The 72,089-nt window shown below is 41.1% G+C and overlaps 1 protein-coding gene, 1 long non-coding RNA gene and 1 pseudogene across 2 annotated transcripts; 2 read left to right on the top strand and 1 right to left on the bottom strand.

Annotated features, from left to right (window-relative positions):
* Positions 1-3,420: 3,420 nt before the first annotated feature.
* On the top strand, positions 3,421-5,095 carry LOC101130664 (NGFI-A-binding protein 1-like; annotated as a pseudogene).
* Positions 5,096-48,299: 43,204 nt separating this feature from the next.
* GPR50 (G protein-coupled receptor 50) lies at positions 48,300-54,599 on the bottom strand. Its single transcript, XM_004065017.4, has 2 exons — positions 54,275-54,599; positions 48,300-51,418 (listed from the first exon to the last, which is right to left on the bottom strand). The coding sequence occupies exons 1-2, from the start codon at positions 54,459-54,461 to the stop codon at positions 49,719-49,721; spliced, it is 1,887 nt and encodes a 628-aa protein (XP_004065065.2). The 5' UTR covers positions 54,462-54,599; the 3' UTR covers positions 48,300-49,718.
* Positions 53,348-55,985, top strand: LOC109024706 (uncharacterized). The gene is made up of 3 exons (XR_002004197.2): positions 53,348-53,806; positions 54,308-54,388; positions 54,913-55,985. It is a non-coding gene; the product is annotated as an uncharacterized lncRNA (long non-coding RNA).
* Positions 55,986-72,089: the final 16,104 nt, after the last annotated feature.

Below are 72,089 nucleotides of genomic sequence, written 5' to 3'. Positions count from 1 at the left end.
CTAACCAAACCAGAGCCAGGAGCCCTACCTCTTCTATCTGGCCCATACGTCACAGGACGCAATATCCCTCTGCCTTAATCATCTCAGGACCAGGTACCAGGCAACTAGGCCCCATCCCTATAGCTTAGAGCCTGTCAGAATTATACAAATTAGAAAATCCTAAGCCAATCACCTGTTCTGCTTTCCCTTTCCCAAGGAAACCCCAATGATAGCCATGGCCTAAACACTCACCTCATTCCTGTGTTTGCCTCCAGATGACCCTGGTGCTTTCCCACATGGTCCTGTGTGGTGTGGTGTGCCTCCTGCCTCTGGGACCTGGGAAGATAATCAACTTTGTTTCTTCCTGAGCCTCTCCTGGCTGCATTTGACTGACCATGTCACTAAAAAAATACAAAATGGTAGGTGAGGGCCAGTGTGGCTTGTGGGATGGACTGTAGCCCAACACGACTTGTTATTAACTGCCCCATATCTATCCATCCTCTACCCTCCCCACATACATGCCCCACAGCTAAGTCCTGTCCTGTTTTCTCTGTTTATCTTAGTGATATCCCAATTGCCCCAATTCCCCCAAGCTCCTAAGTTAGGAACTTAGTCGTCATGTCCCCTTTCTCTGTCTCTCACTCTCCATGTCCAGTCATTTGTCAGTTGCTTCCTTTAAAATCTCTTTTGAATTTGTTTCTTCCTTTCTATTTGATAGCTCTTTATCATTTAAACTGATCATTGCAATCGACCTCCCAACTACTCATCCTGCCTCCAGTTCTCCTTTCTTTTCAGTTCAGCCCATATACCCATTTTAAATGAACCTTCTTAAAATACTACATTCCCCAAATCCCTTTTCTGCTTAAAACTGTCCAGTGCTTGCCTTTGTCCTCTGGATGAATTCCTGACTCTTTAGCCTGTATTTCAGGGCCTTCCATGAGCTGATCTTTGTTTGTCTAACCTCAGCCCCCAATGTACACCTATGTTTTGAAAACAGGGGAAGCACAACTTATGAGAAGGGAGGCCCTGACTAGAGATAGTGTCTGGTTTGAACCATTACCAGCTGAAGTGTCCAGTGTTCTTACTCATGGCATTTTCCCACTCACTTTCAGAAGAGAGAAGGAAATCCGAATAACACCACACACTAGTGCTGGGCTCTACAGCTTATGATGTCATTTGCATATGCCATCACATTGAGAGTTGCAACAGTCAGTAGGCATTATTATCTTCATTTCAGAGATGAGCAGCCTGAGGCCCAAAAAAGGACAGTGACTTGCTCAAAGTCACACAACTAAGAAATGATGGAGCCAGTACCCTCTTTTCAATGATTTCGGCCAATATCCTTTATTCCCTTGCTTCACTGTCCACACTCTACTTCATCTCATCCCCAAAACGGCCACACCTGGACTGACTTCACTGTTGCCTTTCTCACTCCTTACAGCAGCATCATGGAGTGCTCCTAGAAAAACTCACCTGGCCATGCAGGTCCTCCCACTAAAGATTTGACCCATTTGCTCCCAGGCACCTTCTCAAGACTTCCATCTATCAATTATGGTCTCATTCTTTTGTCTGGCTTTGTCTCCTTAGCAACAAAACCTGCTAACCAGCCCACATATTCCATAAAAAAAAAAAAACAACCTTTTTCTGAATCCTGTATCTCACTCTAGATACTGTCATATCTCTTTTCTCAACAAAGTTTATTGAGAAAAATCATTACTGGTCATTGCCTCCTTTCCCTCACTTTCCGTTCATGGTTTAGTCTATTGCAATTTTGGGTACAACCTCCACACTTATCTCTGAAACTGTTCTTAAGGCCAAATTCAATGAGCACATGTCAATTATCATCTTATCGGCCCTGACAGAAATGTTTAGTCAGGTTAACCTTCAACCTTGAAAGTCTCTCTTTGGCCTTTGGTTCCAGGACTCAACTTTTGCCTCATTTTCCATCTTCTTCTCTTGTGGTTTCTTTTTAGTCTCTTGCTCAGACTTGTCCTCTGTCTACTCCAACAAAATATGTAGCTATCCAGCTGTGAAGCAGCCTTGAGCAGTAGAGAGTTCCCCGTCACTAGGAGAGTTGAGTCAGAGGCTACATAAGTATCTATACAGAGACATCATAGAAGAAATTCCTACACCAAGTGTTAACTTCAATTAAATGAACTTTAAAGTTCTTTCCAACCCTTAAATTGTATAAGTCTACATACGCTGAGTGCCAAGTAAGAGGTCTGGTGAAAGAAATGCTATCAGAATTAAAAGTGGGGAAAAATTTAAAAAAAGTAAGTTACCCCATTTAAATTTGTTTGAATAACACTATGGCCATAAAAGATCACCCAGTAATAGGACAATGGCTGCTATTCATTTTTCTCACCAAGGACTTATTTGTCTTTGATGTTGAGATATCACTACTCGAATCTGGGCCTACCTGAAGGGTAAGAGGGCAGAAACGGAGAGAATCCTCCACTCTTTAACCTGTAACCTCATTCTCAAGTCTTTCCGACACTCAGGTCTTTCTCATCACCTCCACCACCACACAAAAGCTTTCATGGATTAAAAAATCTGTAATCTATGAAAGAATTACAAGTGCCCTCTAGAGCTTTGGTGCCCATCTCTGGAAAACTGCTGTAGCTTAAGTTTTTATCTCCTATCTTTCAAGAATAGATTTATCTTTGGTGTCAGACTGCTTTTCTGATGTTATTCAGAGATTTGGATAGAATTTATATTCAGAATTTGGGTCATATTCATGCCGCAGTTACCTTCACAGTGGAATTGCCGTTTAAAATTTTTAATCATATTTCTAGAATTAAAATTACAAGTTGATTTTACATCCCTGAATTCTGAACTCTGGCACCTTGAGCTGGTAAGGCTATCATTTTCTAACATTATTTTCAGTAGTCATAGCTGTGGGGTTTGCAGGTCATCCTCTTACTATAAAGCAACAAAATCACAATCTTACAGCTGGAAGTTTTAGAGTAAATTATCATCTGTATTCTGGATGCTCTTAGAGACATTTCAGTGTCTTTAAATAATTGTCTTTGGGTGTATCATCCAGGTTCTATTATTGTTATCTGTGGGAGGGTTTACATGACTACTTCACTTTTTTGACATTACCATCCTTAGGTCATTTAGGGCTGAGGAAACAGAGACCTACGGGGCTCTCAATTAAAAGCACAGGAGTGGGGAGAGGCGCTGCCGCCAGGGCGGCCAAGCGAGCGCAGTCGGGGCGGGCGGCGGGAAGAAGCGGCGGGCCCGAGCTGGGAGGCAGCCGGGAGAGCGCACCCACCACCTTCCCTTCCCTCCTCGATGTGAGCGGGGGCGTCCCGGACTCCGCAGCTGCCGGAGGAGGGAGAGCCGGGGCCGTCGCTTCGGAGTTGGGGCTGAGCAGCCCTCGGGGAGAGCGCGCCAAGACCGCTGCAGCTGCTAGCTGAGTTAAACCCACCCACAGTCATGGCCGAGGCCTTACCCAGGACCGTGGGGGAGTTGCAGCTGTACACAATATTACAAAAAGCCAATCTGCTTTCTTATTTTGATGCCTTTATCCAACAAGGTGGTGATGATGTCCAGCAACTCTGTGAAGCAGGAAAAGAGGAGTTTTTGGAAATCATGGCACTCGTGGGCATGGCTAGCAAGCCCCTTCATGTTAGAAGGCTACAGAAGGCTTTAAGAGACTGGGTCACAAACCCTGGGCTTTTCAATCAGCCGCTGACTTCCCTTCCTGTCGGTAGCATACCGATCTATAAATTACCAGAGGGATCACTGACATAGCTGGAAATATCCTGCAGTAGTTATGAAAGGAGTAGCAATGCCTGGGAACCTCATTTTAAAATCCCCAATTTTACCACCCAACTTTTTTACCACCCAATTTACCACCCAATTTCCCCAATTTTGCCACCACCTGTGTGCAGAGCTTGGGACAGGGGAAGTCAGATGCGGTCGGGAGCCTAGCACTGCAGAGTGCTGGTGAGTCCAGACTCTGGCAAGGCCACCATGCCACCAAGAGCGAGCACAGCCTCTCCCCAGCAGAACTGGGCTCCCACATGTCCCCAAAGGAGAGCAGCGAGGCACTGGATGCTGCTGCTGTGCTCTCTGTGGCAGCGTGTGTGGAGCGGATGGCCCCCACACTGCCGAAAAGTGACTTGAACGAAGTGAAAAAGCTGCTAAAAACCAACAAGAAGTTGGCCAAAATGCTTGGTCACATCTTTGAGATGAACGATAATGATCCACGCAAAGAGGAGGAAATTTGGAAATACAGTGAATATATGGCAGATTTGACTCAAAGAGGAAGGATGGAAAACATCTCATGCTTCATGAGCTCACCGTTAATGAAGCGGCTGCTCAACTCTGTGTGAAGGATGATGCTCTGCTGACAGGAAGAGATGAGCTTTTTGCCGTGGCGAGGCAGATTTCTCGAGAAGTCACCTATAAATATACTTACAGAACCACCAAGTCAAAATGTGAAGAAAGAGATGAATTATCCTTGTAGAGGATTAAAGTGGAGGATGGGTTTCCAGATTTGCAGGATTCTGTGCAAACGCTCTTCCAGCTGGCTAGAGCTAAGAGTGAAGAACTCGCAGCTCTTAGTTCACAGCAGCCTGAAAAGGTGATGGCAAAGCAGATGGAGTTCGTCTGCAACCAAGCTGGCTATGAGAGACTGCAGCATGCCGAGAGGAGGCTGTCTGCAGGGCTTTACGGGGAGAGCTCAGAAGAGCACAGTCCTAAAGGCTTGACTTCCGATAACTCAGATGGACAAGGAGAAACACCTTGGAATCTCCGAATGCCTAATTTACAGAACAGACAACCCCATCATTTTGTGGTGGATGGGGAGCTGAGCAGACTTTATCCCAGTGAGGCAAAGCCCCACTCATCAGAGAGCCTTGGGATTTTAAAAGACCAGTCTCACTCAGCTTTTACCTTAGAAAAGAAAGTCATCAAAACAGACCCTGAAGATTCAAGATAGCTGTGATTCTCTCACCGTTCTCTGGAAATGGCATCAGATTTAAGGATAATACTCCATCATAGAAATAAGCCTTAATAACCAGTGTTGCCTCATTCAGCTCAAACAGATTTCATAGCCAAAGCAAAAGGACTGATACAGTAGCCTGCAGAAACCAGGAAGATAAAACAACAGAGATATCAGAAGATAAAACAAAAGAGAAAATCAAAAGAGTGTTGCAATCTATAACAGTAACATTGATTCATTCACATTCCTGTGTTGAGTCATTCTATATGGAAAGGCTTACAAATCAATATTGTAAGAATTCGTTATTTAAGAATGTACAATGTATTTGTGTAATTTATAGAAGTAAAATCTAGATGTTCAGACCTGTTTGGTTCAATAGATGTGGATACAGCTTATTTTACTTGAAATTTTGTTGTCTACTTTGTGTGTTTAACGTAAATATATGTCAGAGTTTAGAATCTTTGCCTGCAGTCGTGAAAAAGAAAGCTTAAGTGATGTAGTTGTTGGCAAGATTGCAATGATTGTGGAAAAATAGAAAGCAAATACTCAGTTTAAGCCAAGGAAAATATCATGGATTTAATATTTGATAAAACTGATTTTGTTTAACAGGAAATGTGTAGCATTCACTCATATAATATCTGGTTATCAGTGCACATTTACACAATAAATACTTGAATGGAGGAAAGTTAAAAAGATGAGCAATAGAGTAGAAAATATCTTTTAAACTAGTTGAACTAGTTTGTATTAACAGCTACTTAAAATGTATCAAAGATAGGCAGCTATTACGTAGACAGATAAATTGAAATAAGTGGACTCATGTATAAAAGCTTTGACTTAAACATTGATATTTCAGAACGTGTTAAATAGATTAAGACATAGTAAGTTAACCCTACATGCTATAAAGATGGTGACTGTTAACAAATGCTATAACAGATTAAGTACTGTTTATATCTAGAAAGTCTTGTCTATGTAGAGAAGTCAGAGAGACTAGATGCTTTCACTAGGGAATGTCTTCCCACCCAGCCATCACAAGTGTGGACAATCACTGCATCCACATTTGTAGGCATATTTTTATGGAAGTTTAGTTGACACCTATATTCATTATTTATTTTATGATTTCATTTTTCTACACCTTTGAGATTTGTGAATGCAGTTTTTTCTTAAAATTCATTTTAACTTGACAGTACATTTTTAATTCCCCCAATTTAATTAATGGACTGCGTGCATATATATGGGAGTGTGCTTACATGTTTATAATGTACTCGCATACTTATGAGAATTTCACATTGGAATTCATAATGGTAAAAAATCAAATACATCTGCCAATATATGTTTTTTCTGTTGGTTTAAGAGAAGATGGCCGGGCTCAGTGGCTCGCGCCTGTAATCCCAGCACTTCGGGAGGACAAGGCCGGTGGATCGCCTGAGATCGGGAGTTCGAAACCAGCCTGACCAGCGTGGGGAGACCCCGTCTCTACTAAAAACACAAAGTTAGCCAGGTGTGGTGGCACATGCCTATGGTCCCAGCTACCTGGGAAGCAGAGGCAGGAGAATTGCTTGAATCCGGGAGGCAGAGGTTGTGGTGAGCCGAGATTGCGCCATTGCACTCCAGCCTGGGCAACAAGAGGGAAACTCCGTCTCAAAAAAAAAAAAAATCTGACAGCTTCACCTACTTCCTACAGATTCATCTAAACCCAGATATTGCTGAGAAGAGTGTATTGACTTAGAATATGTATTTTTTTGTTTTTAGTTCTGCTATAGATCATAAGTGTGTAAAAAATATTAAGTCATAATCTGTTACACTAAAATTCGTCAGCCAAATGTTGGATGAAATGTCTGCACTGTAATCTCAGATCACTGTCACATATATAAATTGCTTCTTCATTTTAATTTGTAGAAGAACTTTACAGTAGGAAACACCAGTAAACAACTTTTATACTGTTAAAAGGCTTTTTTTCCCTTCCTAAATGCTTTAACTGTACCATAGTGTTTTGCTCACTGAAGAAGCTTCTTATGGACCTTGCAACTTTGTTGCTAGCTTGAGGTTGATTATTGTGGTTGTATTGTTCACTGTGTGTAGAAATAGTGTGAGTATGATTTCAATAGACTGTTCAGTTTTTAACATTAGCCATAGCACTGGTTAGTATCTCAGTAGTTTCATGAAACATTTCCCGTATTAGAATCTATTTTGAAACATTTACTTGTGTGTGTGTGTGTCTTAGGGTCAAGTTTGTAAATTTTAATAAGCCACAATTTTAAAAGATGCAGTAATCTTCCAACTTCCCATATTTATCCATTCCTCGTGGATCCACAAATTGCATCTTTAAATTCATAATACCTTTCCTTAAGTATCATATGTTTCCGGTTGTTCAAGCTTAGTGATGAGGTGGAAGCACAAGAGAAATTTCAGTAGAATACAGTTTTTATTTTGTAAACACTAATGTATTAAGCTTGTTATACATTAAAGCAAATAATATATATTTTATTTGAATTGTATATATGAGTTGGATGTTATAACTAGTTGACTTTTTCATTTTGTTAGAGGTATTTTCGCTGAACAAAGTCAATTGGTTACCTAAGTATTAGGGCCAATATAGTCCAAGGGACCATTTCTCCCTGAGTCTCTTACACTTTATTGTGCGATGTCCACGTTTTTTGTTGTTGTCGTTGCTGTTGTTTTTTGTTTTGTTTTGTTTTGAGATGGAGTCTCACTCTGTCACCCAGGCTGGAGTGCAGTGGCACGATCTCGGCTCACTGCAAGCTCAGCCTCCTGGGTTCACGCCATTCTCCTGCCTCAGCCTCCCGAGGAGCTGGGACTACAGGCGCCCGCCACCACACCCGGCTAATTTTTTGTGTTTTTAGTAGAGACGGGGTTTCACCGTGTTAGCCAGGATGGTCTTGATCTCCTGACCTCGTGATCCACCCACCTTGGCCTCCCAAAGTGCTGGGATTACAGGTGTGAGCCACCGCACCTGGCCGATGTCCACGTTTTTATGACTCTTCAAGCTGTTGGTGAGGTGGGACGAGTGCACTTGCTTCCTGTTCCTTTGGCAATAAAGATTTTCTGTGCCTCCCCCAACAAAAAAACAAGCATAGGAGGACCATCCCCAAGTGAGAGGGATGCACCAGAGTTTGGTTAAGTTGTATTAAAACTTCAGCTGAGTCCCAAGCACTAAGGTGATCAACACTTCACTCTATCAGACTAAGAGAGGAAATAGGACAATTATATGGTTCTCTTATACATTAGACATAAGAAGAAGTAGAACAACATGTGACCTATAATCAAGAAAAAAGCAGACAATGCAAGCAGACTCAACATTGCATGAAAGATACAAGCTTTCTCCTGTATTTTCAGACAAAAAAAAAGTTTGATTCATGAAAAAGTGAAGATTACTGGAAATGGAACATATGAAAGCAAACATAAAATTCATTTATGTCTTCATTTGTGACTATATGACTGAATGCACCGGCTTTGTTGCTGACTGTCAGCTGACAGTCATCTTCATGTCTTAGGGGCCACCTGCAGTTTCCAGTTTTTTTCCCATGTGGGCTTTCTCATCATGGCTGCTTACTTCATCAAATCAGCAAGAGGCATTTCTTACCTCACAGAGGACCCAGTACCTCTTTTAAAGGCTTTTAGCTAATTAAGTCAGGCTCACCATTGTAATTTCCTTTTTAATTAACCCAAAGTCAACTGATTTACAACCTTAACTACACCTGAAAAATCCCTCACCTTTGTTATATTCTATTGACTGGAAGCTAGTCAGAGTTTCCACCCACACTCAAGGGGAAAAGATCATAAAGGGCATGAACACAAGGGTAGGGGAATCTTGGGACCCATCATAGAATTCTGCCTACCATAGTTAGTATTTATATACAGAGCAAGCCTCCAGGAGGTTAGTCAAGGAATAGCTACTGAGGAAATAAATATTACTGAGAAAGAAACAGCTGGACAACTACTAGAACTCACACAAGACTGTAAGAAACTTAGGTGTCAACCAATCAGAATGTATAGACATCATTGAACATCCAGGACATTCCAGTAGGGATCCCAGAGAGACCACACTTTAGGAGTAGGGAACAATTATCTCAAGGGTAAAAGTTATTCTAGGCCCACTCCAACAAAAAAATAAGCCTCAAAAGGATCAAGCTGATGCGCAGTAAATTGTCTGCTAAAATAAAATGTAATACAATTAAATAATACAACAAAATGCAGACACTCACACTCAAAAACATACCACTCCAGCCTGGCCAACATAGTGAAACCCCTTCTCTACTAAAAATACAAAAATTAGCCAGGCGTGGTGGCGTGTGCCTGTAGTCCCAGCTACTCGGGAGGCTGGGGCAGGAGAATTGCTTGAACCCAGGAGGCAGAGGTTGCAGTGAGCTGAGTTCGCGCCACTGCACACCAGCCCAGGTGACAGTGCGAGACTCTCTCTCAAAACAAACAAACAAACAACAACAAGAAAAACCCATAACACTAATAATGTCCATCATACAGTCCAAATTTTTTAGCTATGGGGATTTCTATCTCACCCATAGGAAATAACTGATGTAAGAGTAGCTATCTCACAATAAACAACTATAAAACTAGACAAAATAAATGAAACATTGCACAAGAAGCAAAGCAGGACAGTGATCCAACAGAGTAGGGGAACTAATGAGGCGAGTCCTATATTTACCCAGGCTCTTTGCTTCAAGGCAATTGCCAGACTGCGACAAAGGGAGGAAGAACCCAAGTAGATCTCAGAAATTTTGCTGAATAAAAACACAACAGTCTCTAAATAAAGACAATAAAATCCAGACATTTAACATCATAATTTCCACAATGTGTGTCACCTCATTAAAATATGAACCATTACCAGGAGAAAAATCAGTCAATATAAACAAGCTCAGAAATGACAAGTAAAATGGAATTAGCAGACAAGGACTTTAAATGATGTACTATAAATATTATCAAGGAATTAAAGCTAAACATGAACACAATGAGAAAATATATTGAAGATACAAATGAAAATGAATCAGAACTTCTAGAGCTGAAAAAAAAAATGAAGTGAAAAAGTCACTTGACAGATGAAGAGACAGAAGTACCAGCAGATTAGATACTACAGAAGGAAAGATTAGTAAATTTGAAGACATAGCAATAAAAACTACCCAAACTGAAACAACGACAAATTCCGAAAAAATTAAAAGAGCTTCAGTGACTTGTGGGATAATGCCAAACAACCTACATATCAATAATTGCCTAAACTGTGAAAAGGCAAAATTATCCCAGGAATGAAGAGTAAATCACAAACTGCTCATAGGAGAATATACTCAAATAAAAATTTAATAAGGGGCATTGAAGAAAGAGACAAAAATAATCAAGTGAATGAAAATGACCAAAGAAAAAAAGTTTAAAGGGTCAGAGAAAAGTAGTGGAAGTGAAAAACAGGCAAAGAAAAGGAAGAAGAAAAACAAGACAATGAAATAGAGCTAATATTTAAAATTATAACCCGAGAAAAAAAATCAGAAATAGAAAAAGACCTGAATCTACAAATTGAACAAGCTTCCTAGGTACCTAGAAAAATCAACCTAGACCTATGAACTGTAAGATATAAGTAAATAAAACTATAAGATTTTAAAGTAAATATAAAGCCTTCAACTTTCACTTTTAGCCAATATGGAAAAACAGGGAACAGATTTACTACCCCACCTGAAAAAAAAAATGAACAAAATTTATAAAATAATGGTTTGCAAGGCATGCAGGTAAAAAGGACAGTGAACCCTGAGAGATGGGAAACAATGGAAGTAAGCCATACAATTGTCCCCCGCTTACTGCCTTGAAAGAGTTTCCGGGCTGCAGGGAGGAAAGGAAGAACCCAGGAAGAGCCTTCATCAACTTCCTGAGTTCAGGAATCAGCACTAACACTATGGGGAGACCAAGATAGCTAGAGTTCATGTAACAGAGAACTGGAGATGAGAGTACAACACATAGACAGAAATTGGAAGATCTGCAAAGGATTCTTCTTAACAATTTAGCTGATATTGATCAGAAATTCATATGAGGAAACTATCTAAGGGGAAAGAACCATCAGAAAATAATCTATGGTATTTTGTTATAATAACCCAAACAGACTAAGATAAGACTATGCAAACAAATTTGAAAACCTAGAGGAAATAGATAATTTCATAAGGGAATTCAACTTACTAAAATTGGCCCCGTTTGTATTAGAAAGCTTAAACAGACCAGTTTCTATAGAAGTAATACAGGAAGTTATTAAGAGAATACTTTACAAAAAAAGCAACAAGCCCAGATGGTTTCACAAGAAGACGACAAAGTTAGATTCGTATCTCACACCATGTACAAAAAGATAGACTCCAAATGGATTAGAGAGCTAAAGGTAAAAAATAAGACCAGGCCAATTACTAGAAGAAAACATCCGTGAATTTCTTTTTAACCTTGGTGTAGGGAAAGGCTCTCTAACCATGACTCAAAATCCAGAGGCAATAAAAGTCTATTAAATTTGATTACATTTTAAGAATGTGCATAACAAATGCACCATAACAAAATCAAAACATGAGTGACAAACTGGTAGAAAATATTTACAACATATAACACAGAGAAAGGACAGATCTATCTAATATATGAAGAACTCTTAAAAATTGAGGGGCAAAAGCCCAGACTTTGCCACTATGCAATATATCCATATAACAAAATCGCACTTGTACCCCTTAAATTTGTACAAATAAAAAATATTAAGGGACATACCAGGCAGGACCAGAGATAGGCAGGCAGTTCAATAAGCCTAATGTGCAGAGTGGGTCAAAGTAGTGTACTATCAAGCTAGAGGTTTAGAGTATGCTTCCCTGGGTTAAGAGGAGAGATATGTTTAGATCTGCAGTTTAGAAAGAACACTCTGTTGACTTGGTGAATGTGAATTAGAAAAGCAGGGAGAGGGGTTCAGAAACTTAAAGTAATCCATCTGAGAGATAATGGTGCTTCAAAATAAGGTAGTGACTATAAGGATTAAGAAAAAAGATAAAGACCTATTAAAGAGGCAGAATTTACTGGATTTATAAACCAAATTATGTGGGTAAGGTAGGAGTCCTGGATGAAACCCAGGATTTTAACATAGGCAGTGAGATAGGTGGTAGTCTTATAGAGAATGTAGAGAATGCAGGGATTTAAATTCAGTCTGGGCCGGATGCAATGGCTCACGCCTGTAATCCCAGCACTTCGGGAGGCCGAGGAGGGTAGATCACTTGAGCCCAGGAGTTCAAGACTAGCTTGGGCAACATAGTGAGACCCTGTCTCTACAAAAAAAATACAAAATTAGCCAGGTGTGGTGGCATGTACCTGTAGTCCCAGCTACTCTGGAGGTTGAGGTGGGAGAATCGCTTGAACCTGGGAGGCAGAGGTTGCGGTGAACTGTGATTGTGCCACTACACTCCAGCCTGGGTGACAGAGCAAGACCCTATCTCAAAAAAAAAAAAAAATTCAATCTGAAGACTAAATATAATGGTCCATATTTGTTCAGTGCTGTTCTAGGCATATAGAAAATATCTAATAAGGTTAGCTATTGCTGCTGTTCTCTTAGGCTAAACTGGTTTGATTAATCTTAATATAATTTACTATGAAATACTATGCACAGTTGATATTCAACATTCTCTAAGCAGATCTGGTTTCAAGTTGCACAACTTTCCAGCTTTGTGACTCTAGACAAGTTTCTTAACCTTTCTTGGCCTCAATCTCCTTCTTGTAAATGGGAGTAATAATATCAACCCAGCAACGTTTTGGATAAGAAATAAGAGAAGTCAAGTGCCTGAAGTGGTGTCTGTCACATAGTAGGATCTTAATAAATGACAAATTAAACATAAAGCAATATTATTGGTTTTAGGGGATTCTCTCTCATTTATCTTTGTATTTCCCATAGACCCCACCTGCCTAGAACAGTCTTACAGTTGATAGTAAATACTGATCAAATCTGTGGTAACTGTTTTCTGCTTGACCTTTTTCTTTTATTTTTTTCCTTCTAGTCTGCCAAAGGCTGTTAATCTTCATTTTAAAAGTATCATTTAAATGGTTAGAGCAGCTTCTCCTTGATTAATGTTTATTTTGCTTAATCTCTCTCTCTCTTATTTTTTTTACTTACAAACAAACAATAACCCATGCTTCATAATACATAACACTTTCTTATAAAATTTCTTGAGAACTCCCCCTGTCTGCACTCCCAAGCCCTTATAAGAGTTTCATTCAGTAATAGAATCTCGGTCCCTATCTGGCTTGACTGTGATGAGAATTACCCAGGCTGCTGAACCTATTCCAAAATTGTTGCTGATCTCCAGAACTTCCGCCAGAATTAAGAACAGTCAATTAACAACTTGGTCAAACATGTTGGATTTAATCATGGTGAATCATAGCCACTGAAAAGACATTTAATTTGATCTGAAATACTTTCACAAGAATATCAAATCTCAGGCATAATTTGTGATTAGCAACTCTATAAAAATAAAGAGTAATTGGAAATTTTAAAAGACTAAGTGTCAAAGGACCAGATACCCAAAAGTGTAACTGCCAATTCTGTTGATGAGTCTTAGGGAAATAGGCATTCTCATTGCTACTGAGAATGCAAACCGGTACAACTCTTTGAGGAGGAATTTGGCAACAGCTAACATAACCTTTCAACTCAGAAATCCCAGTTCTAAGAAACTATCCTCGAATATGAACTTTTTTTACAATTCAAAAATACATATGCACAAAGTTATTCATTGCAGCAGAGTTTGTAATTGCAAAATATTGGAAACAACTTAAATGCCTGAACATAGAAAAGTGGTTAAATAAATTATGCAACATCAGCCCAGTGGCATTCCATACAGCTGTAAAAAAAAACAAAAAAGAATAAGGAAGATCTCTATGAACTGATGTGGAGTGGGTCCATGACATACTACCCAAATGAAAAAAATCTAAGTACAGGAGACCGCTTCTAGAATGGCAGAGTAAGGAATTCCAAAAATGTGTTTCTTAATAAAAGCAATGAAGTTTTTTTTTTTTATGGTGGAAAAAAAAAAGTTTTTTTCACCAAAAAACTGTGAAAAATCAAATTTTTTAGAACTCCAGAAATTAACCTAAGGCTAGCAATAATCCACAGAGTGTTTACTCAAGAAAAAAATCACTACATCTTGGTAAGAACAGTGAGTTTCATGGTGCTTTAACTTGCCCTACTTCCATTCCTCTCCCTTAGTCCCATAGTAACCTTAAAAACCAACAGTGTCCCAATAATAGTAGTTGTGAAAATCAGTAACCTAGTAGCCACTAGAAAGGGCATAGAGGTTTACAAGCATCCAAAGGTCCCATCCCCAGAGAAATTCCAATTGTCAGCTATTCTGATTGTCCGATAACTTGCAGAAAATTTCCATGCTCAGGAGTTGTCATTCTTTGAGCTGACTCAGAGCTTACTCTGTGTTAATAGGCTTATCCCCAGGGCATTTGTCGAAAACAATCATTGGCAATTAATATTGGAACTGCCTGAGGCTACATTATCAGTTGGGATTAATAAGAAGCTGACCAAAAAACGTGAGAGGAAAAACTGGGGAATGAGATGACCATAGAGGGCTTTAAAAAGCTCCAAATGTTCCTGGAAATCTGGAAGACCTCACATACGCCTAAGGCTGTGCATATGCCCATGATTGTGTACATGCTTAGGAAAGATCCAAGAAGAAGAACAAAGTCAGAAGATTTACACTATCACACTTCAAGACATACCATAAAGCTACAGTGATCAAGGTAGTGTGGTATTGATGAAAGAACAGACAAATAAATTAATGAAAGAGAATGGAGAGCCCAGAAAGAGTTCCACACAAATATAGTCAACTTATTTTTGACAAAGGAGCAAAGGTAATTCAATGGAAAAAAGTATTCTTTTTAACAAATGGTGCTGGAACAACTATACAAGCACATGTAAAAAGATTTTTAAAAGCCCAAAAACAAATAAACAAAAAGCCCCACAAGAATCTAGAGACAGAATTTACACCTTTTCCCCAAATTAAATAGATATAATTAAAATAGACTATAGTGTTAAATGTAAAATGCAAGGCTGTAAAACTTCTAGAAGATAACAAAGGAGAAAATCTGAGTGACCTTTGGTAATGACTTTAACAAAAGGTCAATCTATAAAAGAAAAAAATGATAAATTAAACTTCATTAAATTCAAAACTACTCTGTTAAGTGAATGAAAAGACAAACTACAGAGTAGGAGAAAATATTTGCAAAACATATATCTGATTAAGGACTGTATCCAAAATGTACAAAGAACTCAAAACTCAACAACAAGAAAACATACAAACCAATTTAAAAATGGGCCATAGATTTGAACAGATGCCTCATCAAAGAAGAGGTACAGAAAGCAAAATAAACATATTAAAAGATGCTCAACATCATATGCCATTAGGAATTCACTTTTATTTGTAAAATAGTTTTGCGGCATATAAGTTTCTTGCTTGAACAGCCTTTTTGTTTTAGCAGTTGAATACAGTAGTTCTCCTTTATCTGCAAGGGATGCATTCCAAGACCCCCAGCCTGAAACTGTGGATAGTAACAAACCTTATATATAGTTTCTTCTATACATACATGCCTATGGTGAAGTTTAATTTATAAATTAGGCATAGTGACAGTCAGAATAACAATTATTAAAAAGTCAAGAAACAACAGATGCTGGTGAGGCTGTGGGGAAATAGGCATGCTTTTACACTGTTGGTGGGAATGTAAATTAGTTCAACCATTGTGGAAAACAGTGTGGTGATTCCTCAAGGACCTAGAACCAGAAATACCATTTAACCCAGCAATCTCATGACTGGGTATATACCCAAAGGAATATAAATCATTCTACTATAAAGATACATGCACTCATATGTTCATTGCAGCACTATTTACAATAGCAAAGACATGGAAACTACCCAAATGCCCATCAATGATAGACTGGATAAAGAAAATGTGGTACATATACACCATGGAATACTATGCAGCCATAAAAAGGAATGAGATCATGTCCTTTGCAAGGACATGGATGAAGCTGGAAGCCATCATCCTCAGCAAAGTAACACAGGAACAGAAAACCAAACACCACATGCTCTCACTCATAAGTGGGAGTTGAACAATGAGAACACTTGGACACAAGGAGGGGAACCACACACACTGGGGCCTGTCAGGGGGGTGGGGAGGGAGAGAGAGCATCAGGACAAATAGCTAATGCATGCAGGGCTTAAAATCTAGATGATAGGTTGATAGGTGCAGCAAACCACCATGGCACACATATACCTATATAATGAACCTGTACATTCTGCACCTGTATCCCAGAACTTAAAGTAAAATTTTAAAAAATAAATTAGCCATAGTAAGAGATTAACAACAATAATAAAATGAACAATTATAACAATATACTGTGTAAAAGTTATGCAAATGTGGTCTTTTTCTCTCTCTGTCTCTCTCAAAACAGCTTATTGTACTATATTATCTGTTTTTGAATTAAAGTTGACCATAGATAACTGAAACTGAGGAGAGTAAAACCATGGATAAGGGGGGACTACTGAATGTTATCCCACTGCTTCTTGTCTTTGTGGTTTCTTATATGAAATAAGCTGTCGATCTTATTGAGAATGACTTGTATGAGATGCATTGTTTTCTTCTTGATGCTTGCAATATTCTTTCTTTGTCTTCTGACAGTTTGAGTATGGTGTGTCAAGGTGTAGATCTCTTTGGGTTTCTCCTACTTGGAGGTCATTTAGCTTCTTAGATATGCAGATCAATGCTTTTCATCTAATTTGGGAGGTTTCGGCCATTGTTTCTTCAAATAGTCTTACTGCCCTGCTATGGTTTGAATATGTCCCCTCCAAAATTCTGGTGTTGTCAATGTCATAGTGTTAAGAGATGGGATTAGCCACGAGGGCTCCTCCTTCATAACTGGGATTAAGGCCTTTATAAAAAGAAGTTTCACACACCTTTTGGCCCTTTTGCCCCTTTTGCCCCTCTCCCATCTGCCTTGTGAGGACACAGCATTCTTCCCCTCTGAAGGGTGCAGCAATAAGTTCACCGTCTTGGAGGCAGAGAGCAGCCCTCACCAGAAAACCAAACCTGCCAGCACCTTGATCTTGGATTTCCCAGCCTCCAGGACTGTAAGAAATATATTTCTGTTCTTTATATATTACCCAGTCTCTAGCGTTCTGTTACAGTAGCACAAATAAACCAAGACATGCCCCATTCTCTCTCTCCCCTCTCTTTCTATAACTCCCATTATGTTAATATTCTTGATGGTATCCCACAGGTCCCTAAGGCTCAGTTAATTTTTTTTAAAAAATGTTCTCTGTTCCTCACACTTGGTAATGTCAATTTATCTACTTTCAAGTTTGCTGTTTTTATCTTCTGCCTACTCAAATCTGTGGAGCCCCCTCTAGTGAATTTTTCATTTCAGTCATATTTTTTACCTCAGAATTTCTGTTTGTTTCTTTTTTATAATTTTATTTCTTTATTGATATTCTCATTTTGGCGAGGCATCCTTTTCATACTTTCTTTAGTTCTGTAGACATTGTTTCCCTTTAGTTGTTTCAATGTATTTAAAATAGCAAACTTAAAGTCTTTGCCAAGTAATTCCAATATCTACACTTTCTCAGAACAGTTTCTCCTGACTGGGTTTTTAAACATTTATTTTCCCTATCAATTTGCTGTCTTCAGTGTCATTGATTTCTGCTCAGTCCTTTATTTATTTATTTTTTGCTTGTTTTAGGCTTATATATTTATCTTCTTTTTTGTTGTTCTTTTTTTTTTTTTTTTTTGAGACGGAGCCTTGCTCTGTCACCAGAGTGCAGTAGAGCGATCTCGGCTCACTGCAACCTCCACCTCCCGGATTCAAGCAATTGCCCTGCCTCAGCCTCCCGAGTAGCTGGGAGTACAGGTGCGCGCCACGACGCCCTGTTAATTTTTTGTATTTTAGTAGATACGGGGTTTCACCATGTTGGCCAGGATGGTCTGAATCTCCTGACCTCGTGATCCGCCCGCCTTGGTCTCCCAAAGTGCTGGGATTACAGGCGTAAGCCACCGCACCCGGCCCTATTTATCTTCTTTTTCTATGTTTACTTTATTTTATTTCATTTCATTTTTTAAGAGATGAGATTTTGCCCTGTCACCCAGGCTGGAGTGCACTGGCTTATCATAGCTCACTGTAGCCTCAAACTTCTGGGCTCAAGCAAGCTCCTGCCTTTGCTAGGTTTGTTTGTTTGTTTGTTTTTCTGTTGTTTTTATTTGTTTGTTTTGAGGCGGAGTCTCACTCTGCCCACGCTGGAGTGCAGTGGCACTATCTCAGCTCACTGCAACCTCCGCCTCCCAGGTTCAAGTGATTCTCCTGCCTCAGCCTCCTAAGCGGTTGGGATTACAGGCACGCACCACAATGCCTGGCTATTTTTTGTATTTTTTTTAGTACAGACGGGGTCTCACCATGTTGGCCAGGCTGGTGTCGAACTCCTGACCTCAAGTGATCCACCCATTTCGGCCTCCCAAAGCGCTGGGACTAGAGGCGTGAGCCACCACACCCAGCCCCTTCTCTAGCTTTCCAAGATGGAAGCTTAGATTATTGATTTTAGATTTTCTTTCCTCATATATGCATTCAATGCTATAAATTTCCTCCTAAGCACTACTTTTGCTGTACCTCACAAATTTTAGTAATTGTATTTTCATTTTTATTTAATTCAGAATATTTTTTGAATTTCTCTTTTGATTTCTTGGCCCATGAGTTGTTTAGAAGTGTGTCATTTAATGTCTAGTTATTTGGAGAATTTCTCTTTTTTTCCTCAATCCTTAGAACCTGCTAATATTTGGGGGCTGGGGGGTGGTTGTAGCTATTTCTCTGTCATTGATTTCTAGCTCTAGTTTAATTCCATGTTAGTCTGAGAAGACACTTCATGTGATTTCTATTCCTTCAAATTTGTTAAGGTGTATTTATTTTTTATCAGAATGTAATCTATCCTGATGAATGTGAGCTTCAGAACAATCTATATTCTGCATTTATTGGATGAAGTATTACATAAATGCTAATTGTACACAGTTGATTGATAATACTGTTCAGTTTAACAGTGTTCTTACTGACCTGCCACCTGTTGGATCTGTTCAATTGCTGATAGAGGGGTATGGAAGCCTCCAACTTTATTTGTGGAATTGTCTATTTCTCCTTGCAGTTCTATCAGTTTTTTGCCTCATATATTTTGACACTTGGTTGATAGGGGAAAACACCTTAAGAATTGCTCTTAAGAATTATCACTTATTCTTGGAGAATTGACCCCTTTATCATCATGTAATGCCCTCTATATCCCTGCTTATTTCCCTTGTTCTGAGGTGTGCTTTATCTGAAATTACTATAGCTACTATAGCTTTCTTTTGATTAGTGTTAGCATGAACTACCTTTTTCCATCCCTTTACTTTAAATCTAACTGTGTCTTTACATTTAATGTGGATTTCTTATAGGTAACTCTGTTCAGTCTTATTTTTATAATCCACTCTGACAGTCTATGTCTTATAATTTATTTTTTTAATTTTTATGGCTACACAGTAGGTGCACATGTTTACGGGGTACATGAGATGTTTTGATACAAGTATATAATGTGTAATAGTCAGGGTAAATGGGGTAGCCATCAGCTCAAAAATTCATCATTTCTTTGTGTTATGAACATTCATTAAAACTGCCAAGAACATGCATTGGGGAAAGGATAGTCTCTTCAATAAATTGAGCTGAGAAAACTGGATATCCATATGCAGAAGAATGAAACTAGACCCTGTCTCTTACTATATACAAAAATCAAATCAAAATGGATCAAAGACTTAAATCTAAGACCTTAAATTCTGAAACTACGACAAGAAAACATTGGGGAAAATCTTCAGGACATTAGTCTGGACAAAAATTTTCTGAGCAATACTCCACAAGCACAGGCAACCAAAGCAAAAATGGACAAATGGGATCACATCAAGCTAAAAAGCTTCTGCACGGAAGAGGATACAATCAACAAAGTGAAGAGACAAACCACAGAAAGGGAGAAAACATTTGCAAATTACCCATCTGATGAGGGATTAATAACCAGAATTTATATAGAACTCAAACAACCCAATATGGAAAACATTCCAATTGTACTCCCTCAGTTATTCTAAAATGTACAACAAATTATTGTTGACTGTAGTCACCCTATTGTGCTATCAAATACTAGATCTCATTCACTGTATCTTACTATATTTTGTACCCATTAACCATCCCCATCACCCTTATCCCACTACCCTTCCAATCCTCTGTGATCCATCATTCTACTGTCTCCATGAGTTCAATTTTTTTAATTTTTAGATCCCACAAATGAGTAAGAACATGTGAAATTTGTCTTTCTGTGTCTGGCTTATTTCACTTAACATTATGTCCTTCATTTTCATCCATGTTGTTACAAATGACATAATCTTGTTCTTTTTATGGCTGAATAGTGCTCCATTGTGCATATGCACCACATTTTTTATCCATTTGTCTACTGATGTACATTTAGGTTGATTCCAAATTTTGGCTATTGTGAATAGTGCTGCAATAAACATGGGAGTGCAGATAAATGTTTGATATACTGATTTCTTTTCTTATGGATATATATCTGGCAGTGGCATTGCTGAATCATGTGGTAGTTCTATTTCTAGTGTTTTGAGGACCCTCAATACTGGAGGATCCTATGTACATGGAGGATACTCTATGGTAGCTGTACTAATTTACATTCCCACCAATAGTTTACAAGGGGTCTCCTTTCTCCACATTTTCGCTAGCATTCGTTATTGCAGGTCTTTTAGATAAAAACCATTTTAGCTGGGGTGAAATGATATCTCACTGTAGTTTTCATTTGCATTTCTATGATGATCAGTTATGTTGAGCACCTTTTCACATACTTGTTTGCCATTTGTATGACATCTTTTGAGAATTGTCTATTCAGATCTCTTGCCCATTTTCAAATTGGATTATTTTTTCCTTAATGAATGGTTTGAGCTCCTTAGATATTCTGGTAATTAATCCCTTGTCAGATGGTTACCATATAGCTTTACATCTTTTATGTAGTCATATTGTCAATATTTTACTTTATAGCTTTTGAGTTCAGGCATTTTACCTCAGGGAAATAATTCTTTTGTATCTTCTCCTAAAACTCCATAGTTTTACATTTAGATCTTTAAGTAACCTGATTTTTTTAATATAATGAATGAACTAGGTATCTGTATATGTTTTCCTCTATATAGATAGTTAATAGTCCCTGCATTCTATTTGTTGAATAATACTTACTTATCCCACTGACTTGAAATACCAACCTTATTAAATAGTACATTCATAGACAGACTTATGCGTTTGTTTCTAAAATGCTTATTCTGTTCCATTGATTGACTAAACTCTTTCTGTGCTGGTTCCACATTGTTTTCATTAATGAGACTTTAGTACATACGTCCTCTCTTATTATTCTTCTTTTTCAAATATATCTTATTTATAATTACATTAAGAAGAAATTCAGAATCAACTTGAAAAGTTCAAAGAATAACTTTTATTGTGTTGAGGTATGTTTCTTCCTTCTATGCGCAGGTTTTTAAGGGTTTTACTATGCAGAGATGTTGAATTTATTGAATGCTTTTTCAGCATCAATTGAAATGATCATATGGATTTTGTCCTTCACTCTGTTGATATGATATATCATATTGATTGATTTGCATAAGTTTTATCATCCTTGCATCCTTGGGATGAACCCTGCTTGGTCATAATGAATATATTTTTTAGTAAGTTAACAAATACAGTTTGCTAGTATTTTGTCAAAGGTTTTTGCATTAATGTTCATCAGATATATTGGCCTGTAGTTTTCTTTTTTTGATATTTGTTTGGTTTTGGTATCAGGGTAATACTGGCCTCATAGAATGAGTATGAAAGTATTCCCTCTTACTTTAATTTTTGGAATAGTTTGAGTAGGATTGGTATTAGTTCTCCTTTAATGTTTGCTGGAAAAAGCTGGCAGAGACACAATGAAAAAAAAGAAAACTTCAGAGCAATATCACTGATGAACACAGATGCAAAAATCCTCAACTAAATACTAGCAAGCCAAATCCAGGAGCACATCAAAAAGGTAATTCACCATGATCAAGCAGGCATTATTCCTGGGATGCAAGGTTGATTCAACATATGCAAATCAATAAATGTGATTCACCACATAAACATAACTAAAAATGAAAACCATATGATCATCTCAATAGATCAGAAAAAAACTTTTGATAGAATTTAACATCCCTTCATGCTAAAAACCCTCAACAAATGAGGCACTGAAGGAACATACATCAAAATAATAAGACCCATCTATGAGAAACCCACAGCCAACATCATACTGAATGGGCAAAAACTGGAAGCTTTCCCCTTGAGAACTGGAACAAGACAAGAATGCTCATACTCACCACTCCTATTCAACATAGTACTGGAAGTCCTAGCCAGGGCAACCAGGCAAGAGAAGGAAATAAAAAACATGCAAATAGGAAATGAAGAAGTCAAGCTATCTCTCTTCATTGATGATATGATTTATCAATGATCGTCAATGATTCATCAATCTAGGTATATGATATACCTAGAAAACCCTAAAGACTCTGCCACAAGGCTCCTAGAGCTGATAAATGACTTCAGTATAGAAAAATCATTAGCATTTCTATAAATCAATAATGTCCAAGCTGAGAGCCAAATCAAGAAGGCAATCCCATTTATAATAGCCACAGAAAGAATAACATACCTAAGAATGTAGCTAACCAAGGAGGTGAAAGAGATCCAAAAGGAGAATTACAAAACATTGCCTAAAGAAATCAGACATAACACAAATAAATGGAAAAGCATCTCACGCTCATGGATTGGAAGAATCAACATCATTAAAATGGCCATACTGCCAAAGCAATTTACAGATTCAATGCTATTCCTATCAAACTACCAATGTCATTTTTCTAAGAATAAGAACAAATTATTCTAAAATTCCTGTGGAACATAAAAGAACCCAAATAGCCAAAGCAATCCTAAGCAAAAAAAAACAACAAAGCCAGAGGCATCACTTCTCCTAACTTTAAACTATACTACAAGGCTACAGAGTAACAGAAACAGCATGGTACTGGTACAGAAACAGACATGTAGACCAACAGAAGAAAATAGAAAAAAAAATAGAGAAACCAGCAATAAAGCTGCACACCTACAACCTCCTGATCTTCGACAAAGCCAACAGACATAAGAAATTGGGAAAAGATTCCCTATGCAATAAATGGTCCTATGAAACTTGACCCCTACCTATCACCATATATAAATATTAACTCAAGATGGATTAAGTCTTTACTCCATCTTGAATTAATGTAAGACCTCAAACTACAAAAATCCTAAAAGAAAACCTAGAAAACTCCCTTCCTAATATCAGCCTTGGAAAAGAATTTATGGCTAAGTCCTCAAAAGCAATTGCGACAAAACAAAATTTGACAAATGAAACCTAATTAAACTAAAGAGCTTCTGCACAGCAAAAGAAACTACCAAGTAACAGACCACCTATAAAATAAGAGAAAATATTCACAAACTATGCATCTAATAAATGTCTAATGTACAACATTTATAAGGAACTTAAATCAACAAACAAAAAAGCAAACAACCCCATTAAAAAGTAGACAAAGGGCTGGGTGCGGTGGCTCACACTTGTAATCCCAGCACTTTGGGAGGCCGAGATGGGCGGATCACCTGAGGTCAGAAGTTCGAGACTAGCCTGGCCAACTTGGCAAAACCCTGTCTCTACTAAAAATACAAAAATTAGCTGGATGTGGTGGCGGGCGCCTGTAGTCCCAGCTACTCAGGAGGCTGAGGCAGGAGAATCACTTGAACCCAGGAGGCAGAGGTTGCAGTGAGCCAAGATGGAGCCACTGTAGTCCAGCCTGGGTGACAAAGCGAGACTCTGTCTCAAAAAAAAAAAAAAAAGAAGTGGTCATAGGACGTGAACAGACACACTTCTCAAAAGAAGACGTACAAGTGGCCAAGAAACATGAAAAAATGCTTGTCATCACCAATCATCAGAGAAATGCAAATCCAAACCACAACAAGACATACTATTTCACACCAGTCATACTGGCTATTATAAATAAGTCAAAAAACAACAGATGCTAGTGAGGCTGTGGAGAAAAGGGAACACTTATACACTGCTGTTGGGAATGCAAATTAGTTCAGCCACTGTGGAAAGGAATTTAAAGACTTCTCAAAGAACTCAGAGTTGAACTACCATTTGACTCAGCAATACAACTACTGGGTATATACCCAAAGGAAAATAAATTGTTCTACCAAAAAGACATATGCACCTGTATGTTCATTGCAGCAGTATTCACAGTTGCAAAAACATGGAATCAACCCAGCTGCCTGTCAACAGTGGACTGAATAAATAAAATGTGGTATGCTACACAGCCATTAAAAAGAATGAAATGATATCCTCTGCAGCAATATGTGTATAGCTGGAAACCATTACCCTAAGCGAACTAACATAGAAATAAAACCAAATAACACGTTTTCAGTTATAAGTGGGAGCTGAATATTAGGTACGCAAGGTCATAAACATGAGAACAATAGATACTGGAGAATGCAAGAAGGGGAGGAAGGGAGGTGGATAAGGGTTGAGAAAAACCTACATGTTGGGTACTATGCTTACCACGTGGGGGATGGATTCATTCATATTCCAAACCTCAGCACCACACAATATACCTATGTAGCAAACCTGCACATGTATCCCCTGATTCTGATATAAAAGTTGTAAACAAAACTGGTAGAATCCAGCAATGAAACCATCAAGTGTCAGGTGTTTTTTGCTGGAGGACTTTTATTAGGGCTTTGATCTCATTACTTGCTGTTGGTCTATTCAGGTTTTGGATTTCATTATGTTTCCATCTTGGTAGATTGTATGTGTCTAGGAATTTATCCATTTCTTCTAGGTTTTCCAAATTATTGGCATATAGTTGCTCATAGTAGTCTCTAATGATACTGTGAATTTCTGAGGTATCAGCCTAACGTCTCCATTTTCATCTCTGATTTTATTCATTTGGGCCTTTTCTCTTTTTTTCTTAGTCTAGTCAAAGGTTGGTCAATTTTGCTTACCTTTTCAAAAAAATGACTTTTCATTTCATTGATCGTTCATTTTTTTATTTTTTTATTTTTTTTTTATACTTTAAGTTCTAGGGTACATGTGCACAACATGCAGGTTTGTTACATATGTATACATGTGTCATGTTGGTGTGCTGCACCTGTTAACTCGTCATTTACATTAGGCATATCTCCTAAAGCTATCCCTCCTCCCTCCCCCCACCCCACAACAGGCCCCGAAGTGTGATATTCCCCACCCTGTGTCCAAGTGTTCTCATTGTTCAATTCCCACCTATGAGTGAGAACATGTGGTGTCTGGTTTTCTGTCCTTGTGATAGTTTGCTCAGAATGATGGTTTCCAGCTTCAACCATGTCCCTATAAAGGACATGAACTCATCCTTTTTTATGGTTGCATAGTATTCCATGGTGTATATGTGCCACATTTTCTTAATCCAGTCTATCACTGGTGGACATCTGGGTTGGTTCCAAGTCTTCACTATTGTGAATAGTGCCCCAATAAACATACGTGTGCATGTGTCTTTATAGCAGCAAGATTTATAATCCTTTAGGTATATACCCAGTAATGGGATGGCTGGGACAAATGGTATTTCTTGTCCTAGATCCTTGAGGAATTGGCACACTGTCTTCCACAATCATTGAACTAGTTTACAGTCCCACCAACAGTGTAAAAGTGTTCCTATTTCTCCACATCCTCTCCAGCACCTGTTGTTTCCTGACTTTTTAATGATCACCATTCTAACTGGTGTGAGATGGTATCTCATTGTGGTTTTGATTTGTATTTCTCTGATGACCAATGATGACGAGCATTTTTTCATGTGTCTCTTGGCTGCATAAATGTCTTCTTTTGAGAAGTGTCTGTTCATATCCTTTGCCCACTTTTTGATGGGGTTGTTTGTTTTTTTCTTGTAAATTTGTTCAAGTTCTTTGTAGATTCTGGATATTAGCCCTTTGTCAGATGAGTAGATTGCAAAAATTTTCTCCCATTCTGTAGGTTGCCTGTTCACTCTGATGGTACTTTCTTTTGATGTGCAGAAGCTCTTTAGTTTAATTAGATCCCATTTGTCAATTTTGGCTTTTGTTGCCATTGCTTTTGGTGTATTAGTCATGAAGTCCTTTCCCATGCCTATGTCCTGAATGGTGTTGCCTAGGTTTTCTTCTAGGGTTTTTATGGTTTTTAGGTCTAACATTTAAGTCTTTAATCCATCTTGAATTAATTTTTGTATAAGGTGTAAGGAAGGGATCCAGTTTCAGCTGTCTACATATGGCTAGCCAGTTTTCCCAGCACCATTTATTAAATAGGGAGTCCTTTCCCCATTTCTTGTTTTTGACAGGTTTGTCAAAGATCAGATGGTTGTAGATGTGTGGTGTTATATCTGAGAGCTCTGTTCTGTTCCATTTGTCTATATCTCTGTTTTGGTACCAGTACCATGCTGTTTTGGTTACTGTAGCCTTGTAGTATAGTTTGAAGTGAGGTAGCGTGATGCCTCCAGCTTTGTTCTTTTTGCTTAGGATTGTCTTGGTTATGTGGGCTCTTTTTTGGTTCCATATGAACTTTAACATAGTTTTTCCAATTCTGTGAAGAAAGTCATTGGTAGCTTGATGGGGATGGCATTGAATCTATAAATTACCTTGGGCAGTATGGCCATTTTCACGATATTGATTCTTCCTATCCATGAGCATGGAATGTTCTTCCATTTGTTTGTGTCCTCTTTTATTTCGTTGAGCAGTGGTTTGTAGTTCTCCTTGAAGAGATCCTTCACATCCCTTGTAAGTTGTATTCCTAGGTATTTTATTCTCTTTGTAGCAATTGTGAATGGGAGTTCACTCATGATTGGGCTCTCTGTTTGTTTGTTAATAGTGTTTAGGAATGCTTGTGATTTTTGCCCATTGATTTTGTATCCTGAGACTTTGCTGAAGTTGCTTATCAGCTTAAAGAGATTTTGGGCTGAGATGATGGGGTATTCTAAATACACAATTATGTCATCTGCAAACAGGGACAATTTGACTTCCTCTTTTCCTAATTGAATACCCTTTATTTCTTTCTCTTGCCTGATTGCCCTGGCCAGAACTTCTAACACTATGTTGAGTAGGAATGGTGAGAGAGGGCATCCTTGTCTTGTGCCGGTTTTCAAAGGGAATGCTTCCAGTTTTTGCCCATTCCATATGATATTGGCGGTGGGTTTGTCATAAATAGCTCTTATTATTTTGAGATACTTTCCATCAATATCTAGTTTATTGAGAGTTTTTAGTATGAAGTGCAGTTGAATTTTGTCGAAGGCCTTTTCTGCATCTATTGAGATAGTCATCTGGTTTTTGTCATTGGTTCTGTTTATGTGATGGATTATGTTTATTGATTCACGTATGTTCAACCAGCCTTTCATCCCAGGGATGAAGCCGACTTGATCGTGGTGGATAAGCTTTTTGATGTGCTGCTGGATTCAGTTTGCCAGTATTTTATTGAGGATTTTTGCATCAATGTTCATCAGGGATATTGGTCTAAAATCCTCTTTTTTTGTTATGTCTCTGCCAGGCTTTGGTATCAGGAAGATGCTGACCTCATACAATGAGTGAGGGAGGATTCTCTCTTTTTCTATTGATTGGAATAGTTTCAGAAGGAATGGTACCAGCTCCCCCTTGTACCTCTGGTAGAATTCGGCTGTGAATCCGTCTGGTCCTGGACTTTTTTTGGTTGGTAGGCTATTAATTATTGCCTCAATTTCAGAGCCTGTTATTGGTCTATTTAGGGATTCAACTTCTTCCTGGTTTAGTCTTGGGAGGATGTATGTGTCCAGGAATTTATCCATTTCTTCTAGATTTTCTAGTTTATTTGCATAGAGGTGTTTATAGTATTCTCTGATAGTAGTTTGTATTTCTGTGGGATTGGTGGTGATATCCCCTTTATCATTTTTTATTGCATCTATTTGATTCTTCTCTCTTTTCTTCTTTATTAGTCTTGCTGGTGGTCTATCAATTTTGTTGATCTTTTCAAAAAACCAGCTCCTGGATTCACTGATTTTTTGGAAGGGTTTTTTTGTCTCTATTTCCTTCAGTTCTGCTCTGATCTTAGTTATTTCTTGCCTTCTGCTACCTTTTGAATGTGTTTGCTGTTGCTTCTCTAGTTCTTTTAATTGTGATGTTAGGGTGTCAATTTTAGATCTTTCCTGCTTTCTCTTGTGGGTATTTAGTGCTATAAATTTCCCTCTACACACTGCTTTAAATGTGTCCCAGAGATTCTGGTATGTTGTGTCTTTGTTTTCATTGGTTTCAAAGAACATCTTTATTTCTGCCTTCATTTCGTTATTTAACCAGTAGTCATTCAGGAGCAGATTGTTCAGTTTCCATGTAGTTGTGCAGTTTTGAGTGAGTTTCTTAATCCTGAGTTCTAGTTTGATTGCACTGTGGTCTGAGAGACAGTTTGTTGTGATTTCTATTCTTTTACGTTTGCTGAGGAGTGTTTTACTTCCAATTATGTGGTCAGTTTTAGAATAAGTGTGATGTGGTGCTGAGAAGAATGTATATTCTGTTGATTTGGGGTGGAGAGTTCTGTAGATGTTTATTAGGTCTGCTTGTTGCAGAGCTGAGTTCAAGTCCTGGATATCCTTGTTCACCTTCCGTCTCATTGATCTGTCTAATATTGACAGTGGGGTGTTAAAGTCTCCCATTGTTATTGTGTGGGAGTCTAAATCTCTTTGTAGGTCTCTAAGGACTTGTTTTATGAATCTGGGTGCTCCTGTATTGGGTGCATATATATTTAGGATAGTTAGCTCTTCTTGTTGAAGTGACCCCTTTACCATTATGCAATGGCCTTCTTTGTCTCTTTTGATCTTTGTTGGTTTAAAGTCTGTTTTATCAGAGACTAGGATTGCAAACCCTGCTTTTTTTTCTTTTTTTTTTTTAGCTTTCCAGTTGCTTGGTAGATCTTCCTCCATCCCTTTATTTTGAGTCTATGTGTGTCTCTACACATGAGATGGATCTCCTGAATACAGCACACTGATGGGTCTTGATTGTTCATCCAATTTGCCAGTCTGTGTCTTTTAATTGGGGCATTTAGCCCATTTACATTTAAGGTTAATATTGTCATGTGTGAATTTGATCCTGTGATTATGATGTTACCTGGTTATTTTGCCTGTTAATTGATGCAGTTTCTTCATAGCATCGATGGTCTTTACAATTTGGCATGTTTTTGCAGTGGCTGGTACCAGTTGTTCCTTTCCATGTTTAGTGTTTCCTTCAGGAGCTCTTGTAAGGCAGGCCTGGTGATGACAAAATCTCTCAGCATTTGCTTGTCCATAAAGGATTTTATTTCTCCTTCACTTATGTTGCTTACTTTGGCTGGATATGAAATTCTGGTTGAAAATTCTTTTCTTTTAGAATGTTGAATATTGGCCCCTACTCTCTTCTGGCTTGTAAGGTTTCTGCCGAGACGTCCGCTGTTAGTCTGATGGGCTTCCCTTTGTGGGTAACCCAACCTTTCTCTCTGGCTGCCCTTTACATTTTTTCCTTCATTTAAACCTTGGTGTATCTGACAATTATGTGTCTTGGGGTTGCCCTTCTTGAGGAGTATCTTTGTGGTGTTCTCTGCATTTCCTGAATTTGAATGTTGGCCTGCCTTGCTAGGTTGGGGAAGTTCTCCTGGATAATATTCTGAATAGTGTTTTCCAACTTGATTCCATTCTCCCCGTCACTTTCAGGTACACCAGTCAAATGTAGATTTGGTCTTTTCACATAGTCCCATATTTCTTGGAGGCTTTGTTTGTTTCTTTTTACTCTTTTTTCTCTAAACTCGTCTTCTCGCTTTATTTCATTAATTTGATCTTCATTCACTGATATCCTTTCTTCCACTTAACCGAATCGGCTATTGAAGGTTGTGCATGCGTCACGTAGTTCCCGTGCCATGGTTTTCAGCTCCATCAGGTCATTTAAGGTCTTCTCTACACTGTTTATTCTAGTTAGCCATTCGTCTAACCTTTTTTCAAGGTTTTTAGCTTCCTTGTGATGGGTTAGAACATGCTCTTTTAGCTTGGAGAAGTTTGTTATTACCGACCTTCTGAAGCCTGCTTCTGTCAACTTGTCAAAGTCATTTTCCGTCCAGCTTTGCTGGTGAGGAGCTGTGATCCTTTGGAAGAGAAGAGGCACTCTTGTTTTTAGAATTTTCAGCTATTCTGCTCTGGTTTCTCCCCATCTTTGTGGTTTTATCTACCTTTGGTCTTTGATGTTGGTGACCTACAGATGGGGTTTTGGTGTGGATGTCCTTTCTGTTGATGTTGATGCTATTCCTTTCTGTTTGTTAGTTTTCCTTCTAACAGTCAGGTCCCTCAGCTGCAGGTCTGTTGGAGTTTGCTGGAGGTCCACTCCAGACCCTGTTCGCCTGGGTATCACCAGCAGAGGCTGCAGAATAGCAAATATTGCAGAACAGCAAATATTGCTGCCTGATCCTTTCTCTGGAAGCTTTGTTCCAGAGGGGCACCCACCTGTATGAGGTGTCTGTTGGATCCTACTGGGAGGTGTCTCCCAATTAGGCTACATGGGGGGTCAAGGACCCACTTGAGGAGGCAGTCTGTCCATTCTGAGAGCTCAAACGCCGTGCTGGGAGAACCACTGCTCTCTTCAGAGCTGTCAGACAGGGACATTTAATTCTGCAGAAGTTTCTGCTGCCTTTTTTTCAGCTATGCCCTGCCCACAAAGGTGGAGTCTATAGAGCCAGTAGGCCTTGCTGTGCTGCAGTGTGCTCTGCCCAGTTCCAGCTTCCCAGCCATTTTGTTTACCTACTCAAGCCTCAGCAATGGCAGATGCCCCTCCCCCCACCAGGCTGCTGCCTCGCAGGTCGAACTCAGACTGCTGCGCTAGCAGCAAGCAAGGCTATGTGGGCATGGTACCCTCCGAGCCAGGCACGGGAGAGAATCTCCTGGTGTGCTGATTGCTAAGACCATGGGAAATGTGCAGTATTTGGGCGAGAGTGTCCCGTTTTTCCAGGTGCAGGCTATCATGGCTTCCCTTGGCTAGGAAAGGGAAATCCCTCAACCCCTTGTGCTTCCCGGGTGAGGCAACACCCTGCCCTGCTTCAGCTCACCCTATGTGGGCTGCACCCACTGTCCAACCAGTCCCAATGAGATGAACCAGGAACCTCAGTTGGAAATGCAGAAATCACCTCTCTTCTGTGTCGATCATGCTGGGAGCTGCAGACCGGAGCTGTTCCTATTCTGCCATCTTGGAACGGATCATATTGGTTTTTTAAATTTCAATTTCCTTTATTTTTGCTCTGATCTTCATTATTTCTTTTCTTCTACTAATTTTGGTTTTGGTTTGCTCTTGCTTTTCTAATTCTATAAGATGTATAATTAGGTGGTTTATTTGAAGTTTTTCTACTTTTTGATATAGGTGATTATTGCTATAAACCTTCTTCTTAGTACTGCTCTCACTGCATCCCATAGGTTTTGGTATGTTGCGTTTCCATTGTCATTTATTTCAAGAAATTTTTCAGTTTCCTTCTTAGTTTCTTCATTGACCCAGAGGTCATTCTGGAGCATATTGTTTAATTTCCATGTATTCATATGTTTCCAATATTCATTTCTTTATTAATTTCTAGTGTTGTTCCATGTGGTCAGAGAAGATGCTTGATATTGTTTCATTTTTTGAATGTTTTAAGACTTGTTTTGTCACCTAATATATGGTCCATCCTTGAGAATGATCCATATGCTGAATAGAAGAATGTGTATTCTGCAGACATTGGATAAAATATTCCGTAAATATCTATTAGATCCATTTGACCTATAGTGCAGATTAAGTCTGATGTTTCTTCATTGATTTTCTGTCTGGATGATCTGACCAATGCTGAAAGTGGAGTACTGAAATCTCAAACTCTTATTGTATTGTGGTCTATCTCTCTCCTTAGCTCTAATATTTGCTTTGTATATCTGGGTGCTCCAGTGTTGGGTTCATAGATATCTACAATTGTTATTTTCTCTTGCTGAATTTATCCTTTTATCATTATAATGACCTTCTTTGTCTCTTTTCATAGTTTTTGTCTTGAAATCTATTTTGGTTGATGTAAGTATAGCTACTACTGCTTTTTTTTTTGTGGTTTCTATTTTCATGGAATATCTTTCTCCATTACTTTATAGGTGTAGTGTGTTTCTCGTGGGTAATAGATCATTGAGTCTTTTTTAAATCCATTCAGCCTCTGTGTGTCTTTTGATTGCGGAGTTTAGTCTGTTTACATTCAATCTTATGATTTATAAGTAAGGATTTACTACTGCCATTTTGTTTTGTTTTCTTGTTGTTGTGTGGCTGGCCTGCCTGCCTGCCTGCCTGCCTGCCTGCCTGCCTTCCTTCCTTCCTTCCTTCCTTCCTTCCTTCCTTCCTTCCTTCCTTCCTTCCTTCCCGTTCTTCCTTCCTTTGTCTTTCCTTGTATGAAAGTGATTCTCTCTGATGGTATGTTTTAATTTCTTGCTTTATATATTTTTGTGTATCTGTTGTTGGTTTTTATTTGAAGTTACCATGAAGCTTGAGAATAACATCTTATAACTCATTATTTTATTTTATTTTTTAATTTAACTTTTATTTCAAGTTCAGGGGTTCAATTACCTACCAAGTTAAACTTTTATTTTAAGTTCAACAAACATGTGCAGGTTTGTTATAGAGGTAAACTTGTGTCATGGGGCATTGTTGTATAGATTATTTTATCACTCAGGAATTAAGCATAGTACCCATTAGTTATTTTTTCTGATCCTCTCTCTCCTCTCATCTTCCACCCTCTCACAGGCCTCAGTGTGTGTTGTTCCCCTCTATGTGTCCATGTTTTCTCATCATTTAGCTCCCACTTATAAGTGAGAAGATGTGGTATGTGGTTTTCTGTTCCTATGTTAGTTTGCTAAAGATAATGGCCTCTCATCCATGTTCCCTCAAAGGACATGATCTCATTCTTTTTATGGCTGTATAGTATTCCATGGTATATATGTACCATATTTTCTTTATCCAGTCTACCTTTGATGGGCATTTAGGTTAATTCCATATCTTTGCTATTGTGAATAGTCCTTCAGTGAACATACGCATGCATGTGTTTTTATGATAGAATGGTTTCTATTCCTTTGAGTATATACCCAGTAATGGGATTGCTGGGTCAAATTGTATTTCTGTTTCTAGGTCTTTGAGGAATTGATACGCTGTTTTCCAGAATGGTTGAACTAATTTATACTCCCACCAACAATGTCTAAATATTCCTTTTTCTCCACAACCTTGCCAGCATCTGCTATTTTTTGACTTTTTAATAAAAGCCATTCTGACTGGTGTGAGATAGTATCTCATTGGGGTTTTGATTTGCATTTCTCTAACAATCAGTGATGTTGAACTTGTTTTCATATGCTTGTTGGCTGCGTGTCCTTTGCCCACTTTTTAATAGGGTTGTTTGTTTGTTTTTTCCTTGTAAATTTAAGTTCCTTATAAATGCTGGATATTAGACCTTTGTCAGATGCATAGTTTGCAAAAAGTTTCTCCTGTTCTGTAGGTTGTCTGTTTACTCCTTCGATAGTTTCTTTTGCTGTGTAGAAGCTCTTTAGTTTAATGAGGTCTCATTTGTCCATTTTTGTTTTTGTTGCAATTGCTTTTGGTGTTTTTGTCATGAAATCTTTGCCCATTCCTTTGATATACTGATTTCTTTTCTGTTGAATATATACCTAGCAGTGAGATTGCTGGATCATATGATAGCTCTAGTATTAGTTTTTTGAGGGGACTCTAAACTGTTCTTGATAGTGATTGTACTAATTTATATTCTTACCAACAGTATATAACAGTTCCCTTTTCTCCATACCTTTGCCAGCATTTTTTATTGCCTCACTTTTGGATAAAAGCCATTTTAACTAGGGTGAAATAATCTCCTTGTAGTATTGATTTGCATTTATCTGATGATCAGTGATGTTGAGCACCTTTTCACATACCTGTTTGCCATTTGTATGTCCTCTTTTGATAAATGTCTATTCAGGTATCACTCCCATGTTTATCACAGCACTGTTCACAACAGCCAAGATTTGGAAGCAACCTAAGTGTACATCAACAGATAGATGGATGAAGAAAATGTGATACATAGACACAATGGAGTACCATTCAGCCATAAAAAGCATGAGAGCCTGTCATTTGCAACAACATGGATGGAACCAGAGGTCATTATGTTAAGTGAAATAAGCTAGGCACAGAAAGACAAACTTCATATGTTCTCACTTATTTGTGGCAGCTAAAAATTAAAACAATTGAACTCACGGTAATAGATAGTAAAACGATGATTACCAGAGTCTGGGAAGGATAGTGGGGGTCAGGTGGGGGGATGGTTCATGTGTTCAAAAATATAGTTAGATAAAATCAATAAGATCTAGTATTTTATAGCACAACTGGGTGATTATTGTCAAGAATAATGTATTATACATTTAAAAATAACTAAAAGAGTATAACTAGATTGTTTGTAATTCAAAGAAAGGATAAATGCTTGAGGTGATTGATACCCCATTAACCCTGATGTGATTATTATGCATTGTATGCCTGAATCAAAATAGCTCCTGTACCTCATAAATATATACACCTACTATGTACCCACAAAAATTAAAAATAAAAATTTTTTAAGTGGATGAAAGACTTAAACCTAAGACCTAAGACTATGAAACTACTAGAAGAAAATGTTGGGGAAATGCTTTAGGACATTTGCCCAGTTTAGGCAAAGATTACTTTGTAAACCTCAAAATCACAGGCAACCAAAGCAAAAATAGACAAATGGGACTACATCAAACTAAAAAACTTTTGCACTGCAAAGGAAACAATCAACTAGTGAAAAGATAACCCACAGAATGAAAGAAAATATTTGCAAACTATTCATCTGGCAAATGATTAAAAAACAAAATATAAAGAACTAAAAAACCTCAATAGTAAAATAACGATAATAATCTGATTTAAAATCAGGCAAAAAAAAACTGAATAAACGTTTCTCAAAAGAAGCTATATAAATGGCCAACGGGCATGTGAAAAAAATGCCCAACATCACAAATCCTTATGGAAATTCAAACCAAAACCACATGAGATATATCTTACCCCAGCTAAAATGGCTTTATCAAAAAGACAGACAACAACAGATGCTGGTGAGGATGTGGAGAAAGGGATACCCTCATATACTGTTGGTGAATGTAAATTAGTACAGTCACTATGAAAAACTATATGGAGGTCCTTCAAAAAAAATTAAACTAGAGCTACCATATGATCCAGCAATTCCACTACTGGGTACACATCCAAAAGAAAAGAAATCAATATATTGAAGAGATATTTACACGCCCATGTTTACTGCAGCAGTATGTACAATAGCCAAAATATGGAATCAACCTAAGTGCTCATCAAAGGATGAATGGATAAGAAAATGTGGTATAGATACACAATGAAATATTATTCAGCCATAAAAAGAATGAAATCCTGTCATTTGCAGCAACATGGATGGAATTGGAGGTCATTATGTTAAGTGAAATAAGCCAAACACAAAAAGACAAATATTGCATGTTCTCATTCATATGCGGGAGCTAATAAACATGGATCTCATAAAGATAGAGGGTAGAATTGTGGTTACCAGAAGCCAGGAAGGATAGAAGGGAGGGAGGATAAAAAGAGGTTGATTAATGGGTACAAATGTACAATTTGAAAGAAGAAACAAGACCTAGTGTTTGAAAGATCAGTAGAGTGACTATAGTTTACAATAACCTATTGTATATTTCAAAATAGCTAAAAAATAATAATTCAAATGTTTCTAAGATAAAAAAGACAAATATTTAAGGTGATGGATATCCCAATGTACTGTTTTGATCTTTACAAATTATATGAATGTATTTAATTATCACATGTACTCTGAAAATATGTACAACTATTCTGTATAAGGAAAATTTTTGAAATTAAATAAAATCAGAAGTACTTGTGGCTCTAAAAAAAAAAAAAAAATCTCTGCCCATTCCTATGTCCAGAATGGTATTGCCTAGGTTTTATTCTAGGGTTTTTATAGTTTTTGGTGTTACACTGAAGTCTTTAATTAATCTTGAGCTATTATAATTTTTGTTTAGGTTGTAAGGAAGGGGTCTAGTTTCAGTCTTCTAGATATGGCTAGCCAGTTGTCCCAGCACTATTTATTGAATAGGGAGTTCTTTCCCCATTGCTTATTTTTGTCAGGCTTGTCAAAGATCAGATAGTTGTAGGTGTGTCGCCTTATTTGGGGGTTCTCTATTCTGTTCCACTGATAACCCATTATTTGAAAGTGATGACAACTTAAGTCTGATTGCAAAAACAAACAAACATGCAATGAAAAAACTCATAAAACTCTACATTTTAACTTCATCTCTCCTGCTTTTTAACTTTTTGTTTTTTCTATTTATATATTATTATACTTTCTATGTCTTCAAAACTTGTTCAAAACTTTTGATAGGTTCATCTTTTATTCTCTGACTCAAGATGTGAGTAGTTTACACACTACAATTATAGTGGCATAATATTCTGTATTTGTCTGTGTACTTACTGTTATCAGAGAGTGTTGTACCCTCAGATGATTGCGTATTGCTCATCAATGTCCTTTTCTTTCAGATTGAAGAACTCCCTGTAGCATTTCTTTTTTTTTTTTTACTTTAATTTTTAGTTTTTGTGGGCACCTAATAGGTATATCCATGTATGGGGTATGTGAGATGTTTTGATACAGGAATACAATATGTAATAATCACATCAGGGTAAATGAGGTATCCATCACCTCAAGCATTTATCCATTCTTTGTGTTACGAACAATCCAGTTATACTCTTTTAGTTATTTTTAAATGTACCACTGAATTATTTTTCACTATAGCCCTCCTCTTGTGCTAGCAAATACTAAGTCTTATTCATTCTTTCTATTTTTTTTGTGCCCATTAACTCTCCCCACTTTCCCTCACCACCCACCACTACCCTTCCCAGCCTCTGGTAACCATCCATTTACTCCCTATCTCCATGAGTTCAATTGTTTCAAATTTTAGGTCCCCAAATTATTGAGAACATGAAATGTTTGTCTCTCTGTGCCTGGCTTATTTCACTTAATATTATGACCTCCAGTTCCATCCATGTTGTTGCAAATGACAGGATCTCATTCTTTTTTATGGCTGAATAGTACTCTACTGTATATATGTGCCACATTTTCTTTATCTATTCATCTGTTGATGGACACATTGCTTCCAAATCTTGACTATTGTGAATAGTGCTGCAATGAACATGAGAGTACAGATACATGTTTGATATACTGATTTCCTTTCTTTTGGTTATATACCTAGGAGTGAGATTGCTGGATTGCAAGGTAATTCTATTTTTAGTTTCTTGAGGGACCTCAAAACTGGTCTCCACAGTAGTTGTACTAATTTACCTTTTCACCAACAGTGTACAAGGGTTCCCTTTTCTCCATATTCTTGCCAGCACTTGTTATTGCCTGACTTTTGGATACTTTAGCATTTCTTATAAGACTGTTCTGGTGTTGATAAAATCCCTCAGCTTTTGTGTGTCTGGGAAAGTATTTCTCCTTCATGTTTCAAGGATATTTTTACTGAATATACTATTCTAGGATAAAAGATTTTTTCCTTTAGCAGTTTAAATATATCATGCCCCTCTCTCCTGGCCTATAAGGTTTCCACTGAGAAATCTACTGCCAGACATATTAAAACTCCTTTTGTGTTTGTATGTTTGTTCATTTTTACTTTTCTCTTGCTGCTTTTAGGATGCTTTCTTTATCCTTGACCTTTGGGGCCAGGCACAATGGCTCATGCCTGTAATGCCAACATTTTGGGAGGCCAAGTCAGGTGGATTCCTTGAGCCCAGGAGTTTGAGACCAGCCTGGGCAACACAGCGAAACCACATCTCTACAAAAACAAATGAACAAAAAAAGCCCACAATATATTCCTGACCTTTGGCAGTTTGAATATTAAATGTCTTGACATAGTCTTCTGGGGGTTAAATTTGTTTGGTATTCTATAACCTTCTTGCATTTGAATATTGACATTTTTCTCTAGGTTTAAAAAGTTCTCATTATTATGTCTTCAGATAATCTTTCTATTCCACTCTCTCTCTCTACCGCCCCTTTAAGGCCAATACTCTTAGATTTGCTCTTTTGTGGCTACTTTCTAGATCCTATAGTCATACTTTATTATTTTTTATTCTGTTTTTTTATTCCTCTGACTTTGTGTTTTTAAATAGACTGTCTTCAAGCTCACTAATTGTTTCTTCTGCTTGATCAGTTCTGCTATTGAGAAACTCTGATGCATTCTTCAAGTTGTCAATTGAATTTTTCAGCTCCAGAATTTCTGCTTAATTTTGTTTAGTTACTTGCATCTCTTTGTTAAATTTATCTGATAGGATTTTGAATTTCTTCTCTATGTTATCTTAAATTGTGTTGAGCTTCCTCCAAACAGCTATTTTGAATTCTCTGTCTGAAACGTCCCATGTCTGTGTCACTCTGGAATTGGTCACTGGTGCCTTATTTAGTTTGTTTGGTGAAGTCCTGTTTTCCTGAAAGGTCTTCATGTCTGTGGGTATTCATCAATGTCTGGGCATTGAAGAGTTAAGTATTTCTTCTAATTTTTGCAGTCTGGGCATGTTTGCACCCATTCTTGAGAAGGCTTTCCAAGTATTCAAAGATAATTGAGTGTTATAATCTAAGTGTTTGGTCATTGCAGCCATATGTGCATTAGAGGGCACTCCAAACCCAGTAATTCTGTGATTTTTGCAGACTTGTAGAGGTGCCACCTTGACAGTGTTGGGTAAGACCTGAGAGAATTCCATGGATTACCAGGTAGTCTCTTGTTCTCTTCCATTTTCCCAAATAAATAGAGTCTCTCTCTGTGTGCTATGTTGCATGGATTTGGGAGAGAGGTGATGCAAGTACTCCCGTGGCTACCACTGCTGGGACTGTACCGGGTCACTCCTGAAGCCAGCACAGGACGGGGTCTTGTCCTAGGCCTGGGTGGCGACTATTTCCTGCCTATCATTGATGTTTATTCAAGGCTCAAGGGCTCTTTAGTCAGCAGGTGAAGAATAGTGCCAGGACTGGATCTTTCTTTTGGGTAGTGGGCTCCCTTCTGGCCCACGGCAGGTCTAGAAATATCCTTCAGGAGCTGAGGCCTGGAATCAGGGTCTTTAGGGGTCTGTTTGGTATTTTATTTTACTGTGGCTCAGTTGGTACCCAAGTTGCAAGGCAAAGTCCATTTTACTCTTCCCTCTCCTTTCCTCAAGCAGAAGAAGTCTCTCCCCGTGGCCACTAGAGCTGGGAATGTGCTGGGTCACACCTAAAGCCAGCATGGTACTGGGTCTTGCCCAAGGCCCATGATGACTGCTGCCTGGCTACTACTGATGTTTATTCAAGGCCCACGGGCTATTTAGTCAGGAAGTGATGAATTCTGCCAGGACTGGGTCGTTCCATTCAAGGCAGTAGGTTCCCTTCTAGCCTGGGGTGGGTCTAGAAATGTCATCCAGGAGATATAGCCTGGAATGTGAATTTCAGGACTCTGCCTGGTGCCCTGTCAGCTGTGGCTGAGCTGGCATCCAAGTTGCAAGACGAAGTCCTCTTTATTCTTCCTTCTCTCCTCAAACAGATGGAAGGACTTTCTTGAGGAGCTGTGAATGATGCTGACTGGGATTAGGGGAAGGGTGGCACAAGCACTCCCTTGGCTGCCCTAGCTGGTGTCTTACTGGGTTGCATGACCCCCTGGTCTACTGTCCCCTAGCCTAGCATGGCACCAGGACTTGCCCAGGAATTGCAGTCCTTATGGCTAGACTGCCTTTCAAGTTTATTTAGGACCCCAGAGTGTTTTAGCCTATGGTGGTGGGGCTTGCCGGAACTCACCTTTCAACCACTGAGATGGACAATTTCCCTCTGGCTAGGGCTGGTCTAATGCCCTCTCCATGGGAGCCAGCTGAATTCTGTCCTGTGTTGCTTTCCACTGTGATAGGACAGCACTGAGTTCCAGTTCAAAGTCCCGCAATCACTTTGCTCTCCCTCTTTTAAGCACACAGATTCTGTCTCTGAGCCATGCAGTACTGCCTGGGGTTGAGGGAGGGGTGGCAATTCAAGACTGTCTTTCCTACCCTCTTCAGTGCCTCTTTCAGTAATATGATGTTAAAATCGGATACTATGATTGCTCACCTGATGTTTAATTCTTATGAACATGCTTTCTTGTGTGGATAGTTGTTCAATTTGGTGTTCTGGGGGGGAATAATCACTGGAGGCTTTTATTCAGCCGTTTTTCTCCACCTCCCTTGTTAATTGATGGCTTAAACCATTCACATTTAAGTGATTATTGATATAATTGGATTAATATCCACCATATTTGTAATCGTTTTCTATTCATTGCTTTGTTCTTTGTTTCTCAGGGCTTTTTTGCCAGTTTTTTGTTCTTTTGTTTGTATTAGTCCATTCTCACGCTGCTATAAAGATTCTACCTGTGGCTGGGTTATAAAGGAAAAAGGTTTAATTGACTTACAGTTCTGCATGGTTAGGGAGGCCTCAGGAAACTTACAATTATGGCAGAAGGTGAAGGAGAAGCAGGCACCTTCTTCATAGGGCAGCAGGAGAGACAGAGAGTGCAGGGGAAAATGCCACTTTTAAAAGCATCAGCTCTCACAAGAACTCCCATGATCTAATCACCCCCCACCAGGTCCCTCCATCAACACGTGTGGATTACAATTCGAGATGAGATTTGGGTGGGGATACAGAACCAAAGCATATCATTGTTTCTTTGGTTTTTCTGTCTTCCACTCTTTTTCTGCCTTTTCTGTGTTGAAGTGAACATTTTGTGATTCCATTTTCTCTCCTCTCTTATATACTGATTGCACTTATTTGTTTATTTTTTAGTGGTTTCCCTGGAGTTTGACATATACATTTACAACTAATCTAAACCAACTTTCAAATAACACTATACTACCTCCCAGATAGTGCAGGTACCTTATTACAGAGTATTCCCAATTCTTCCTTACCCTCCCTAATAATATTGCCATCATTCATTCACTTATCCATAAACTATAATCAACCGATACATTGTTGCTACTATGATTTTAACAAACTGTTACCTACTGGATCAATTAAGCATAAGAAAAATGGATTTAATTTGCCTTCATTTATTGCATTTCTAATGTTCTTCTTTTACTTATGCAGAAATAAGCTTCTGACCTTTTCTCGGAAGAACGATTTTTTAACATTTCTTCCAAGGTAGGTCTATTAGTGACAACTTCCCTCAATTTGTATTTGTCTGAGAAAGCCTTTATTTCTCCTTCACTTTTAAAGGATAATTACGTTCAATATATATATCCAGGCTGTTGGGTTTTTTTCTTTCAACATTTTAAATAGTTCACTCCACCCTCTTTTCACTTGGGTGCTTTCTGAAGAGAAGTCCAATGTAATTCTTATCGTTTGCCTCTATAGATAAGATTTCTTTTCCTCTCAATTCTTTCAAGATTTTTTTCTTTCCCTTTGATTTTCTGCAGTTTGAATATGACATGCCTAGGTATAAAGTTTTGGCATTTATCCTGCTTAGTGTTCTCTAAGCTTCCTGGATCTGTAGTTTGATGCATGAAACTAATTTTGGAAAACTCTCAGCCATTATCACTTCAAAGATGTTTTTAGTTCCTTTCTCCTTTTTCTTTCTAATATTCTCGTTATACATAGGTTACACTGTTTGTAATTGTTCCACATTTCATGGATGCTCTGTTATATTTTTTTTTCATTCCTTTTTCTCTTTGCTTTTCAGTTTGGAAAATTTCTATTGTCATACCTTCAAGTTCACTGATTCCTTCTTCAGAAGAGTCCAGCCAACTAATGAGCCCATTAAAGCTAATCTCCATTTCTGTGACAGTGTTTTTTATTTCTAGCATTTCCTTTGATTTTTCTTAGAGTTTCCTTCTGTCATATTACTCATCTGTTCTTCCATGTTATCTTGCTTTTTTCCATTGTAGCCCTTAGCATATTCATCATAGTGATTTCATTTCCTAGTCTGGTAATTCTAAAATGTCTGCCATAACTGAGTGTGGTTCTGACATTTGTTTTGTCTCTTCAGACAGTGTTTTTTGCCTTTTAGCATGACTTCTAACTTTTTCATGGAATCTGAACATGACGTACCAAAAAGCTGAGGTAAATATACATTTAGTGTGAAGTTTTAGGTTCATCTGGCTAGAAATTAGGCTGTCTTCACTGTTTGCTATAGTTGTGTCAGAGGCTAAAATTTCCTCTAGTGTCCTTATTTTTGCCTCCCCTGTTGTCTTTAGCTTTTCCTAGAATTTTTTCTTTAAATAAGATTTGAAACTTGCAGGTTTTTTTTTTTCAGCTGCAATGCCCTGTTTTATGGAACCCTATTGGTGTGGTGGTAAATTGTGAAGGAAGGAAAATTCTATAGTCCTATGATTAAGTCTCAGTCTTTTAGTGAACCTGTGTCCCTAGGCTGTGAGCTTCACAAGTGCTGTTTCACTCCCTACCCCTTAAGTGAGACAGGAAGGCTAAAGGGGACTGGAGTCGGGTATTTCCCTTCTACCAGGTTGGTTAGGATTGTAAAATGATGCAGCCACTGTGGAAAACAGTATGACATTTTCTCAAAAAATTTAAACATAGAATTACTATATGATCCAGCAATTCTACTTCTGAGTATATACCCAAAGGAATTGAAAGCAGGGACTCAAACAGATTTGTATGCCAATGTTTACAGCAGTATTATTTACAAGAGCCAAAGGTGGAAAAAGTCTAAATGTTCATTGGCAGATGAATGGATAAACAAAATGTGATGTGTATATAAATGGAATATTATTCAATCTTTAAAATGAATGAAATTCTGATACATGCTACAACACAGATGCATTTTGAAAACTGTGTACTAAATGAGAGAAACCAGACACAAAATGCTACATATTATGTAATTTCATTTATATGAAATATCCAGAATGGATAAATCCATAGTCACAGAAAGATTAGTAGTTGCCATGGGGAAGAAGGGGATGGGGAGTGAACATTAATGGTTTCAAGGTTTCTTTCGCAGTGATGAAAGTATTTCAGAATTAGATAATGGTTCTAGTGGTGACACAACTTTGTGAAAATACTATAAACACAGAACTGAACATTTCAAAATGACCAAATTTATACTATATGAATTATGCCCCAATAAAAATATGTCTCAAAAAGATAGTAAATTAGATAGATAGACAGATAGATAGATAGAGCTATTTACTATAGAAAGTGTTAAAAACATACCATCTTTTCATATACTAATTTTGGTTTTATTAACAAACAAAATTACATACCATTTTATTACGTGCCTTTTTCAACTTAATATAAATTGAAACTATTCCACATCAGTAAACCTTTCTATGAAAATTTTTAAAAAGAACTGCTGAAACATACAATGACACAGATGCATCTCAAAAACATAATGTTTAAGAAGAGAGCCAGTCACAGTGGCTCACATCTCTAATCCCAGCTACTAGGAAGGCTGAGATGGAACGGTCACTTGAACCCAGGAGTTTGAGACCAGCCTGGGAAATATAGTGAGATCCCTATCTGAAATAAAAAAAGAAGTAAATTAAAACCTATAACATCTAACAAAAGAAGCTACACTTAAAAACCTACACATGTATTATTCCTTTTATATGAAGGACAGGCAAAACTAATTTGTGATAATAGAGATTCAACCACTAATTAACTGTAAAGGAGGTATTGACTGAGTTGGGGTATGAAAGAGCCTTCTGGGGTCTTAGAAATGTTCTATATCTTCATCTGAATGGTGGTTACAAAAATAGGCATATATGTATAAAATCCATTTAACTGTATATGATATGTGTACACATAACTGTATATAAGTTATCGTTAATTAAATTTAAAAACGATGTGGTATTGGTGCAAGGATAGACTAATGGAACAGAATAAACAGTCCAGAAACAAAGAGATAAAAAGAGAGACATGTTTATATATGATTACCTAAATGGCAACAAAGTCTTTACTGCAGTTCAGTGGGGTAAAGTATGGTCTTTTCAATAAATGGTGATAAAATGAAAATATGAACCCTGGCTATACAAAAACATGGACTTTGATTCCTAACCCACACCATACACAAACAAATTAACTTGAGATGGAACATAGACTTAAACGTGAAAGGCAAAACTATAAGGTTTCTAAAATAAAAAATAGGAGAATATATTAATTATATTAGAATAATCAGAAATTTCTTAAACACAAAGCACAGTCAGAAAAACTGATAAATTGAGCTTTATAATATTAAAGATTTTTGTTCATCAAAAGATACAATTAAGAGAGCAAAAAGGCAAACCACTGACTGAGAGAAGATATTCATGAAATTGACATATATACACATACATATCCTGTTACAAGTCTATAAAAAAAAGACAGAAACTTCCATTTTAAAATAGTCAAAATATTTGTTCAGGGCCTTCAATAAAGAAAATATTTAAATGGTCAATAATCACGTAAAAAGACGATTAACATCATTGCTCATTAGAGAAATGCAAACTGAAACCACAATGAAATAGCACTAGACACCCACTAGAATAGCTCACATTAAAAAGGGCTGAAAATATTGAATGTTGGCAAGAATGCAGAGCACCTCAAATTCTCATACCTTGCTAGTGAGACTATAAAGTAGTTCAACAATGATATGGTTTGGCTGTGTCACCACCCAAATCTCATCTTGAATTACAGCTCTCATAATCCCCAGGTGTCTTGGGAGGTACCTGGTGGGAGGTAATTGAATCATGAGGGCGGTTTTTTCCTGTGCTGTTCTCTGATATTAAATAAGTCTCACAAGATCTGATGGTTTTATAAAGGGCAGTTCCCCTGCACATACTCTCTTGCCTGCTGCCATGTAAGACGTGCCTTTGCTCCTCCTTCACCTTCCACCGTGGTTGTGAGGCCTCCCCAGCCATGTGGAACTGAGAGTCCATTAAACCTCTTTTTCTGTATAAATTACCCAGCCTCAGGTATTTCTTCATAGCAGTATGAAAATGGACGAATACAAACAACTTTGGAAAAATATTTAGCAGTGTCTACTAAAACTAAGTACATATATACTCACGACTTGGCAATTCCAAGCTTAGGTATATTTCCAAGAGCAATAAGTCCATATGTGCATCAAAAGGCATGTACAAGAATGTTCATAACAGGTTTCTTAAAAGCCCCAAACTGGAAAACAGCCCAAATGTTCAGCCACAGTAGAATAGCTCAAAAGTGGTGGTATAGTCATACAAAGAAGTTCTACATAACAATAAAGGAAAATGAATTCCTTATACCTAAAGTAGCATGGATAAATCTCACAAACAAAATGATGAAGAAAACAACACAGACACAAAAGAGTGCATTCTGTATGCTTCCATTTAAATAAAATTCAGTAAACCAGCAAAATTACTCTGGCATAAAAGAGCTTTCTGGGGTGCTGGAAATGTTTTACATTTTGATATGTGTGGTGGTTACATGGGTGTACATATATGTTAAAATTTGTTGAGCTCTCTACTGAAGTAGAGCTTGACACTGAAGTAGTGTTCTTCGCTGTATGTAAAATTATACCTCAATGCAAAGTTAAATTAAAAGACATGTACAAAAATGGTTATAGAAGCATTTTTATCATAGTTTCAAATTGGAAACAACCCAAATATCCATCAGTAGTAGAATAAATAAATTGTAATATATTCATATTGTAGAATGCTTTATGAAAATGAAAAATAACCAACCACTTACATACACAGAAACATAGATGAATCTCAAAGACATAATATTGAGCAAAAGAAGCTAGACTACATGACCCAGCAATTCCACTCCTAGGTATATATTCAAAAAGGTGAAAAGCAGGGACTCAAGCAGAAACTTGTACATCAATCTTCATAGCAGCAATATTCACAACAGCCAAAAATGGAAACCACCAAAATGTCCATCAATACATGAACGGGTAAACAAAATTTGGTATATCTCTAGAATGGGATGTTATTCAGTCATTAAAAAATAATGTACGGATACGTGCTATGATATGGGTGAACCTTGAATACATTATGCTAAGTGAAAGAAGCGAGACACAAAAGGACCAACATTGTATGATTCCACTCATATGAGGTGGCTAGAATAGGTGAATTCATAGAGACAGAAAATAGAATGGTGGTTACCAGAGGTTAAGGGGAAGGGAAGTTATTATTTAATCAGTACAGAGTTCCAGTTTGAGATAATGAAGTAGTTCTGGAAATGAACAGTGGTAACGGTTGCACAACAATGTGAATATATTTAATACCACTGAATTGTACATTCAAAAAGTTTACAATGGTAAATTTTATGTTATGTATATTTTATCACAATTTTTTTAAAAAGAAGCTGGACACAAAAGAATACATACCGTATGCTTCCATTTGATTAGAAAGGGGCAACAGGGAACTTCCTAGAGGGCTACCTATATCTTGGCCAGGGTGGTAGTTACATGGATGTATACACATGTTAGAAAAAAAAAAAAGTCAGGCTGTCACTTTACAGTATATAAATTATATTTCCATTTAAAAAGAAAAGAGGAGAAACTCGGAAAAACTGTCATTTAAAAGTTGCTTGCATTTTTTAAATCCCTTGATTATGGAGATTTAGGCTCACCTGGAGGCAGATTCTCTCTTTGAGGAAGTCAGCAAAGTTGGCCCTTTCATTCTCACTGCTGTAAAGCCAGAAGCTCTGCATTTTTTCCAGGGGGAACCTTAAACCTGAAGCAGAGATTCAGCTTCTTGCCTTGGTCACTCAAAGTGGGCGGGGTAAATCAGAGATGCGTTTAGGAAGCTTAATGCCTTTTGAGAGTGAAGGGGAACAGGATAAGGGAGAGAGGGGCAGAATAAAAAATGTTTCTGCGCTGTGAAGGAACTGAGAAGGAATTGGGCTGGAAGTGCTGCTTGTTCCTGTCCAGGTGATTATGGGCGCGGAGGCGGAGGCGGGGCGCAGTGGCGCAGGCAAGTTTGATGACTGCAGCTGCAGGAGATAAGCAGAGATGGCCGAAGTGGCTGCTTTCAAGAGACTTGGTATGGCTTTCAGGAGACTTGGTATGACTTTCAGGAGACTTGGTGTGAGCGGTGTTGCTTCAGGCACCGGGGGAAAATTGCGGAACAAAGTTGTAATAATGGCAGATAATTTTCGTCACCTCTCTTATCTTCTTTCAAAACCTTGCACCCCGTAAACCCCTGGGGAGTGGCAGTTCGGAGCATTGGGACACAGTACCCTTGGTTTGGACACTTGCAGTCTCACGCAAAGCAACTTCTTGGGTGTGAATGGAGAGTAAGAACATGGAAAAGATGGATAGGAGAGCTGACCGTAACCAGTTTGTAAGTACATGAATAAACATCCCTTTTAGTTATGTTTCCTGCACAGAAATTTGGCGCAGGGGTGCAGGCAGCCCTCAGGCAGGCAGCCCTTGATGGCTCAAACCACTTTAACTCGGGCATTAAAAATTAAGATGACCTCAGTCTATCTATACTCACAGCCTGGGAAAGCCTGGATCGAACAACTGCATATGCGTAACTGTTTGTCTATATGTGCATGTGTTACGTATGCATATTTTTTAAAATTATGTCCTACTGTAGATTACTTTGAATTCAGTTTGATTTTTGCTGAGCAGTGTATTTTTAGCATTTCCTTATTGTCAGAGATTCTTTTAAATCTGTTTTCCTAAGATCAGGAGCTTTGCCCAGTGGCTGGGGTCTTGCTACCCACCTCCGAGCTGGAGAGCAAACCACCAGCCCTCCTGCCTCTCACTCCTGTGCCTCCCCCATTCCCTCATGAGCTCTATTTCTTCGTTCCAGAAGGCTTTGGGTCACGACATTTTGGGGCCTGGCTTCACTCCTTTCAGGGGAGTAAAGAGGGGTCTCTTTTCAGAGCCATATCTGGTACAGTTCAGAAATCCAAGAGCAGGCAGGTCAGGTCATCCAACGTTGCTGCACTAGTGTGAAGAACATAGCAATCCCAGCATGCTCCCCTCTCCCCACCACCTCTCCACAGTTTGCTAAGTGAAGGGACTGAGGTGAGACGGGTCAAGGGACTTGCCCTGGCATACAGCAAGCTGGTAGCAGGGATGGAACTTGCACCCAAGTCTTCTGATTCCGCCAAGGTCAATGTTTTGCCACCCCTCACCGTGTACAACCTCCCCATAAGTAACTCCAGTGGAGAAATGAATTTATCAACAAACCACAAACTAAAGCCACAAAAACACTTTTATTTAATTGCTACCACAAATACAGAATAGAATTAAGGCAGTATAATACATTTCCACTTATCCTCACAAGCTTTCATACAGTAAACTTTGCTTAAAGTGTCTATTTGAATCAGCAATTGAAATTTTTATTAAACAGCAGTTTTCTTGAATTGTAGAGAAAAATCATTTCCTGGTCTGTCAAGTGTGCTAATAAAAGACATCTACGACTTAACATCGTGTATCACTGAACCTTAGCCAAGTGTGGTGGGATTGGCTGATGTCGGATGTGTGGTAGGATTGATTGGTGTAGGCATCTCTTTCTTCTCCTTGCCCCCCTCCCCATCCGGGAGGAATGCTCATTTACAACCTCCCAGCAGTATTCAATTCGCTTCTTGCTGCCATTTATTACTTCAAATTCCCTTTTGAATGAAAGCAATAATGTAAAAACTGTAAAAACACCAGGCTGTTTAAAAAAAAAATCTTCAGTAAAGAGTAGTTATGACTTATAATATTAAAAATATTACCATAATTGATCCTAGCAACCATAAGATTGGATTTTAGGAGAAGAAACTAGTTTATGAATGGATTTATTTCTCTGGAACTAAATGAAAAAAAATCCCAGCAAATGCTAAAAAAGGTAAATAATTACAAATAAGGTAAAAACATCTTATCATTTGCAACCATGTTTGACTATAAAAAGCACCAATGTTCAAATTTTCAAAAAATAGAAATAATTTGGTGTGCCCATATCTTTCCTTTTGCCATTTGATCTCATAGGCATAATAAATGTATTTTTAATAAGAGCTTATCAAATTGTATTCTTCAAATATGGGTCATATGTTGTTGCTGAAATTTAGGAAAGAAACTTTCCAGTTCTTGTACTTGATCACAACTGCTTTTCTGACTGCTATTAAAAGTACAATATAGAGTTACACATTGAAGAACATAAAGCTGTGCAGTCACATTAACGGAAGCCTTCACCACAACACACCTTTAGCATTGCGCACATACCCCTCTCCCAACCCCCTCGGGGAATGGGAGAAGAAAGCAGGAACAAGGCAGAGGAAATGAGGAAAGGGGAGGAGGGACAGAGGAGCGGGAAAAAAAATCAAAGTCTAAAATTTCAAGGATCACTGAGGACTGAAGGTCGACCATAGGTGGAAAGGGAGGTTTGGAACAACAGATGTCAAACTTGAGGGAAATTAAGGTCTCTAAAATAGCAAGCACACACACACTCACACACACACTTTAATAGAGTACATTAAGTAAAGGATGAGTACGCCTGAAAGGTGGATGTAGCTTACACCATCTCTATGTGTCAGTGTCTGTGTCTAGATGCAGTAACGTATCTCACTTTGGAATACATACGCAAAACAAACTAGAAAGGGGACCACTGCCTGGCCACCTATGAGAGCATTATTCACACAGCCATTTCATCAGGGTCATCTTCAACATCAATAACCACGACATCATGGTAATCATTGGTATTGGTAGTGACTACAGTAGGGTCAGGAAGGTCAGCGATGGTGTCAGACTCCAGCTGGCTGGCAGCAGGCTTGGTGGGCCCAGCGGCAGGGCTAGAGGCCGACTCAGGGAGGTCACTGTCGTCAGACACAGGGTGGGCAATGGCAGGGATCTCGGGGCAATGGGAGGCAGAGAGCTCAGGGTGGTCAGCAGCAGCGGGCTTAGGGTGGCTGGTAGTGGCAGGCTTGGGATAGTCAGCAGTGGTGGGCTCAGCACGGCTGGTAGCTGGCTTGATGTGGCCAGTGGTGGGTTTAGGGTGGCTGGTGGCAGCACTGAAGGCAGACTTGGAGTGGCTGCCAGCAGAGACATGGTGGCCAGTGATGGGCTTGGGGTTGCTGGAAGCAGGCTTGAAATGAACAGAGTCAGGCTTGAAATGGACAGAGTCACCCTTGAAATGGACAGAGGCAGGCTTGAAATGGACAGAGTCAGCCTTGAAATGGACAGAGGCAGGCTTAGGGTAGACAGTGGCAGACTTGGGGTGACCAGAGGCAGGCTTGGAGTGGCCAGAGACAGGCTTGAGGTGACCAGAGGCAGCCTTGGAGTGGCTAAAGACAGACTTGTGGTGGGTAGAGGCAGATTTGCGATAGGCAGAGGAGGATCTGGAATGGGGCTTAGGGTGGCCAGAGGCACGGTCGGGGTGGCCAGCTGCAGCATCACCAGGTAATGGAACATTCCGGACATTCATTGGGGTTTCCTCCACAGCAGGACAGGCATGGGCACGGTCTTGTTCAAGGGCTTGTTCACGAGCTTGGTCGCGAGCATGGGCACGGGCGCGGGCCAGGGTACGGGCCTCCTGCATCTCACGAATATCACTGATGAGGCCAGAGAAGAATATGATAGGGTGCCGCATAGCATGGAAGATGGTCCAGTATTCTCTTCGGAAATTCTCATTGAGGAGCCCGTAGATCACAGCGTTGAGGCAGCTGTTGAAGTAGGCTATGAAGTAGGCTGCAAGATAAAGCCAGTTGGGGATCTTGCCTGCCATCTCCTTCGGACTGACAGCCACCAAGACAGTGAGCACGTTGATAGGGCACCAGCACACTGCAAAGAGGAGGAAGATCACAAACATGGTTAGAAAATTGCGAACCTCAGCAAGTTGGTTGTCAGGATTCTGCCCTGCAGGGTCACGGGCCGCCAGCACTTTGGTCCAGATCCTCACGTAGCAGAAACCCACGATGAGGAGAGGGAGGACGAAGTGGATGCAGACGATGGTAACAGTGAAGACAGGGTTGTTCAGATAGTTGAAGATGCAGGTGTAGGTGCGAGGATCGTACTCGATGGTGCCAATGTACATGTTGGGCAGGACAGCCAGGACGGTCATGATCCAGGTGATGACCAGGTAGATGCAGGTATTGCGCACACTGAAGATCCGTTCGTACTGGAGGCTGTGGCAGATGTAGCAGTAACGGTTGATGGCTATTGCCACGATGTTGAAGATGGAGCCGACCACACTCAGCCCTGTGATGAACCCGACCATCTGGCACTGTAACTGGCTCAGATCCCAGCCCCCAATGGACATGGCATGCAGCATCAAAGGGTATGGGTAGATGGCCACCAGCATATCGGCCACAGAGAGACTGACCACGAAGATGTTGCCTGGAAAACATATCAAGGGAGGGAGAAAGGGGAAAGACAGAGAAGAATAAGTGGTTTAAGTACAGAAATCTACACATTTAAGGTGCAGGGGAAGGCCAGCTGGATTATGACCTTTTATAATTCCAGAATTCTTTTAAAGAAATGCTCTGAGAAAGAAGCGAACATAAGACAGACAGCAGTGAGCACAAAATCCCTGCCAGGAGCCTTCACAATGAGACAGGGTCATGCTGCCACCATCTTAGAGAAAAACAAAATGCAAACGTTTCCTTCACTGGAGGTGAGGGGGAGGGAGAAGGAGGAGGGGAGTAGAGGTGAGCTAGAGGGACTTGTTTTTAGGAAGGAGGCTGGAGAGTGGGGGGCAAGGAGAGACACTGGAGGGATGTCAGGAAGCCTCAAACTAAAAAAATTAAAAATAATTAAATAATTAGAAAAAGATAAATTAGCCATCTCCCTCCTATAGCCTAGCATTGCATTTATAATAAACACATTACTAGAGAGAAGATTCTGAGAAAAGGCAATAGAGGCCATCTTCTTAAACAGTCTTTTCCGATGGGATCAAGCAGTAACCTAAAACCTTGCCAAGTCAAATACTTACCGTTCCCGAGGTAACCTAAGAGTGAAAACTGAGGGGAAGCAGGGAAGCCCTGTCAAATGTAGTCTGAGACCAAAGAAGTAGTGAGAGGCCGGGCGGGGAGGGTGGCGCGAGGTGGGCGGGGGTGGGGGGGAGGAGAAAAATTCCTGCAAGGATTAGCAGAAGTGCCTGTTTCAGTTACATGCCGCGTCCACGCGCAGAGCCGCGCACTGGCACATTCAGCGCCCTGCACAGAGCTCCCAGCGCCGGGCACTGAACTTTACTGGAGCCTTCAGGTTAAACAGGATAGAGAAGAAGGATCACCCCCACTCCGGTCTTGTAGGGCTGAGGTGGGAACTTTTTTGTAAAACCTTTCACAAAAAAGAGAAGGAAGAGGCCAGGTGCAGGCGCAGAGCCCTCTTTCTTTGGAGACACCTCGTTGCTAATTAGCATTGGTTTGGCAAAATATTGCACTTCATCTTGGACTAGGAGAAAATGAGCGCTTTTGAAAAGGGCAAAGGTATGGCTCCTTCTTCCTCCTTCCTCCAGCGCTGTCAGCACTCGGCCTCAGCACTTTCTACCGAAGAGGTTCTTTCTATGGTTTTCCGGCAAAGTAATGAATTCAGGGAAATACAGCCGAAAAGAGAAGGGGCAAAGCCTTAAAAACAAAACCACAACAACCATAAAAGCCTTTATTTGAATTATAGAAGGAAGGAAGGAGAAGGAGAAAAAGAAAGAAAAGAAATCTAAAGGAAATAAAATAGGCTTCGCAGGTCGCCCCCAGGACTCCGTGGGTTTGCACCTCGGGACCGCACCGCGGGGGTGAAGGTGAAGACCTAGTGTATGGCCCCACGATTCCAGGAGACGAAGGAGGAATCGGAGACACCCACCAGACTTTGTAAGAAAACTTTTAATGACTGTGTGCCAGTCAGTGCGTTTTTAAACTTGTTCAGTGTTCGTGACTCCTTGCCCAAGCAAAGTAATCCCCCAGACCCCGGCCGCCACCTCTACCCCACGCCCTGCCCGGGAGAATCCAGTTGGTCTCCCCACCCTCTCAGACCCCCTTCGGTCCCCACTCCTAGCCCCAGCCGATCGAGAATCTGGCGGTGGAAATTCCAGGCGCCGCCCCTCCCTCCCCCGGCCTGAACTCGGAGTTTGGGCGCCTTTGCCCCTTCCCCTCCCTTCCAGAGCCCTCTCCCGCCCAACCTGTAAGCCGGACTAGCTGCTCTGCAGTGTCTGCCGCCCCCACCCCCAGCACAGGTCGCAGAGCCCGGCATCCTCCCACGCTTCCCTCCTGCCCAGCTCGCCGCCGGCCCCCGGCCCCCGGCCTCCTCCCGCTCGGCAGTGGCTAGCAGCGGGGGAAGTCCCGCCTGCGGCTCCCAGACCCCAGCCCTTTGCAGCCTCTCTGAGTCCCCCATCGCCCCCTCTGAGCTCTCCCGTCGCCCTCCCGCCAATCCCTACTCGGTTTTTCTGCCTTCTATCCCTCCACCCCCAGCAACGCCCAGCTCCCAAGCCTCTTCGCCGGCCCGCCCTGCGACCCCCAGTTCCCCGCTTACGGACCTTGGGATCTCCGCTGCCGCCGCCGTCGCTGCCACCGCCTGCTGTGCCCGACCCGCCGCTTGCCTCTCTCTGCCGTTCGCCCTGGGACGGGCGGACGGAGCTCGGCTCCGGCGGGCTCAGACCTCCCTGCTCGATTCTCGGGCGCGGGGGTCTGTGCTCCGCCGCCCGGGATCTGCCCGGGAGCCGCCCTGGAGCCCCAGGGCCGCGGCGAGCGGGGTCTTGGCCCGGCTAGGGAGAGGCCACTGCGTTGCGCTCTGGTAAGCGCCGCCGCGGCCGCCGCGAACTTAACTTTCACAGAGCAGGTCGCAGCCCCACTGCTCCCTCCGCGTCAGTTCGGTCCGCGCCGCCTCAGCGCGGCCGCCCTTGCGGCGTCCGGCTCTGCTTGCTGTCCCCGGGCGAATCGCCTGACTCTCCCGCTCGGGTGCCGGCTCCCTCCGCATCAGGCCCCGACGGGACAGGGATCCTCGGGCTGCCGCGCACCACGGGAACGCTTTGTACTTGGATGCCCAAAGCTAATTCTCTGTGCTCTCTCGGCCTTGAGAACCTCCACGTTTAGAGGGCCGGGACAGAATACTACCACCCCCAGGCTTGCGGGGAATTTGGGAGCAGGGATGTTCAATATGAGGGCACTGTCCATAGATTCTCTATTCGGGGCGCTCAAAAACTAACGCCCTAGGGGTTGCAAGTCTCTGCACACTGGGTAGGGAGAAGGAAGGGTGGCTTACCAGAATTCCGGAGCTTCTTGTTCTTCGTCACAGCCAAAATGACCATGGAGTTGCCGATTAGGTCTACAACGATGGTGATAACCATCGCGCAGAACATAAAGATGATTAGAGCCGGTGGGTAGTCTGGCTGGGGTAGCTTACAGCCAATACAGCCATAGGGGGTGGGAACCGCTAGGGTGGGCCCCATGTTGCTCCTGGAGATCGTTAAGATCTCCCAGCAGGCTCAGGATCAGCAGCCAGGTCCAGACAGCAAACACCTGTTCTGTCACCAGGAGCTCCAGGAAAGCGTGCCTCCCTCTCTGAGAGTCAGAGAGCAAATGACAGCATCCCGCCCCTCTCCGATGAGCTTTTAAAGCCTCAAGAGGCGGCTAGCCCCACCCCAAATCCCTCCCCCCGACCAATCAGAGCTCCCTGAATACCCCCCCCTTGGCTACCCCCTCTTATTGGACAAATCCACATTGAGGTGTCATCTTGCTTCCGACTGCCTTGTATGTACTTCCCCTCTAGCCAGCCCGCCCTGCCTCTCAATCTCCCAGGTACCTTGCAAGCATCATGACTAGCTCGGAGTCCACCCCACACCCCCTCCACCAGCCTCTGTGCATTCGTTTCTAGCAAGTTCTTCTCCCTCTCTCCTCCAGTGCAAACACCTGGCAAAGAGATGTAGATTGCAGAGCCGGAGCACAGGGTCTTTCATAGGATTCAGTGCTAGACCAAGCCAGTCCACAGCCCCCAGCAGGGTGTAGGGGATAGCCGGTGGCCCCTTGAACGCTAGATGCTTGCCTTTGCAAGTATCCTTGTGAGGTCCATCCCACGCCCCATGCCCTTGCCTGTCTAGAGCCTTCTGTGTCCCACGGGGAACAGGGGACTACTGCTGGGGGCTCCCACCCCCAATCTGGGTCCCTAATCCCTGGGGAACTTATCCCCGCTCCCGTTCTCGCCAGGAGCCGCTTGGCTCCCTTAGCGGCAGCTGCGAGGAGCCGCTGAGTCCGGTCCAGGTCTTGCACTCTCCATAAAGAGATGTACCCTGCGCCCGACTCTGGAAGTGGGGAGCGGGTCTGCACCCTGGGACCTAGGGAAGGCATTGGTGGCCACTCGATCCTCAGTTTGGGGGCGAACGGGAGCGGGAGCTCGTCTCCTTTCCAGCTGCCGGCAGCCAGGCGGCGGGAGCCAAGGGACGCTTTGGGAAAAAGTAAAACAGGCAATAAAGCTCTTCTCTTGGGTCCCCGCTTCTCGAGGAAACTCAGGACGAGAGGCTCTGACGCCTCTCCCTCTCGGGATGCTCGGCATTCTCTACTGAGCGGCACGGGGCAGTCAGGAAGGCTGGAGGAACTGCGCCGCAGCCGCGGGAAAGGTGCGGAGGTGTCAGGCGGCTAAACCAAGAAGCCGCTGGCTGACCGGCGATCCCTGCCTCAGTCAGGATTCGTCTCGGTCTTTCTCCTTTCCCATGCCCTTCAGGGGTTCTCGTTTCGACCCCATCCCTCTCAGGCCTCCCCCCTCGCCCTGCACACCGCGGATCTCTGTCCCCGTGCGTCACAGTTCCCCTGCGGTGCGCCCAGGATCTCGCTCCGCGGGGACCACGGAAAATTCGAATATTCGGGCAAAACTAAAGGGGCGTGATTTGGACACTCGTTCCCTCAATAACCTTGGTCACGGGAATGGATTTCTGCCGGCTACTGAAAGTTACGGCTCCTGTCGAGAAGCCTTTCAAAATCTCAGTAAACACCTTGAAACTTGTTTCAGACTAGTCTTCTTGCCACAGTAGGGGAGAGGGGTTGCACTGGCCGGGAGCGCCATCGTCTGGACACAGCTGCCCTCTTGCCCCGGGGTGGGTGGGGGGACGGACAAGGCGGGGTAGGTAGTAGGGGCCTGTTACGCGACGAACTTCAACATTCAGATACCTTTAACGAAAAAAACAGACACTGTTGAAAACCAAGATTGCACACACTGTCTCTAGCTATAAAGCCTAAAGTGGAAATGTGTCCCCTTGTTTGAAAATGAAGCCCCCACCCCAATCCTGCGGCTTTCGCGTCTGTGAACTGAATCCGGCGCGAATTACAATCTCCCGCCTGGAGGCTTTTCACATTCATTATCTCACTGCCCCTCGCTGGCTGGAACTCTCGGCCGCGCGCGCTCGCATTTTTTTCCGTAAGTGCAGACAGTGAAGGGGCTCCGCTGTCCTCCCCACACAGCTGTGCACCCTGTAAAGAGGCTGTCAGTCAAAAGCCCGTCCGCGTAGTGGAGTATTTTATAGGATGCACATCAGGCTGTTCTTGCTGGTTCCCCGAGAGTTTGGATCCCTTCACTTGTGGGAAGGGGCGATTTTGAATTCAAATAAGTAAACAAAATACATTTGAAGGAAAAAAGGAAACACACCTTCTAGCGACTTAAGACACTAGACTCCCCCTGCCCCAAACAAACCTGTAAGGAGAGCTTGCAAACCTTGCAGGCATTGCTACACTCCAGTGTACTGCACTTCTGAGATGAGGTGGCTAGAGCCCCCGGGAATTCCCCGCGGATGTGGCCTGAACATCCCTGGGATTGAGGAGCAGGCAGGAGAGCAAGGGTGAGCTGACCCCCTGGCCCCTACCCCTGCTTGGACACTACTTGACTGTGACCTGGTGGGACTTGGTTTTTCAATACTAGACAAGTGGAAAAGGTGAATATTTTAATGATCTAGGGGGACATAATTATGTATCTGGTTAAAATAATTTTCTTATTTTTATGAACTCGTCTTAATAAAGATTCTGAACATGGCCCCAGTACTAAGAAAATCAGATATTGACAAAAAAATTAGCCGGGCGTGGTGGCGGGCGCCTGTAGTCCCAGCTGCTAGGGAGGCTGAGGCAGGAGAATGGCGTGAACCCGGGAGGTAGAGCTTATAGTGAGCCGAGATCGGGCCACTGCACTCCAGCCTGGGCGACAAAGCGAGACTCCGTCTCAAAAAAAAAGAAAAAAGAAAATCAGATATTGAATCAGTTATAAGGATACATATGAGGGAGAAAATCGGTCCCTGTTTGCAAAGGCAAAACAAGTCTCGTGCAGTAAGTTCAATTGCTTTGGAAGAGTTAAGGGGGAGTCCTTTATTGGATAGAGTGTAATGTGCATGGTTTAAGATTCCACTGGATTTTTAATTAAGTCTCTTTCTAAAAGGCTTGTTAGGAAGCCCTAAATAACTGGAGTGGACATAAACCCTTTATTTGAGATTCTAAAGCTATTAAGATATCCAGTCCAAATAGAGGAAACCTGGAATATTCCCTGAGGAATGAGAGGGCAAGTGAGCAGTTTCTGCTCAGGAACGGGTAATCCTTCTGAGCACATGAGGGTGCTGCCTGCATCTTCAGTTCCCTGATTTACATCGGCAATGATGGAAGGTTACCTTTTATCAAACGTTCTAAGCTCTCTGTTTAACCCTCCAGCACTATAATAATGCCTTGCTTGTAACTAGTGAGTACAGTTTTAAATAAGCATATTATAGTTTTCAAAAGTTCATTGGGAAAATGTTTTCTCACAATGTCATTAAATAGATAAGAAAACTGAGGCCCAGAGAGGTGAAAGAACTTGTCCAAGGTCATGCCAAGGCTTAAATCCAGGCTGGATTCCCTCTCAGCTCAAGGTCTTTCTCCCACAACCCAGCTTCATCAGACAGTGGTTTTTGTTTGTTTGTTTGTTTTGTTTGTTAGCTTGTTTTTTTGTTGTTGTTGTTTTTTGTTTTTTTTTTTTTTGTTGTTTTTTTGAGACGGAGTCTTGCTCTGTCGCCCAGGCTGGAGTGCAGTGGCGCGATCTTGGCTCACTGAAAGCTCTGCCTCCCGGGTTCACGCCATTCTCCTGCCTCAGCATCCCAAGTAGCTCTGGGACTACAGGCACCTGCCAACACGCCCGGCTAATTTTTTGTATTTTTGGTAGAGGCGGAGTTTCACCATGTTAGCCAGGATGGTCTCGATCTCCTGATCTTGTGATCCGCCCGTCTCCGCCCCTCAAAGTGCTGGGATTACAGGCGTGAGCCACCGCGTCCAGCCAAGACGGTGTTTTGCTCTGGGTCTTAATAGTGTGGACTTTGTGTTCTCTTTTTTGTTGCTGTTGTTCTGGTTTTTGTTTGTCTGTTTTTATTGAGATGTAATTCATATACCTCATATACCATAATATTCACCCTTTAAAGTGTAGAATTCAGTAGTTTTTTGTATATACACAAAGTTGTGCAATCATCCTCACTATCTAATTTCAGAACATTTTCAACACCCCAAAAAGAACCCTCATACCAATTAATAGTCACTCCAGACTCCCCACCACCTTCCAGCTCCTAGAAACCATAAATCTGCTTTCACTTTCTATGGACTTGCCTATTCTGGACATTTCACCAAAACAGAATCTCACAATATGTGGCCTTTGCATCTGGCTTTTTTCCCTTAGCATAATGTTTTCAGGTTCATCAATGTAGTAGCATGGGTCAACACTTCATTCCTTTTTATGGCTGAATAATATTCCATTGTATAGATACACCACATTTCATTTACTCATTCATTGGTGGATGCTTGAGTTCTTTCCACTTTTGGCTATTGTAAATAATGCTGCTATGAACATTTTGGGTTCTCTTTTAGCCCCAAGCAGCCCTGGTCCAAGTTAGACAGGCAGAGGGCCTCACACCTCCCCTCTCCCCCAGGTGGAGCTGGACAGCCAGCTAAGGCCTGTTCCAAGCACTCCAACTTTCTCTGGCCAATGCTTCTCTGAATTTATTAGATCATTTGTTAAAGCTACATGGGACCATTGGTTGATACTCTAATGTATAAGACTAGCAAAATGAGAATTTGATGCAAACCCAATAAGAATGAAAATGTCTTTCAGCTTGAATACAAGCAGAACATTCTCAATTTGTTTCCACATGTTTGGAGACAACTACCTCTTCATAGGAAGTTACATAGGAGCCTCTTGGCTGCTTCACCCATCCAGGCCCTGCCCCTCCTGCTCCTCCCATCCCAGCAGCTTAATGAAGTGGGACTACATTTGACTCAATTCTTGAAAGTAAAAACAAGCCCAGAACCCAGCTTTACTACTAGTCAGATACGCGACCTTGGGCAAGTTACTTAGCGTCTCTGTGTCTCAGCCACCTCACTATAAAATGCAGATAATCACAGTGCCTCATCATAGGGTTGATAGGAAAGTTAAATGAGATAATGCATATAAGCACTGAGAACACTACCCAGAACAGAGAAAGCATTCAAAAACCACTGGCTATTATCATGATTATTATCCTGAAAGTTTCTAATACTCTGTCTAGACTCTGCTCTGTTGCACTTCCATTGAGAACAGGGGCTCTCTGCGATATCAGGAGACTCTGCACCCAGCACACCCAGGCTCCAATTCCTGGCAGAAGCCAACCAATGGGCACACACTAGCATCCCAGGCCCCTGTGAGTGTGTCAGATGGAAAGGGACATACAGAGTGACTTGCCTTTTCACTGCCCCCCACAACCCCCGAGATGCTTCACTGACACAGTTTGTATCTTTTTCCACAAGAAAGAACAATCAAATTCCTTTACATCGTTTCAGTATGAAAGTAGAAAGTATAGTTGGCCTAGAAATAGGTGAGATCCCAAGTGCATAGGTGGCTGGGAGAGCTCAGGCAGGAGAAACTGGGTTTCAACGGAGCGTGGGGCCAGTCCAGGCTAAGGGAGCTCTGGTTCCAGGTCGAAAGTGGGGCCAAGACTCCAATGGTAAGGTTGAATCTTCAAAGGAACTGAGTAGGGATTTAGGCAGGAATGAAGTCATTGGAACCGAGAACAAGCCAAGTCACAACATTAGCCAACTCAAGAGCAGTTTGGGACAGGTACTGATTTTTTTCCTAATCAGACTGCGTCTGGTCACATTTACTTTACCAACTTGGAGACAGCGTTCACATTTGTTAAATGAACAGAGAGAATGATTGTCCTCTCCAAATCCCCCAGGCTTAATTCATCATGGTTAGAACCACTTTATCTTCTCCTTGTGCTTGAGTCATTAGAGAGCAGGACACATCCATTTCCTTTAGTGCAATCAGGGGCTCACCAAAATAATTAGCAGCCAGTATTTCCAGGATCTTAGTGTCTGATAAAGACTACAGGTTAGGTGGTTCAAATCAAAGGGTGACCAGGGAGAGAAGACGCACGTTAATTACTTGTAGTAACACTTGGACTCCCTTCCCCTTGTACAATTTATCTGCTAATTAGAGCTTAATGAACAATATCCATTTTCTTAGCTTCTCATTCTAGCCAAGCATGATCACCCGTGCATTTAACGACTGTCCCTTTTATTAATCATCCTCATGACTTCTCATGCAAAAAGCCCTCCTCCACTTGCTCTGTGAGTTCTGCTTCAGCCACCCCACTGCAGGACATAGGCCATGGGTACCCATTAAGCCCCAGACCAGTCCTCTTTCTGCGAACCCTGCAGGTCCACTCAGCTCCTAATAATAGCTAACACATATGAATGTGTGCTTCCTAGATGCCAGACTGTTCTGAGTGCTTTGCTCATATATTCTCATTTAATCCTCACAATAGGCCTATGAAATAGGCACTATTACTATGCCTGCTTTACAGATGAAGAAAGTGAGGCCCAGAGAGGTTAAGTCACTTGCCCCAGGTCACACAGGTAATAAGTGGTAGAGCCAGAAGTCTAACTTGGGCAGTCTGGCTCCAGAATCTGTGCTTTAACCACTGTGCCTCATGGCTTATTTGCAGGCCACACCTGGTTCCTGGCTCTAGAGCACTGGGTCTCAAATTTAGTGCATGACAGAGCAGCCAGGAGTACTTAAGAAATTGCAGCTTTCTAGGCCTTCCCCTAGAGAGTGTGACTTGGCAGGTCTGTACGGGGCCCTGGAATCTGCATGTTTCCCAAGTGTCTCAGGTGATTCTAATGCAAGCAGCCCAGGAATCCCTTCTAGAGAAATCCTGCTGTTAACTCAGCCTTGCCCCTAGCCCTTGGCAATTTAAGGATGTCTAGGTCTGTCATCCAGTGACTCCTGCTGAGTTTGCTCTTGAGGGTTTATATACTAGTCCCTGCTGGGACTTTATAAACTTGTTCTAGTGTATAAGATCTTGCTTTGACCCTCAGACTAAACCCTACCCTCTATCACAGTTCTGGTGATGGGGTTCCCAGCCCAATGCCTGATAATAACCTGACCAGCTCCCTGAAAACAGGGCAACCAGAGGCCTGACTATGGCCACCTTCCTGCTGCCAAACTCATCCTGATGGCTTGCCTGAGTAGGGTTGCCTATTTATCAAAAATACAGGATGCTCAGTTAAATTTGAATCCCAAGTACATTCTTAGTATAAGTATATTCCATGCAATATTCGGACATACTTATACTCAGAATTATCCACTGTTTATCAGAAATTTAAATTTAGCCAGGGGCCGTGTATTTTATCTGGCAGCTCTATGGCTGCGGACCACCTGTAGCTGACCCTAAATGAGCCAAATATGAGGACTTGGCATTGGTTGGTAATGGGATTTTCTTTCTCCCCTTCCCCCCAGCAAGGGGCTCAGTCAACCCTGGGGAGCAGGAACTATTGATTCAGGATTGGAGGGGCCCAGTTCTGGCTGTCAACTTGCCATCTGCCTCTGGCGGGTACTGATTTGATATATTTCCTACTCGCTTTAGCCAGCCTCCTCTGTTTGCTCAGGAGATTCATAACCCATTCTTAGAAACATGCCTGTCTCCTGTTTGCCTGAGTAGTACACTACTGTAGAATCGCCCCTGTACGTAGCAGTTTGCAAATTGACCCCTGGCATTTGAGGAATGTACATACTGTTTTGAATTGGGCTTATATTTGAAACGACTGTGTGTTTTGTATCCATGCCATCTTGTAGGTATGGTGAGTCTCTCTCAGAACCTCAATTGCAGCTGCCCTGGAAGACTTAGCTTTTGGGGGTCCTTCCCAGGACTCCCCCAAATCAATTTTGTATATTCCATGTAACATATCTTCTGAGTCTGACCATCATAAAGCTACCTCCAAATGCAGACGACATCTATCTAGCCATTTTCACATGATGTTATAACACACGAGCAGTCAGAAAAAAAAAAGTATACTTTTATTGAAATAGCTTTGTCACCTAAGCCAGAGGGTTGGGACTCCCTTATTACATCTGTATCCATTCCAGTCAGAGGGAGGCCCATGAGTGAAAGGTGGGGAATTGTATGTACAGGCACTACCTCCTCAAGCTAAGTATTACTGGAATGGAGAGGAAAGTGTGTGGAGGGCCCAAGGGGGAGATGTGTCTGTCTGGAATACTAAAGAAGCAAAAGGACAAACTGCAATAAAACACGCTAGCAGGACCATTCATTTGGCTGTAGAGTCACCGAAGGAAATCATTGGAACTTTCTGTAAGTGGATGCAAATGAGGAAACAATCCCACACTAGCCTGGGTCAAAAAGACTCCAAGACTTCACCTATTTTTTTCATTGCTGAGGCCAGCGCCAATTTGTAAGACTTAAAGCCCCAGGGAATTAGATTGAACAGATATTGTAATTCCAGTGACACAGGGCCCACAATGAGCCCCCATTTGGAACAAACACCAAAAACACTTTCTGAGTCTCCCCTCTGGCCTGACCTGCAAGGCTCTGATCTGAGGAGCAGCTGATGAAGTAGGTGTCAAAAAGAAGCCCCCTTCCTCTCCTGCATCCTCAGATAATTGCCTGCTGACAATTAGCTAGTAGTTCTGGTGCTTCTATCCTCTCTGAAACAGATAGTTCATAGTTAAGTTCCACTTTCTAGTCAAAATTGCGTTACGTCGCCAGTATGCTTCTCACTGTCTGCTTTCTGTTCTCACTGTGTGATGAAGACATACCCGAGACTGGGAGGATAAAGAGGTTTAATTGGACTTACAGTTCCACATGGCTGGGGAGGCCTCAGAATCATGGTGGGTGGTGAAATCCACTTCTCACATGACGACAGCAAGAGAAAAATGGGAAGAGAAAAATGAGGAAGATGTAAAGGCGGAAACCCCTGATAAAACCATCAGATCTCGTGAGACTTATTCACTACCATGAGAACAGTATGGGGGAAACCGCCCCCATGATTCCAATTATCTCCCACCAGGTCCCTCCCACAACACATGGGAATTATGGGAGTACAATTCAAGATGAGATTTGGGTGGGGACACAGAGTCAAACCATATCACTGTGACACATTACATTTTCCAAAATGAAAAAACAAACAAAAAAATAAAAAAACACATTCTTATGACTTTCCTTCCACTTGGAGATGTCCTCTGGCTTTCACAGAAAACTCAAGTAGTTTGATTGGAAAGGATTTTGAGGTGATCACCAAACCCTTTCCTTCACTCCTTCCTTGCTGTCACATTCTACTGCATTGGAGAAGGAAGGCTTCTGGATCTCCAGAGAGGCAGAATTCAGCTGCCCTCCATGTGTGAGGGGTAGTAATGACCTTAGCTTCTTTCTTTCTTTCTTTCTTTCTCTTTCTTTCTCTCTTTCTTTTTCTTTTTCTTTCTCTCTTTTTCTTTCTTTCTTCTTTCTTTTTCTTTTTTTTTTTTTAGATGGAGTCTCCCTCTGTCACCCAGGCTGGAGGGCAGTGGCGACATCTTGGTTCACTGCAAACTCCACCTCCCGGGTTCAAGTGATTCTCCTGCCTCAGCCTCCAGAGCAGCTGGGATTACAGGCGTGTGCCACCACACCCAGTTAATTTTTGTTTTTTTAGTAGAGACGGTGTTTCACCATGTTGGTCAGGCTGGTCTCGAACTCCTGACCTCGAGATCTGCCCACCTCAGCCTCCCCAAGTGCTGGGATTACAGGCTTGAGCCACCGCGCCTAGCCAGCTGCTCTTTTTCAATAGCATCTGTGTGTTACACACAGTGCCTCATGTCATTTATTCCTCACGGAAACCCAGTAAGATCATTGGCATTGTTATGAGGGAACAGAGGCTCTGAGAGAAGAAGCCATCTTTCCTATCAGGCACGTCTTCTCTTTCCTCAAACTTCCTCCCTCTCATGTCCACTCCCAGTGAGGATAGACCCAGGAGCTGGGCTTGTGGTCAGCATGATAGGGGGATGGTTTACTCTGGGATGTAACTGACTAGCTGAATGCTTTCCCTGGGCTTAAGCTGGCAAAGAAAGCCCCAGGATCTCAGGTCTTATCCAGGTCCCGGAAGGTAGTCTTAGCTCCACCCAGTTTTCTTTGCACCAGCTGCCCTGGTGTGAAACGCTGAGGTCCTGGTAGTGCTGCTGTGCCTCAAAAGCTGAGCCAAAAGGCTGGCTGCGCACGCATGCCTTCCTCTACTGCAAGCACTGCTCCGCCAACTCCCACGTGGAGACGGATGAGGGAACTTGGAACATACCCTTAAGCATCCCTTTGACCTTGCCTTTGAGTAGGAGTCAGTTGGTCAAATATCTGGGAATATTTGGGCTGTTTTTCTTGTTGCCAAGACAACCAAGCCTCTCTTTTCAGGCTGGCTACCAACAGCTATTCTTGGGCTGCTTTGGGTAGTGCTTTTTGTTACTGCTCTTAAGATATTCTTTCCTACCTTCAGGTCATGAAGATACTCTCCTATACTATCTTGTAAAAGCTTTCTAGTTTTTTCTTTCACATTAGGTCTCTAGTCTATCTGGGCTTGATTTTTTTATGTACTGTGTGAAGTAGGACTCTAATTTTTATACATGTATTTGTGTCTTCTTTATTTAAGCAATATTTTGCAGTTTTTAGGATACAAGTCTTTCACTTCCTTGATTAATTTTATTTCTATGGGTTTTTTGTTTGTTTGTTTTGTTTTGTTTTTTGAGACAGAGTCTCACTCTGTCGCCCAGGCTGGAGCGCAGTGGCATGATCTCGGCTCACTGCAACCTCTGCCTCCTGGGTTCAAGTGATTCTCCCACCTCGGCCTCCCAAGTAGCTGGGACTACAGGCATGCACCACCACACCCAGCTAATTTTTGTATTTTTAGTAGAGACAGGGTTTCACCAAATTGACCAGGCTGGTCTCGAACTCCTGACCTCAGGTGATCCACCCGCCTCAGCCTCCCAAATTGCTGGTGTTACAGGCATGAGCCACCATGCCTGGCCAATTTTATTCTTTTTGATGCCATTGTAAATGCAATTGTTTTCTTAATTTCCTTTTTGGATTGTTCATTGTTAGTGTATAAAAACTAAATTGAAATTTATATGTTGATTTTATATCCTGCAACCTTGCTGAATTTGTTTACTACTTTAACTTTTTGTTGTGTAACCTTTAAGGGTTTTCTACACATAAGATCATGTTGTCTGTAAGCATAGATAATTTTACTTCTTTTTTTAATTTGGATGCCTTTTATTTCTTTTTCTTGCCAAATTGCTTCAGCTAGTACTTTCACTACTATGTTGAACAGAAGCAGTTAGAGTTGGCATCCTTGCCTCATTCTTGATCTTACAGGAAAAACTTTCAGTCTTTCACATTGAGTATGTTGTTAGCTGTGGGATTTTTACTTATGGCTTTTATTATGTTGAGGTATTTTCCTTTTGTTTTATTCATAGTTTTTTTTTTTATCATGGCATGGTTGTGAATTTTGTCAAATGTTTCTTTCTGCATCAATTGAGATGACCATGTGGGTTTTCTGCTTCATTCTGTTAATGAATGAATATTCCACTGATTGATTTTTGTGTGTTGACCCATCCTTGCATTCTAAGAATAAATCCCACCTGGTCATGGTGTATAATCATTTTAATGTGCCATTGAATTTGGTTTGCTAGTATTTTGTTTATATTTTGGCGTCAATGTTCATAAGGGATGTTGGCTTATAGTTTTATTTTCTTGTAGTGCTTTTCCCTGGTTTGGTTATCAGGGTAATGCTGGCCTCATGGGATGAGTTTGGAAGGGTTCTATCCTCTTCAATGTTTTTGAAGAGTTTGAGGAGCATTGGTGTTAATTCTTCTTTAAATGTTTGATGGCATTCCCCATTTAAGGCTTTTGGTCCTGGACTTTTCTTTGTTGGAAGATTTTTGGCTGCTGAGTTAATCAACAGGTCCTCTGAATCTTGCAGTCACCTAGGAGGGGGCAGGTTTACTTTTGTTTTACCTCTACCTTGAGGTTATAGCTTTATATTGGGGTCCCAGTGTATTATGAGGGAAAATCTCCTAACAGACGCTTCCCTCCAGCCTTTGGCTTCTGAACCCCTTGCCCCATGAGGCTGTCAAATCCTAAGTTCAAGTTTGCCAGGATACCCTCAAAGCAAATGTTTTATTCCATGAAACTTTGTGAGCTATCATGTTTCCTTAGATTTCAGACTTGTAATTTCATTCTCTGTTTCAGATATTGTGTGCTTCTAAGATTTTTAAAATATGTATTCTCTCTAACTTCTCTGGTTGTTTTCAGCAGATCAATTGGCCCAATTAACCTAGCCTGCCATATTCCTAGAATTGGAAGTCCTCAATCCATTTCATTTTCTATGAAGAGAGTTCTCACCACCAGAAAACAGACTTATATTCTGGAGTGCATGGTCCAACTGCACTATGTACAGACTTCCAAACCATTCCTTTCCCTGGTTTTTTTCAGCCTCCCATCTCTCTCCTGTCCTCTGGATCTCCAAATCCTAATTGTCTTTAGGGCTCTTCCATAAAACTGGTTCCCTCCTTAACAGCCCGTTCTTCATATACTCCAGCAGACAGCTCCTTTCATTTCTATTTGTCAGTTGCCACTCTTTCATCTGCATTATGCCCTGCAAACAGTCACTGAAATCTCTCTATGAGAATATCTCATGTTCTCTTTGTGATCCTTGATTTACACTTTTTCCCTTTTATTATTCTTAGTGGCATCTCAATAGGGCTTAAAGATAAACCAAAGCGCTCAGTCTATCATCTTTACATGGTAGCCCTCTTCACTCTTCAGGCCACTATAACCTGGATTTCATCTCCACCACTCTTTTGAAACTGACTTTGGCAAGGTCACTCAAAAACCACCTCTATGTTGCTAAATTCAATGAATATTTTCCATTAGTCATCTTCTTTGACATCTCCACAGTATATGATAAGATTAACCATTTCCTTCTTGAAACACTCTCTTCTCTTTGTTTGCTTACATGACAACATACTCTCTTGACTCTCTACTTACCCCTCTGGCCATTTATTTTCCAGCTGCTTCTTTTCCTCTCACCAACATGTCAATGGGCAACTGAACTCAAGTTTAAAGGATGTGATCTCTATTTTTCACGCTATTCAATTTGAACAAATGGCCTTGACTCTGCAGCCTTCAGTATATGACTTCTAGAAGCATTTCCAGCTCTAAGTTTTTAGAATTTCATATTTTTGAAGATCTTTTCAGGAATGGAAATGATAGTAAATAATTTCTATGAAAGCTTAGTAGGACCACACCAGTTCCAAACAACAATACTTAATGCTCTATTCTGGAGAAAGAGACTCCCTTAGAGAAGCAAATGCCCTTTGGGGCTCAGCAGCTTTTATTTAGCTGTGTGTGATGTGTGACCAAATGCTTTGTCCTAGACCTCCATCTTGTGTGGGACTGTGGGTTTAAGCAGAAGTATTTAGTAACCTTACCTGGGGCTATGCCAAAAAGAGGATTAGCAAAACAATCACAGCACTGGTTCCTTCTTTGGATCACAGTGCGATATCCTATTTGACACAGAGATATATTAAGAAGGCCATCTGGAAAAATTAATTCCCAGCAAATGAATCGTGTATCTTCAGTACTCTGTAGCAATTATGGGATATATCCTTTTATAATTTAGTATCTTGTATAGGATCCAAAATCAAACTACTGTGAAATGTTGATGGTGAGGGGAAAGAAACTAGTTTTTTCCACCAGTCTTTTATTTTTGTGTCTAAAGTTCCCAGATACACTGCCCATTTTTCACTAGCTTAATTTTTCTTATGTGATATGTGATTGTTTAGGAAAAATAAACAGCAGTTTATGCTCAAATTGAAGAAAAGACATGTTATTCATTTCTGGTAATGGTTTTTCAGAAAGAATTGAGAGATAACATATATCTGTAGCACTCTCAGGATGACTTAGGCCTGATTTCTAACCCAGCACTGTCCAGCAGAACTTTCTGTGATGATGGAAGTGCTCTCTATCTCCAATATGGTAGCCACTAGCTGCCTGTGGCTATTGAACACTTGAAATGTGGGTAGTACAACTGAGGAAGTGATGTTTAAATTGTATTTAATTATTAATTAATTTAGACTTAGAGTTAAATAGCCACATGTGGCTCCTGGCTACAGTAGTAGCCTGCAGTTATAGAGAATCGACTTTAGTGTTTTCCATCTACGCAATCTTGGAGTCAGAGTGCATATGAAAGTGAAGCAAATGGTTTCCAAGAGCCCTCTTGATTCTAAAGACCGCCCTTCATTCTGCCCCCACTGCCGCCTCCTCAGAGAAGAGTCATAAAAAATATTCTCCAAATAGCATGAAGCCAAACAGGAAGTCAGAATGGCAGGACAGGCTGGCTGGTGAAACGAGAGCTGACTCCTGAGTCCATATCCACCCTAACATTTGTGGGGCCCAGGACAAGAGAAAAAATGGAAGGCCATGTGCTGTATGTCTAAATATTTAAGTTTTAATGAAGGTAACAAGACGTTAAATAAAAATGTGCTCTATTCTCCTAGCTTTGCAATTATAACTTCCTAATGACCAAAAGGGTAGGTCCAAATTTAAAATTCTTAGACTCTTCAGAGTTCTACTCTTGAACTTGGATAGTCATCCCCCAGCTCCTGGTTGAGGCTACTCCCTTTCTCTTCCCACTCCCACTCTATCCAACATTGTGAGGGGCTCCCTTTACATGCTTGTGGACACCTGAGCATGCACATCCACACGCTGGCCAAACTCCCCACAAACAGCCACCACTTGGCCAAATCTTGCACGTTGTCAATGTCTCAGTTCACCTTCAGGAAGATGTACCTAAAAGCAGGCGAGGGGCAGTATGGACAGGGAATTCTTCAGTCCTGGGCAACTAAAGCATGGTCTAGAAGTGCGGGGAGAGGTATCAGCTCTGGTCTAGTGCAACCTCTTGATCCTTTGGACTCGTTGACCCTGCCATGAGTCATTCACTTTAACAGATATTGCTCTGGCCCTCCTCCAGCCTTGCCACCCCTTAAAGGGCAGGTCCCAGGGCAAGGGCCACTCCTGCCAAGTGCTAAGTGCAGTTTTACCTGAGTTTAAGACGGTGAAGAGTTATGATAAACCTTACCTTAAATCAGAGATGTGGCCTCCACACTGTGCTGTGGAAGAGCTAGACTTGTGGACAGTATACCTGAGCTACTTTCAAGATGGAGTAACTGATGTGCCCAGAGAAAGTCCAGGCCTTGAAGGTGACGGAGAGTGAGAGATGGAGGAGCCTGCCTGTAAGAAAGGGGGGAAAGAAAGGAAGGCATTTCAGACACCACCACCATGCCCTTTGCCAGTCTTAGCACCCTGCCTGGCCTGAGGGGGAAGAGATGTAAAAAGTCAGCTGTAGGCAAGGTGCAGGTAATGAATACAAGGATTATGGAGAAGTTGCGAGGCCAGCCGAGGCTTTGCAGTGTGAATACACAACAAGTGCAATCAGGTGATAAGACACAAGGCAGTACTCAGGCAGTGCTAGGTGACAGAGGGATGGAGGGAAGCTGCCAGGAAGTAGGCACCAAGGGAAATTTCTCAGCGCCAGGGACTGGAAAGAGAAGAACACTGCAAGGGCAGTAGCCAGGGCCCTGCATGTGGCTTCCCTGTGCCAAATGAAAATTCTGTGTTGGGGTCCCTGGCAAGGGAGGAGCAGTTGGGTGGGGACTAGAAGCCAGGCTGGGAAAACCCAGAGGGCTTGAGAGCTGAGAAGTCCCATGGAGATTGGGAGGGAAGAGGCTACGCTTCTGGCCCACAGTTCTTGAGAGCAGAGCAGAGTCCCTAGGTGCAGGGCCCAAGGGGACAGCTGCATTTATGGGAGGTCACGGCAGAGAAGCAAAGGGACTCATGCATCTGGCAAGATGAGGGGCTGGGAAGTGAGGTGAGGCTGGGCCAGCATAAGAAGCCAGGAGGGGAAATGGGGAGAAGAGGAGACTGAGTCAGGGGAAAAGGGATGAATGTAGCTGTCCCAGTGGAGGGAGCCAGGCCAAGCCTGTGCAGACCAGCCTTCTAGAGAGCTCCTGGGAAAAGCCTACTCTAGAGCCCTTTTCAGAGGATGGATTCCGAAGGCTGGATGCCTCGATTTTACTTCCTGGAGCTACCATATAAGAGTCATGTCAGTTTGGACATGTCCCTTCACCTCTCTTTGCTACTGTTTTCCTCACCTAAAAAAAAGGGATAATGACACAACTAATGCAACAATATGGGATTGTCATTATGAATACAGAAAATAATAATTGGAAATCTCTCCAAACCAAGCCTGACAAAAATTAGCACTCAGTAGATGCCAGCTGTTCTAATCAGGTATCAGAGCTGGGCCACATGTCCCCCCTACAACCAGGTTAACTTCCTTTGCACCTCTCTAGGATAACTCACAAGCTGCCATATCAGGACTTTGGCCTGGCCTCCAACCTAGAAATGCTCCTGGGCATTGACTGTGGTAGTGGTTTTAGGCACTTTTCATTGACCAAGGTGGAACCCTGTAGTCCTGTGCAACAGCGAGGTTGATTGTGTTAGCAAAACAAAAGGAAGCATACTCTCACTGACAGCAAGAAACCAAAGGAAGGCTTAGCCGGGTAGGGATGGCATGGGCATGCCACCAAAATACATACTCTTGTCCAGTGTTTGTGTCTAGTGCACTTGACCTGCACAGGAAAATGGGATGACATGACCCCATATCTAGAAAATCCCATCCTCTCAGCCCAAAATCTCCTTAAGCTGATAAGCAACTTTAGCAAAGTCTCAGGATACAATATCAATGTGCAAAAATCAAAAGCATTCCTACACACCAACAATAGACAAGCAGAGAGACAAATCATGAATGAACTCCCATTCACAATTGCCACAAAAAGAATAAAATACCTAGGAATACAGCTAACAAGGGAAGTGAAGGACCTCTACAAGGAGAATTATAAATCACTGCGCAAAGAAATCAGAGATGGCATAAACAAATGGAAAAATGCCCATACTGCCCAAAGTAATTTATACATTCAATGCTATTCCCATTAAACTACCATAGACATTCTTCACAGAATTAGAAGAAACTATTTTAAAATTCATATGGAACCAAAAAAGGGCCTGAATAGCCAAGGCAATCCTAGGCAAAAAGAACAAAGCTGGAGGCATCATGCTATCTGATTTCAAACCATACTCAGGGATACAGTAACCAAAACAGCATGGTACTGGTACAAGAACAGGCACATAGACCAATGGAACAGAATGGAGAACCCAGAAATAAGACCGCACATCTACAACCATCTGATCTTTGACAACCTTGACAAAAACAAGCAATGGGGAAAAGATTGGATTCCATATATTTAATAAACGGTGCTGGGATAACTGGCTAGCCCTGTGCAGAAAATTGAAACTGGACTCCTTCCTTACACCATATGCAAAAATCAACTCAAGATGACTTAAATGTAAAACCCAAAACTATGAAAACCCTAGAAGAAACCTAGGCGATGCTATTCATGACATGGCCAAAGATTTCATGATGAAAATACCAAAAGCAAGTGCAACAAAGCAAAAATTAACAAACGAGATCTAATTAAACTAAAGAGCTTCTGTATAGCAAAAGAAACTATCAACAGAATAAACAAACAACCTACAAGATGGAAGAAAATTTGTGTAAACTATGCATCTGACAAAGGTCTAATATCCAGCATCTATAAGGAACTTAAACAAATTTACAAGAAAAAAACACACAACCCCATGAAAAAGTGGGCAAAGGCCATGAACAGACACTTCTCAAAA

This window comes from Gorilla gorilla, chromosome X, assembly GCF_029281585.2.
Source record: "Gorilla gorilla gorilla isolate KB3781 chromosome X, NHGRI_mGorGor1-v2.1_pri, whole genome shotgun sequence".
NCBI lineage: Eukaryota > Metazoa > Chordata > Mammalia > Primates > Hominidae > Gorilla > Gorilla gorilla.
Note: the sequence above shows the minus strand (reverse complement) of the source record. Positions and strands in the feature narration are given on the sequence as shown.

Excerpts from the sequence above, each read along its gene's own strand:
- GPR50 (XM_004065017.4), bottom strand. The coding sequence starts at position 54,461 with ATGGGGCCCACCCTAGCGGTTCCCACCCCCTATGGCTGTATTGGCTGT. Across the intron at positions 51,419-54,274 it reads CAAGAAGCTCCGGAATTCTG|GCAACATCTTCGTGGTCAGT; the intron begins GTAAGCCACCCT and ends TATGTTTTCCAG.